The 72,089-nt window shown below is 48.7% G+C and overlaps 2 protein-coding genes across 2 annotated transcripts; both read left to right on the top strand.

Moving 5' to 3' along the window:
• Nucleotides 1-13,787: 13,787 nt before the first annotated feature.
• LOC128731938 (structural maintenance of chromosomes protein 5) lies at nucleotides 13,788-17,326 on the top strand. Its single transcript, XM_053825096.1, has 5 exons — nucleotides 13,788-13,840; nucleotides 13,915-14,056; nucleotides 14,134-14,690; nucleotides 14,757-16,731; nucleotides 16,816-17,326. The coding sequence occupies exons 1-5, from the start codon at nucleotides 13,788-13,790 to the stop codon at nucleotides 17,197-17,199; spliced, it is 3,111 nt and encodes a 1,036-aa protein (XP_053681071.1). The 3' UTR covers nucleotides 17,200-17,326.
• Nucleotides 17,327-20,242: 2,916 nt separating this feature from the next.
• On the top strand, nucleotides 20,243-50,262 carry LOC128720504 (protein cortex). Its single transcript, XM_053814178.1, has 6 exons — nucleotides 20,243-20,296; nucleotides 47,770-47,901; nucleotides 47,967-48,819; nucleotides 48,882-49,031; nucleotides 49,878-49,997; nucleotides 50,066-50,262. Exons 1-6 carry the CDS (start codon nucleotides 20,243-20,245, stop codon nucleotides 50,260-50,262), a joined length of 1,506 nt encoding a protein of 501 aa, XP_053670153.1.
• The last annotated feature ends 21,827 nt before the right edge of the window (nucleotides 50,263-72,089 follow it).

Genomic DNA, 72,089 nt, shown 5'->3' with positions numbered 1-72,089 from the left:
TCATCATCCAGTCCGGTTGGCCGACGGTCGGGAGACGCGCGTTCCGTGTGGTCGGGACCTGTTTACGGCGCGCAGGATACGGCACAAGGGTGCGCTTTTTTCCTCCTCCCGATGCCCGTTGTTTGTTTTCACCCACCCCACGGACCCCGAAGGCCACCGCTGATGGTACGCATACTACCGCGGGCACACGGACACCCGGCACACATACGCCGCGTGGCGCATGCATGGGCGGCCCTAAGGGCGAACGTTACACGCATACGAGCGCACCCCGGGCTGGGACGGAAACGATGATGCGTTCCGGAATCGAGCCTGGATCGGTCGGAACCGTACTCGTTTGGAAGGGCACAAAAAAATGCGGCCATGTGAAAGGACGAAAAGGGATGCTAGGACGCGTGAGACGGGCAAAACCAGCTCCACTGTTTGCGTTATCGTCGATCGTAAATATAGGAAAAATCGTCACGGGATGAAGCGATATTTGTCGTCGAAGGGCGTCGAGTGGAAAACCGGGTCGGGAAATGCACGGATTTGATGGTTGGCCAGCATCAAAAATGGACCCAGAATGCTGCGTCACGCATCGAATGATGCATGGCTGTCGTATGATGAACGATCACAGTCGAGGCCACAAATGTAACCGATTGCGTGATCGATAGATAAAAAGGGATAGCTTTACTCCAACCAGGCTGCAAGGAATTTGCTTAAAATTGAGGTTAGATTTGAAATTGTAACCTGTAAAAACCTGTGAGCTTCGAGGATGTACACAAGGAAATGTATGTAGAAAATAAATGAAAAACAAGTTTTGCAAAAGCAATTTTATTATAAGCTTTTTTTTTAGTTTATGCCCATGAATAGACTTTTGTGAATATCATTGTACGATATTCGTGAATTTCTTATCACCATGCAGCAACGAAGCTAAACACCTCTGTAAACGAAACGAATACTCCTTTATTCATATTCGCTGCTTCCCAGGATGCAGTTATTCAGCGGTTCGGACTACCAGAACGGATTCTGTCCATTCCGTTTTTTGATAGCTTTTTTATACACCCGGATCCCGCCAGGACCTTGTGTATCCACGCTTTCGAACCCCCTTCGGCCAATTCGATAGCGCCGTTGGGGTGAAGTGGCAAAAATATCATCGATACCGCTGTTGCCGAATATCCTGCTGACGAATTTTGCGCTTCCGAAAGTTGCATCCATCCGTGATTTTCCAAATTTCCGCGACTACATGGCGTGTTTTTCCATCACCGTGCTTTCTCTTTCTCCCACTCACTCTGTGGGCTTTCGATTTCACATTGGAACAGTATTTTCGTTCAATCAGTTTGGGGCGATTTTTGTTGATATCTCGCTACACGGGTATCGATGAAACGATGGTAGTTTTTATTTCATTTGGCATTGCTGGGTTCGATTTTTTCACTACCCACCTGGTAGGGATTCATTTATGGAACGGGGGATTGAAAATTTGAGAGCAAAAAAGAAACCCCCACCTGCACAGGTCTATTATGAGTGGCTTGATTGAGTTATATTAGTGCGCTATTTTTGTGCGATAAAACCTCCCAAATAATGCGTTACCGAACAGGCCCGGAAGCCATTTTGTCGCAATATGGAAAGCTACAGATTTCCCATACTAAAAAAGGCCCACTCGTAGTGGCCGAAGTGGTGCAGATTTTTCCTCTTCATTTCAAAATGGAACGCTTTCAACGGTGAACTTTCAGCCTCCTACTCGATATACGGCTTGGAGCGTGAAAAAGAAGCGCCTTTCGAAAGGACACTCCGTGACTGTGTGGTGCGAAAATAAGCTCGATGGCAATTTCCCATCTGCCTCGCCGTGCCGTTCTGTCCCGTTTTCTTAGAATGCTTAGAATGTTCTTGCCCACACAAAGAGACATCCAACCTAACCTAGATCGGTCCTGCCTTGCTGTTGTGTGCTGGGGCGGCCGATCGGATTCATCGTTTCCGGACAGTTCCGGTGTAACGTGTGCAAACCGGGTGTCCTGTCGCCGGGGATCGGGCCCCGGACTAGGCGGGAATTCGGGAAGGTAAGTAGAGATATATGTTAGAAAACAGCCCGGAGGCGGGTACTTTGTATTTTATGTTGCCTCTTCGCTCGGATATGTTGCGTCCTGGGTAATCGTTCCGAGGGACTGCTTCTTACACACGCATACAGCAGCAGCATTACGGATGGCAAATGTCCGCATATGTGCCCTCTCGCTTGGTGCTTTCTCTCGGCCTGTTCATGCTCCCGTTCGACTTTCGCATCCCTACCGTTTTCCTCGGTTCTCTATCGCGCTAGCTTTGCACACATTTACCCGCCCCTTGGTCTTCGAGGCCAGCCTCCCACAAACATAAAAGGAACCCGTTTTTGGTCCGCTTTCCAATTCACATCCTCCACGGTACGGCGCCTCGCTGTCCCTCCGATACTCGGTTTCATTCTCTTCTTTTTTTTCATCGGTATTTATTTATCAGATCCTTCGTTAGGATGAGGATCACGGGCAGATTCACTCTAGCCGGCAACGTCGTCCTCGCCGTTGTCGTCATTTGTGGACTCCATCTTTCGCAAAAGGACCCCCACACGCCGCCATTTCTTCGTTACGACTTTTATGCCGTGCAGCAGCATTGGCAGCATGTAGGGCACGTACTCGGCTCTTCAGTGCGAATGGTTTATTTTTCTTCTTTTTCTCCCGTTGCTGGGACTCCAGCCTCCCTCCGGGGAATGGGCCAGCCGGTGTTCGGTGTCCTTTGTTTCCGAATCGGTAACGCAACATGCATGCCCGGAACGGCCATGACACCTAGAGATATCGAATTTTGTCGTCAGCAGTTTCGTCCTTCGAGTCCTGAGACTGGGAAGGATGGGTGAATGGGAGGCTAACATACGCCTTCATGTCGTTTATGAGAGAACATTTTCATAAATAGACATCCGTTCCGGTGTTACTGTTACTATCGTATCGTAATTTCCGCAAAGGTTTGTGTACTCGATTATTCCTTTAAAAAAATTGTTCTGCCTTTCGAAAGTATTCTAATTATTTGTGTAAATAATTTTAACGAGAAAGATGAAAAAAGAACCATAAGAGCTTAAAGCGAGATTCTGCCAAAAAAGTGTTTAATAATTTCATCACCGAATGCAATTAATTGTCCTTTATTGGGACGTTCATTCCACTCCTTTCCATGCCAGGTCCTTACGCCATGGTCCATTTGTTCCATAAAAAATATATATATCCCTCCCGAGGGTGGACATCTTTCGAAAATACCGTTTTTTGTTGCAATGCATCCATTCCACAGACCGTTACTCCACCGAATAGGCAAAACTCATAAAACATGCTCTTCCGGGCAGCGCCAGGAACGTGGGCCGCGGAGGACTACAATTTTTTGCTCTTTTCTCTCCGGCATCCAGAGTAGGCGATTGCTACATTTGCCGCCATTAGGGGTGTGTTTGGGGATGTTACCTTTTTCCCTCTCGGCAGCTTCCAAGCCATCAGTTTGTTCGCAACAGGGGCGGTGAGATCGTAAATGCGAACGAATGGTATGACGGGTGGGCCATTTTTCCTGCCAGTTCCCAAACGCACCCACCCACACTCCATTTGGGCCTCCCCGAACACAATGCCAGCACGAAATGCGCAACGCGGCATTGTTCGTGATTTACGGGTTCTAATTTGCAGTCCTTCGCCCTTCACCAGACACCCTACCTGCAGTTCCACCCAATCGGTCCCGCGGGAGGTTCGATTCCGGACCATCGATTGTCGGAGCGTGGCGCCGGGAAAACACTGGCCGAAAATTCGGACCCATGGCTTGGCACGGTGCCGTTGTAAATGCGACGACGCCCGGGGGCCCTTTCGGGAGCCTCCCATTTGCTCCGTCGGTGGCATAAATCGGAATCGGAGTCGTACACATTTTAATGCCCCGCAATAACAATGATGACGTGCCGGGGTTCGGCCAATCATTCGAGCCCTTTACAAAGGTCCCGTAGGGCGGGGTGCGTTACAAGCCTAAAAACACCACTGGAAGCCAGCTAGCGAGGTAATCCGTTCGATGCGAGAACAATGCGGTCACCGGGTGAGAGATTTTGGGTTGATTATTGGCCCGGTGGTGGAGCAGCGAGCGCCGAGACGGATGCGTGCTCCACCAGTGAGCCCTTCGGATAATGGACCCGCACACATCATCATCATCATCATCGTCGTAGTAGTCGTCGTTGTCTAACATTTGGGGCGCTTGTTTTGCAGCTGGGGTAGAGAGCCAAAAATGTGCTGCGGAAAAAAAAGGAAATAAACCCGATGAGCAACCAGCTCCGATAGCATTACATCCAGCTGCAAACCAACGATTTATGCTGCCGCTGCTACCGCCAGGACCTCTTTTCCCAGTGCCATCCTGGAGAGCAGGATATTATGCTACATGACGGCCAAGTAGGGCAGAGAGAGAGAGAGAGAGAAAAGACTGAGGAACATCACAAACCATATGCGCATTGGGGAAGTGGAAACGGAGATGATGCGGAGGCACACATACGCTTCTGCAGCGGGCGACCACAAACACCGCGCAAAAGCACCACAAATCATGCGAGCTGATGGGGAGGTCCTCCCGCTTTCGGCGGAAATATTCGAATCGAAAATGCGCGCGCGAGCCTTCCCGCCCGAGGGTGTCCTTCCTTCTTTTATTTTTCATTTTGCGTGTTGTGCTTTTTTTCTCTCTCGCTTCACGAGATGGAAGGATTTTTCCGAACGCCGGCTGCGGGTATGGTTCGTAACGAGCGCGAGCTTCCTTTTATTTCGGCCATATTTTTCGCCGGATGTTCGCCGGGTGGATGTAAAAATGGACTGGCTAATCTTTAGGGCCCGATTTATCGGTAGGTTCGAGTCTACCGCGATCGTGGAGACGTCTGGGTCGAGCGGAGGAATCGTTATGTCGCCAGCACGCCTAACCAGCCAGCTAGCAAATGGCCGGTTGTTTCGGGGTTTGATGCTTTCTTAAAATCCTTCCTTTTACGAGCCAGATGCTATCGTTTTTTCTTGCCCGGCGTGCGTTTTTCTCTAGGACCATGTTGTAAAGGGATCGTAATTTTTGTGCACCATCACAAATGTCGTCAATTCAAGGTTTGCACGGTTTGCCTGGTTAATATTTTTAGATGTGCTTTGTTGTTGATTTGAACAACATTTTTACATACCTGCTTGGAGCAGATTGGTCGTTGTCATTGCGATCGTTACAACCGGTATTGTTTCTCATTAGTTTTAACTCACAGTTATATCTATATGGAGATCTCAATATTATCAGTGTTTTAAACATCTTTGTGTATGTCCTCTACTTGTTTTATTATGAACAGTTCGTCGCAAGCTGCAATGTTAGATCATTTGGAGAAGAGCTTTAATAGCAGTCATTGGCAAATTGATGTTCTATAAATACGCTTTAAAGTATTATACTCAGTATGCTTCTTTTGGAATAATTCCATAATATTTCGTAATACAAAAAAGGTTCTGTGATCATCGCTACATTATTAAATTCAATTAGCCGATCACATCCATTAGACGATTATATATCACGATGCTCGGCTTTGCTGCTGTAGCTTTGCAGGCTTGGCAAGCAGCATCAAATACATGATTTTAACTTGATTGAATACATCCTCCGACCGTCGCAGAAGAGTGCCTGAAACCCACCACACCGCCAAGGGCTTTATTTAGAAAAGCAAAAGAAAAAAAGCCATCGCTTCAGGACATCACCCGGGAACCGTGATCCGGCCATGGATGAGCTGCACTGTTTGTGCAGAAGCTCAAAAAGCAACGGGCGAAGAGCATCCTTACCACCCGAAATGTGCACGCCACCCCGATGCACTGATGCGGATTTGATTCAGTATTAATTCCGGCAAGCCCTCGAGTAGACCGGGCAAGGAAAATCCACCCAGCAAACAGAGTCCTAATCTCGCTCCGGGGCTGACAGTGGCGATGATTTGACCCCTTTTTCCCATTCCCATTCGGCTGGCGGGCCATTGCCAACGGGGCGGAGGGCACAAAAAGGGCCCAGCGGTGCAAATAAACCCTCGACGCAGCTGAAGGCAGCGCGAAAAACACACCCATATGGGCTAATAATGGTGAAGTGGTGTTCAAAGGATTAGTGCCACTTTGAGCGGCACCGACCACGGGCCCGGTTGTGTGCGCCTTAATCGGTGGCTATTAATTAGAATATGTTGCCCAACAACGTGCGTGAGGGCAATGTAGGAGAACGAAAAGGACTCAACTCAGTGCCGCTCAACCGCTCGACAAAGCGACGAGTGTCAACAAATGCCTTATCGAGCAGCAACGGTGCTTTCTTTCCTTTTCCCATTCAGATTTTGGTGTTTTGTTTTTTACTTTCCACACCATCTGTGATCTGTCCCCGAGCCCACCCTACGTTGGTGATTTTTTTTTTAAATTTCAAATCAACCCCCGACAGGAAGACGTAAATAAACACGCCCGTGACGAAGGGCGACCGGGAATCTCGGGGCTTCAAGGCACTGATGTGATCAATTCATGAAAAACAGATCGGATCCGTCGGCGCAAGGATTTGTGCCGGCCGGCACACGTCTGGGAGAGGGCTCGTGGGAGAGAGAAAAAAATGGAAACAAAAATCAAGCACCCGATTTCAATTTACATTTCAAATGTGAGTTTTCTTTTCCGACTGCAAAGGGGCCGAGCTCTCGAGGCTGCGTGTCCTAGTAGGCGTCCCGAAGTGGACGAATGGCGGTTGCCAAGGCCGGTTGCTATGGTTCGGATTTTTCTTCACTCACTCGTGGAGAAGAAAAAGAGCAGAGCGTGATATTTTCGTGGTGCCCGTGTGATTTATGATAATGATTACGCCCGGCGGAAATTGTGTTTTCGTTTCGTTCGGTTTTTTGTTGTTTTGCATTTTTAGATACAATATAAAAAAACATTGGAGCCTCCGACTGGTGCTCCCATATTAAAAAGTCATAAAGTCCCGGCCATCTCTGGGCCACGCGTGCATCTGTGGTGGGGATAAGTTTGTGGAAAGTTGGACTTTTCGGACCAGTCCGACCCAGTCCGCGTGTCCCGTTTCAGTGGCTGCGTTGGTGTGCGGTAATGTGATTTTAATGATGATTAAACACCATTAGAATGTCGTTCAAAGTTGCTCGTGCGGGTGGCACCGGTTCAGCTTTTCATCAACGACCTGGAGTCGCGGATTGTGCCGCCGGCGACGAACGGCCAAGCGAGGTCACAAGGACTCCATCCAGGATCACATCGCACGGCTCACTTGACTCCCGGCTAGCGCTAACTGACAAGGGAACATTCCATCAACAATTGTCACCGGCAAACCTGGTTCACGTGACGCGATCGGTTTGACAAACAAATGAACATGTCCCTCCGGGAACGGGCAGCACGGGTGGGCGCTTTCCAAGGATTCCGACGAACAAAGAGCGAGAGAAGGTGGGAAGCAAAAAAAAAACGCACCAGAAATCCCACTCGATCTGCCACTAAAAAGGGTCAGCCATGCGAGGTGGTATGTGACATCTGCAAACAGCATAAGCCGGGAGCCCGAAAGGATCGATTAGCGCTCCTCGGTCCTGCCGGCAGCTCGGCCATGGTTCCCCTGGAGCGACCGGGGGCTTGTGGACAGATTTTCAAACAAGTTGTCAAATTCACCCTTCAACCGCACTGGCGACGTGCTCGCCGTTTAATCCCGCATCAAAGGGCACACCGGGGCTCGGGCAACCTGTGCCGAATCCGTTTCCGGTGACCCTCTGTCCCGGAAGGGTCTGCGCTTGAGTGGTGTGCGATGTCGGGCGCGCGTCGTGCATCGCTGGCACTCCCACTCACACGCGACGAGTGAAATCGTATTGGGTTGGGGCATTTGGCAAATGGAAAATATGGAAATCTGGCGGGAAAATATGGAAATACACATCAGATAGCGATAAAAAGAACAAACAATGGTCTTTTTGAAAAGTTCTTATCTATTTTCTTGTTCAGTTCAATTTTTTCGTGTTTCACATTTTCCTTCTTGTATATAACACTAGTTTTACCGCATAAATACATAAATTACTTCATAATTCAACTGCCAATGTCTGTCGATAGGTGGATTAGTTGCCATGTACTTACCTCAACCACTCGACTCGATCAGCTCATCCCCTTTGCCATTCAGCATAACGAGAAAAGGGAAAAAAAGCCCTTCATACGCGCAACCGAACACGCAGCGGAAATTAATTGCATCCCAAATTGAGGGTGTAATAGCGTATTAAATAGTTTGGTTTTACAGTTTTAAATGTGTCACCCCTCGGTTAGAAAACTCGCTGAGCCCTCGGAGAGCGAATGCATGGAAAAAAAATCACATCACCCCACCACGAGCATCGGTACCGCTTTTCCAGCGCTTGTTAGGGGTGGTTTGCAGGAATTAGTTTGTTTCCCTGTGTTTGCTTTACCCTGCCGCTACTACCACCATCTCCGGCAAAACCCTGGGCGCCTCTGCAGGTTCGTTTCATGGTATGACGCATTTTCTAGTGCCATCTTCGCTCGTCCCTTCGTCGGTTTGGAAATAATAAACCACCTACGCGGGAGATCGGCTATGCGAGATACGGGAAAAGTAATTTTTCACTAATTTAAGATTCGAATTGAAATGGCAAAGCGAGAAAAAGCAGCGTCCAGCATTCGAACGCTCCCCACGATTCCATCCCGAGCCACGTTGGTGTGCTTCGTCCCTGTCCTTGCACAGGTTGAACAAAGATATCAAAGTCCTAATTTCAATTACAGGAATTGAGTTATAATAACAATAATGAGGCAATCGTTCTCATGAGCTAACAATTTATCTTTTTCGCTCTTTCGCTTCCCGAGGTTTGAGGGAGCGCCTTGGCGTCGACTGCGAAAACGCACAGGAAATTGTTGGCGCGATCATGGAATGACAGCGAAATAGTAGGTCCTCGGTCCGGTTGTTCTCAAATTAGATCACCAATGATCTTCTCTCACCATTAGGAAGCGCCCATCGGACCCGAGAGCTGCTGACTCGATGGTTCCCTAATGACATTGGTATTAAATCCAAATTATCACTAAGGAAAATAACGAATTCCCTCCGGTTTCGAACCGCGCGCTCTTGATGTCGTTTAACTTCTTCACTTTTCTTCTTCTTGCAGGTTTACATCCATTTGGCAAGGCTTTGTTTGTTCTTTTATCGCCCCTTCTTTGATGAGCTGCCAAGTCCCAGTCGCAAGAGCCGAATCTTTAATCGGGCTCCCCAGTACCATTGGTAAAGTAGCTGAAAGAAGCGTAACCTGTCACTGCATCCAAGGCAGACCAGACCTAAATCCCTCGAGTGATGGTGTCCTCGCCTCGAAAGCATCTTATCTTCAAAAATCGCATCTTATCCTGGAAAGGTGAGCTTCGTTCGAAAAACACACTTAATTATAGGATGCTATGATCGCCGGTTGCGCTAAGGACGACATAATTGAGACAAGTGGCTTAGGAGCAACGCCCGGAAATCGATCCGCGAAGATGCACGTGGAACCTCCGGGCCACAGCCGGAACGCCGAAACGAGCGGATTAATCGACGAGCGAAACCACCGGCGAAAGCGCGTTGCCGAGACTAATTGATATCTCTGGCCCAAGAGCGACTTCGAAGGGTATCGGATGAGGTTGGGTAATTTAATGCTACTTAAATCATCACAACAAAGTATCGGTTTTGTGTTCGTTTTGAGCCGTATACAGTCGTGTATAGATGATTAATTATGACGTACATCGTGGATTATAAGGTCAAAAGGCTATGCTGAGAATATGGCCGCCAAAGATTAGCAGAATTTTTCAGCGTTATTTACATGGAAACGTTTGCATAAAAGTCAAAAGTAATCCGAGAAGAATAACTTCAATTTCTCCAAGAGGTTTTTCAAATAATTTTGTTTATGAGCCATATTGATCCATAACTTGTTTGAACTTCGTCATAAAGGATAGTGACGTACTTTTAAAACCGGTAACACGAACTCTTCGAAACAACCAGAACCAAACAAAGAGTAATATAAACGCAATGTTGAAGAAACACTTGAGCTACCTAGACCCCATGCGGTTTCAGCCGGAAGGATTTTCGACCACTCTCAGCAGGGTATCTTCCCACTAGACCTGGCACACTTCCGGACTTGCGCCACCCACCCTGCAGCCCCTTGCCCCATCGGAAAACCAAACCACTGGCCTCAATTTAACCGACCCCCAAACGTCACCAATTAGCGCTTGTACGCGTTCACCGAGAAATAAAGTTATAAGCAGGCGTGAACGGAATACGACATTCGTCGCAGAACTCGCAGCGGGCCATCGCGTAGCTTCCTTCGTCCCGGAAGGCGTACGTGACCGTCCCACCAGGACGGTTTTCTTTTCACTGCGTCCCTGGAACCTAACCACTGCCATCAACCCGCCAACTGGCCACTTTTCCGGTTGCCCCGGGCGACGTCTCGCTTGCCCGACCCACACAGTTCCTCCCTGACGGTTCCCTTTGATTGACGACCCACGCAGATTCGGGCAGCTCGTCATCGAGTGTCATATTCGAGCTGACGTTCCGTAGTAGCCGGTTTGGGTTACGCAGATTTGATCTAAGAGGCCGGAAGCCGATAGCAAACAAAAAAAGTAATACAGAAAAAATGCAAAGCGTAGCCAACCATTATTTATTACGCACGTGATAGGTAGTGATTATCGATTGGCGTAAATGATAGAGACCGCAAATGGTTCTCTAAAACGAGTCAACCGCCTCCTTACGATGGGTAACGTAACGTGTGATTTGTGTAATGTGTGTTTATAGCATTTTTTTACACAATTCGGTGTAAGTTACAACGTGGGAGGTTTTCATTTTCTCACCCTCTCGTACGCTAGCTGCTGGCCGTGTGTAGCATCTACTTTCAGATATAAAAAACAAACCCTCTGATTTCTGCTGCAGCCTGGCTGGTGGAGGCGATTGCGTTTGTTTACTTCTGCAGCACCTAAGCAGACTGGCGTGGTTACAACATCAACGCGACACCTCTTCGCGTCCTTCGCGTCGTTTGAGCACGCGCATTATTACACACACGCAAATGAACGCAACACATGTCGCTTGCAAGAGGACTCGGGGTTTTTCTTACACTCGTACGCCCTTTTGGGGTTGCGTGTGTTTTTTCCACTCTGTAACCGCGTTCAGGCCCGGCGGCTAAATAAGCCCATGTGCGCGTAAGTTATTTTTTGGCCGAATCGAACGACAGTTACACCGAGAAGCATTTCGTTCCGGTTTTTTTTCGTTGCTGTGTGGAAAACTATTTTCCTTCTCGATTGCATGCGGTCACATTACAGCAGGATCGTGGTTGAGCACTAGGGGTTGCTCTTGGTATGCCTCGGGGGCACATGTAATAGAGACTCAATTATAAATGGTAATCTAGAGGTCCTTCGCCCGATCACGTGCTGGTTAAACACTCAAAATGTAAATCGTCCTGTTGTCGAATTGTTATAAATATATTGCTAGTTTAAGATCGACAATATATTATGTTCGAAGCTCCACAAACTGGTTCATTTCTAAAAAAAAGATACAAAAGGGCGATTTCACACCACAAAACTACTGCTAATCACGTTTAAAGCGCCATCTCATACGTGAGTGACGTCCCCGAGTTAAACGGTCACTTGAGAAGACTAGGTTCAACGAGGCAAGCAAAAATTATGATACTTACCACCCTGAACGCCCGCTTGTCACCCACCGATACCGGCATTATTAACAGTAATATATTCACCCGTATCGCATTGCCGCGAAACCGCAACCGCCGATTACAGCCAGTGCCGTCAAGGACCTCCCTTGAGAGATCGCTGGCGGTTTCAGCTTCGACGCTAAAATGCATACATAATCCTATCAGGCAGGGTCGCACGCCACCCGGTTATCTCTGGGCCGGCTTCGTGGCTTTGCAGGCTACATTTGCATGTGTCCTAGCGCGTCCCCAAGCCACCCAAGATGTAATGATATCGTAATCAAATTACGAGGATTATCATTAGCCTCGCTCGGTTGCATTATGCTTTCATGGCACCGTGGACGGTGGGCATGAAAGTGGGCTTATGAATGCAAATTATTGCCCGCGTGCAGCACACATACGCACGTAGGGAAAGGCTGCCGCAAGAACGCCGCTAAAGACGTCGGAAGTGTGTGTTCCCACGCAAAGCCGAGGATACGAGCATCATTAGCGCTAACTACCGGAGGATAACTAATTGGATCACCGGGGCTTCCAAAAACACTACATTTGGCCGTCTCCCAGGATCTCTACGGTTTTCGAAAATTATCTCGGCTCACTGCCGGCCAACAAGCAGACTCTGTGTGTGTTGGCGAAAGTGAACAAGCGTTCTATGGCACACAAAAAAGGTAGAAGACGTAAAGGCAGTAATAAGAGAAATTTCACGCTCCTTATGGTGGGGGATTGCTGCGCACTCTCGCGCCACTGATCCTGTGACGAGATGCTGGGTTCTCTAATCCTTCCCACAAATAAGCTTCGACAGCACGTTAAAGGTTGCCAATCCACCAGAGAACGCCGGCCAAGCCGGCTGGGTTAATCGTGACCCTTGAAGACGCCATGTTCTCGCCAGGCAGGTCGAAAGAAACGGAGGATAATCTAATTTCGATCGTATACAAACATATCCTTTCTTGTGCTCCGGTGGGTCTCTGTTTGGTTGCGACGCAGACTTGCCGGTCGACGCCAACCGATGCTACATAAGTCGAACCTAATCTAATAACATCTCTCACAACCGACTGTGGCGTCTATTCGCCCTTGGACGTACAACTGACTGCATAACGAAGGAGTATGGAGGGATTTTTATTCCCTTACTGCATGCATGTGAGCGGCGCTGGTGTATTGATTTTTGATCCTTGACGCTGCTTGATGGGATGAAGTCATGGGTTGGAGTAATGAGCACGAAGAAGGGACTGTAATAGTGTTTCGGCATGAAATGGGGATAAACAAAAGTACAGTAAAGTAAAATAAGGTGCCAGATTAATTGGTGTACTCAGTTAATTGAGGTATAGTGCTTAAAGTAGTACAAGATCACTAAAATATCGTTTACTGAATTGGTTTGCTTGATATGCATAATGTTGCTCTGAAATTTGACACTTCCAAGGTTCGATTCGAAATTTAACTATTCGACGAAACTACCTATTTATTCAAACATAGTATCATTGGAATATTGTATGATAAAGGGAAACATGTGCTTCAAACCATTGATGTATACTTATCATATCGCATCAATGATATAGTTTTAGATCATATCGCATCAATGATATAGTTTTAGATAATGAAAAGCCAAGAAAATAATCTTACAATATGTCTTACAATCGATATTACGCGACAGGATAATGCTTAAATTAATTGAAATCCTTTTTACCATGAATTCATAACATCATTTGTAAACATGATCCTGTGCAATACATGTGCTGTAGTGACCTCTTGCGGAATTTTAGTGAACTTATGTTGAAATTTTTCAAACGTGAGCAATAATATACAAATTTTTGTATTTTGTGGTTTGTATTTTTATTCCAATATTGATTGTTTCTTTTCTCACAAAACCCAAAACTTTTTCAGTTCTTTTTGTTTAATTAGGTAAAATCGAGTTTTAAATAGTGGCGTATTCTGTGATGTTAAATTTCAATATGGCGGAAAGGTAGCACATGGACCAACCCGTTTTGTAGCTGCTCTAATCGGATGACAGCTTCAGCATTTGAACATAACATCAAACGCGCGCAATATAATAAACATTCGCTTTTCGGCGTTATTTTTATGTTAATTATTTTAGTTAGGTTACTTAATATCTAACGTGTGTTTCTATCTGTGCTGTGGTATACAATTTCTTGGAAAGATGTCTCAAACGATAGTTGGAAAGATTGCATCTGTGTCGTTACAGAACTTTGTGTAAGCAAATCGCTATCCATTTGGTACGTTAGCCTATACTTGTTTTACATATTTCCGTTATTTGTTTATCTCAGGACGTACGATTCGGTTGTGCTCTATCCGGATGAATATCTCAACATAATACTCGGACCAAACGGGACCGGAAAATCAGCTATCGTTGCCGGTATCGTGCTCGGAATGGGAGGCACCTGCAAGCTTCTTTCCAGATGCGAAAATGTAAGCTGTCGATAATAGCATTTTCAACTGATAAATGAAAATATCCTCACTACGATTGTTCTTTTATAATCTTGAAGATCGATAGCTACATCAAGAACGGGAAGGACAGCGCCACTATTCGCATTTCGATCTACCATGATAACCAGCGAACCGTTCAATGGTTTACCCGAAAGTTCGACCATAACCGCACCAACACGTTCCAAATCGATAACGAGACGGTTTCGCAGCAAGCCTATTTGCAGCAGATCCGTACGTACAACATTCAGGTTGAAAATCTGTGCCAGTTCCTGCCGCAGGACCGCGTGCAAGACTTCACGAAGATGAACCCACGTGAGCTGCTGTTAAACACACAAGCGTCAGTTTGCACGGCAGAAGTGCAGAGGTGGTATGAGGAGCTGAAGGAACTGTACTCTTCCCAGCAGAAAAGCAAAACCCTGGTTCAAGAAAATGCAATCCGAATACTAGATCTAGAGGCGAGGTTGGCGAATCTAGGGCTGCAGCTGGAATCGATGCGCGTACGGAGGGAATTTGAGGTGAAAATGAGGGTGTGTCAGGCGCGTAAAGCATGGCTGGAATATGAGGAGTTGTTCGTGCAGTACACGGGCATAGTCAGTGATCATAAACTGGCCAAAAAGTGAGTCTTCTAAGGGGAGCACATGGGAAAAGGCACCTTATTTAAATGATTTTGTCCGTTCCTCAGGTCAGCGGTGGACAAAGAGCAACAGTACAATGAATGCAAGGACGAAATGTCAGCGATCTTAGCGAAAAAGAATGAACTGGAGCAGTCCAAAGCGAAACAGGTCGCGATAGCGCAGCGTAGCACAGACGAGATTAACGGGCTGGAGGAGAAAACCGAACGGCTGGAAGATTCAATCGTGAGACAGAAGCGCGAGTTGTTGGATGCATTATCAAAGGCAGAAGAAAGGCATATGGAGCTGGAAGAGGCTAAGGTCATGTTGGCTGCGTTCGTACAAGACTGCGCAGATGCGGCCACGTTGCTTGGTTCCGAGGATCAGGTTAAGCGGCAAATCGCCAGCACCGATATGGCTGAATCGAAAATTCGCGCTGAAAACGACTTACTAATGGGCCGGCGGCAAGAGTTGAACCAGAAGATCGACACCGATCTGAAGCCGGAAATGATGAGCATCCAGCGAAGCATCGAAACAATCGAGAACGTAGCGAACAACCGGTTGAAGATATTGCAGACAAGGTTCGAGGGCACGTACAGAGCGGTGATGTGGCTGCGTGAGAATCAACATCTGTTCCAAGGCAAAATCTACGAACCGATGATCTTAGAGCTGAATGTGCCTGTGTTGGAAAACGTTCCATATCTGGAAAACACGATCGGTGTGCGAGATTTGATTGCGTTCACGTGCGAGCATACGGAGGACATGAATCTGTTTCTGCGCAAAATTCGCGAAGAGATGCGCATCGAGGGAGTGAATGCGATCCAAAGCGATCCGGCGGACCAGTTGCACTACCAACCGCGATATCCGATCGCCGTTCTGCAGAGGTTCGGCTTCCACAAATACCTGATCGAAATGGTAGAGGGACCATTCCCAGTGCTAAACGGGTTGTGCAAGCTGTACGGGCTTCACAACATCCCCGTCGGTAAACCGGAGTCAGCGAAGTACGTCACTTCGCTGCCAGACGAGATCGGTGTGTTCTTCACGCCCACCAACCGCTTCCAGGTATCGAAATCCCGCTACACCGGAGAAAAATCTACTCGGAGTGATGCGCTACGTACAATGAATCTGTTGAATCGCTCCACCGATCATGCTCTGCTGGCTGAGAAGCGACAGCAGCACCAGCGGCTGGTGCGCGAGTGTGACAAAATCCGCAACCAACGCGGCCAGATCGAGAACCACATCAAGGATCTGCAGGATCGGTGTGCCAAGGTGCGGGAAGAGAAACGAGACCTGCAGGAGCAGCTGTCGAAGTATCAGCAGACGAAGATGAAAGTCCAGCGGCAGCAGCAGAAGTGCACTGAGCTGACGCAGCGGCTCATCAACGTGGACGAAGAACGGATCAAGTTTGAGGAGTCTTGCCAAGCCATCATCAAGCAGATTCTGGACGGGCAGCGGCGAAAGGTCGAGGCGCTGGAGCAGTACGCAGCAGCCAGCCGAGAGCACGATCTGGTCGAGCAGAGGTTGCGCATCTTCGAGGAGCAAAATAACGAACGGGAGGCTAACTTCCGCTCCATCGAGGACGCTCACCTGTCGGCTAAGCGGACGTTCGCTAACGTGGAAAAGAAGCTGGCAGACGTGAAGGAAAAAACGAACAAGAAAAATGGCGAGGCTCGCTCGCTCACGCGGAACAAAACGCCTGACAAGCCAGACTTTCCATACCGCGAGCAGTTTGCTACGTTACCGGACACGATTGAGCAGGTGGAGTCGCATCTAGAGGACTTGCGCGTTCGATTCGAATGTTTGCCCGAGGAGAACGAGTCAGCATACGAGGAACATGCTCAAAAACAACGCCAGCTGGAGAAATTACGCTCGGGTAGCGCCAGCGGTGAGCAGAGCGTAGCCTCGCTCGAAAGTCGCATGGTCGAGCTGCACGGACGATGGTTTCCGGAAATGCAGCGCGTCGTGCAGAAGATAAATGGCAAGTTTTCGCACTTCATGAGCTCGATGGGTTTCGCCGGGGAGGTGGAGCTGATATGGCAGGACGAGGTAAAATAGGACATACGACGAGTGTTTCGGTTTCGGGCGTTTATTAAAGCATCCTTTCGTTTTCCACATCTCTTTCCTTCGCAGCGTAATTACGATCAGTACGGCATTCGGATATTCGTGAAGTACCGGAACGAGGAGAAGCTGAGCGCTCTCGATCGCAAACTCCAGTCGGGTGGTGAACGAGCGGTCGCGATCGCCATCTATACACTCTCGCTGCAGCACATGACTCAGGTGCCGTTCCGATGCGTGGACGAAATCAACCAGGGTATGGACCCTACCAACGAACGCAAGGTGTTCAACATGCTCGTGGACGAGACGTGCCGCGAGGGCCAATCGCAATACTTTTTCGTTACACCGAAGCTGCTACCGCGGCTCAAGTACAACGATAAGATGAACGTTATCGTGGTTCACAACGGGAAGTTTATCGAGAATCCGGACGTCTTTATACCACCCAACCAGCGGGGATGAGTGTAAAAGGACAAAGCACTGCTGGAGCTGGCACAAGTAGAACGTGTATCACATTACAATGTTTTAGATGTTCGATTGGGTTTTAGCTACCTTGACATATCGTGTAAAAAATCTATTTTAAGTTATAAGTAGCACAGTACTCATTTATTACGTTGATCGAGTAACGTGTAAAGCTTTCTTGCAATAAATGGACTAATTGGTTATGCCTAAGATGTTATGAACGTTTATATGAGTTAAAGCTATATCCTGAAGCATATCCCTGGGAATGACTGGAGGGTGTATTTAAGCTGCTGTTTCTGTAACGGTTTCGTGATGTACAAAACGCCATTGAGCTAAGTGCGGCATCATTTAGTCTTGCACCAGGTGTCAAGTGATATTGCTACTGAGAGGGAGGAGATAACAGGACAGAAGCGATAATCAAACGTTTTATTGGAATTCCCTGTTTGAGGTCCGGGCTTCCGGATGTCGCGAGCCACGCAGGAGCATTAGGTTCCCATGGTTATGGCTTTCCATCCACGCCTGCTGCCAATCGAGCCACTTTCGTCGATAGCTCGCCGTGCCGGAACTTCACTTTCTCAGCCGATCGCATGTGCGTCCGTATCTCGCCGGGCTGGGTAGTCGCTGTCGATCGCCACACTATCAGTGCGTGTAGGAATTTGTCGTCCATCAGTGGATAGCGTGGAGCGGGACTCGCCGGAACCGGCCAGTGGTTTCGCGCAAGCAGGTTTTCCCCATTTGCGTACGAGGTGCGCACCGCCTTACGCAAGCGGTCAGTACCCGCATCGGACGAAGATGTACCACTAAAAGATCCGCCGTCATCGATTCGCGTTTATGTGCAGCGGAAAGTGTCCGGTTTGCCTGGCGATGGAAACTATTTATGTCACACGCGGACAGAAGCTGGCACGATTTATAACAACACGACACGAAAAGTCAATTAAAACCCGAACGGGTGTCGAAATGCGTGACGGTCAGAGAGTGTGGGGAATCGATAAGAGATCCTGCCTCGATGTCGATGTCACCGATAGCGGGTAGTCTGCGATCGATCTGCCAAACGATAATGATGACCCACGCGTGGCCAACGAGCCCCTCCGGAGACGTGTCGCGGAAGGGACACACTTCCTTACGGGAGCCATAAAATTAATCTTATTAGAGCACCGCCGTCCATGCGCCAATTACGGCCACGTCCCGGCCATCGCTGGCGGATTGATTTAATTGCCAAATGATGATGCGCCCCGTGGCACCGTGGACGCATCCTGGAAGTCCGGGCGCGACTAGGCGGCGGGTAATTGCGTTCGCGGGGCCAGCAACGTCGCAGGTCCTAATTATCGTGCTCGTGGACAAATTACTCGTCAACGCTACCATTATCAAACTGCGCGGCTCCGCCAGCACTTAGCGCTGGTATAATGATGATCGTGGAATAGTTATATTACCGCTCGCGCCAGGGCTTCCGGCGGCCCAGTCCGTTAAATGTGGGCCAGAAACGGGCCAGAGAAAATTCGCCCCCCGGCGGTCGATCGATCGGCCCGCTGGGATCAATCACATTCACGATCGCGCCAGGGGCTTGACCGGTGGTTTGATTATGCGCTGAGCTATGCTGACGACTGCGACGATGAAGACTACATGGAAGAAGGACCAGCAACATGGGCTAATAGCAGACGCCCGAATCGTCACTTAACCGCAATTAACCGAGAGGCCAGCTGGCTTCCGGTGTTGCGCCCGTCACATCATGTCGTCCAGCGTTGATCGAGATGGTGGCGTCGTGTGCTGAAATGAAATCGATACGTTTTAGCTATCACACTCGTTGAGATCTAGCACGGGTGCGGGTCTTCTAAAACTCACGTCTTATCCGCAGCAGTGTTCTCTCCATCCTCTACAGAACCCGTCGTAACTGGTCCCAAAGAACGATCGCAATCTATATGCTAATGCAAGCAGGTTGGGACGATTCAACACGATCTTCTCCTACCGATCGACCTGCTTACGCACTTGATCGATGCACACCTCGATCGTTCGATCAGATAGCCCTCGGAGAAACCGCGCTATTGGGTGTCAATAAAATTATTAAACTTTTAATTGATTCTATGCTCCCCTTTCGGCAGAACCGCAACTCGCCTCTCCTCTCGAACACAGGTGAAGATAAACGCAAATGACTTCATTTATTACGCCGATAATTATACGCTTCATCATTTCGGATTCTCCAGGAGGGTCGACGGTTGCTCGCAGGGGTCCACTGAATGGGCTCTTAAGGGGTGGTCCCGTTTTCCTGGCAACCAGCAGTCCGGCCGGTCGGACCGATGCGATTGAAAATAATTATTCACAAATTATCCTCACCGGCAGCCCGCGGTATGTTCGGGTGCATCGGTTGAGTCCGCCAAATGACCACCACCAATCACTGTCAACGCGACAGTATCCAGGACAGTCTCCACGGAGCAGGCCCTAAAAGGGTCCACCATTTCATACGACGGCTCGGAACTTCCTCTAATGGTGTCGCGCCTGGATGCCGGGTTCGGGACGTTTATCAAGATCCTGCCCGAGACGGGAATGAGATGTGGATTACACGTTAATATCGTTTATTATGACTTGCGAGCGGGCAGTCGTGCTGGGTGTGTTACAAATTAAACGGCATGAGAGTCATTTGTACGGTGGCTTCGATTACCTGCTAACTGGTCATCATGGCAAGGTTCGCGTGGTAAGCTAAATCGGGGCATGATATGTGAGATTTTAAGCCGAGATTAAGCTCGAATGCTGACTCGTCGATGGCACGCACCATGTCCGTTCATCGTCGCTGTAAATAGACCTTATAAATGTGCGATCGTAAGCCGAACAGATCATGGCCACTTTTCCACACGCTATTGTAAACGCAAGATCGCGTCGATCGCACTCTATTAGTCCACTATTCGATGTACTAATCCTCTTCGGTTGTCACTTAGTGGTCTCACTAACACACACAGGTTCTCAGGATAGGCAGTTTACTGACCCATCTAGTCCTGTTCGCCTGTGTCCAGTGTGTGTTTCGTCCGGTGTGCTAACTGCAGCTTGGGAAAGGATGGCATTTTCGGTGAAAAAGCGCACCAACAGCCGGCTGAACGAGATCGAAAAGGTTGGTGAGCTGTGACGTGCAACGGTTTGGGATTTCCAAGGGCATTACGAGTGGGCGGGCACCGCGACCACCCCGCGGAACGCTAATGTCTCTCGAAAATCCCAACGCAGTGCAGACAGGCGTGCAGCATCCTTTACGCAGCGTCTGATGTGTGGCGCATTCGTGTGTGAGTGTGTGTGGATCGCGGTTGATGATCGAATTTCCAAACAAGTTGGGACTTAGTAGGCCAGTAGCTTCTATCGAACGCGCGCAAATCTTCTGGTCCACGAAATCCCAGTTCGATTGAAAATTGCGGCTCAGTTGCGCAAGTCCTTTCAAGGGGGAAAAACAGTCGAGCACGGACGAAAGGGTGCGCTAAGGTGCCGTTGGGCACGGTCGCTTGCCGTCTTGGGATGGGCGTGTATCTGCGGACAGACCCGGACAGATCGTGAGGTCGATGGGCGCTGTTTGCGCCCTAAAGTCCGCAGGGCATCCACTGGTATCGGTCATCGGTGTTCGCCCTGTCTGCCGTATACTTACCTGCGTTCATGGTGGCGTCCACCACCTATTGGAAGGTCCAATCAACCTGCTCGTTTACCGCACAGCCGACCGGTGGTTGGGCTTGCGATCGGATCGACAAATTGGCCACGTTTAGCGTTTCGCGATCCTGAGGCTGGTCCGTTTTGTCCGGAGCCCGTGTGCATGGGCTGTATGGCCAATTACTCAACTACCCTTCGGAGGCTGCCAGGCGGGAAGATTCCGACAAAACGGCGCGATCAATCGCGCGCATACGGCCCCGTGACCACCGAATCATCGCCGGAGGGCACGCGATAAATAATGGAAAATCATTCGCGGGAAATCTTTGTATCATTTTCCGCCCGGTTCGGGTGCATTCCACCGAAAAGCGTAGATTCGTGCCGTACCGAGGTTGCGGTTGAGGAGTCCGAGTGGTAATGGAGCTGGAAGAGAAGGCAGAGAAAAAAAAACCCGCGGGAACGTTAAGAAACAGCGGACAATGATTGCAATAAATCTGGACAAAATTTATGCCCCCTTACCCGGCAGCCAACAACATCGGTACTTACGAACGCGGAATAACGCGGCTATTGGCAAACAATCACTCGATCCTGTGCGGCCTCTTATGCTGTGTTATTGGCTCCCTTCTGCCCTGGGGCGATCCCGACCGGTGTAGTTCTCCGGAGCCACCTTAAAACCCGCTCGGTAACATATGACGCTCCCGGTTCCCGATAAATCATTTGCTCGGACAAGCCCGTCGACATCCGACACCGGGTGACCTCCTTTTTTTTGGAGAGTCCTAACACTCCCAATCCATAGCTGACCGGAGGGAAGTCACAAATTACGTTAATCAGAAATCAATCCACCCTCCGGCCGGGTGCCATGTTAATGTTAATTACGTACAAATTTGAGCACGTCTCGTGTCGTTTATCGTGCGAGCTTTACGGGAGCCTTTCTACCTTCCTGAGCGAGCCCAACGGGTGAAGAATGAACTTGTATCACTTTTTCACCGGTCACGAACGCCTCAAGAGATGCTTGTTTGTTTGTTTTCTCGCGGACTGTCAACGGCAAGGCGTCCTTTGGGGCGACATTTTCCGCATGTGAGCGCGTGATCGGTGGTGTGGCTTTGGGCGAGATTTATCCTACCAGACTGCAAAAGGCCACGGTGTCAATGGGCGTCCGGAAAGGTGTAGCTTCACGTTCTCGTTTTTACGGCCTTGTGAGATGTCTGCGCTTTAAGCTACTGTCGTGTTTTCCAACGTGCATGATTCCGGAGGGCCAGTAAAAGGACGCACCCCTAGGTAGGGAGTAGGAAAATTAAATCATCAGCAAATGAAGCCCGTATCATTCGCGAATCAATTCAATTCGTTCCGCTCCATTAGCGGCCACATTCCCGGGAGGCTCATTTGAAGTGCCGCGTTTGATCATGCGCACGTCGTGATCGTTTCTTCGCCTGACCACGCTTCAGTCCTGCCGACTTGCTTTCAATCCATTCTGCCGGCAGTGATACATATAATTTAAATAGCCTGATTGTGGCCACCCCCGACGGGAGGCCCAGTTTCACGGATCATAAACATGGATGTCACGAGGACGGGAATCGAGCCCGGGTGCGGTCAGCAACAAAGAAGACACATTCCTTCCGGGAATGGGATTAGGACGGACCGTTCCGGGACTCTGGGCCGCGTTGCCTGCTTTCCACAGACTTGATGTCGTCCGTGACGTTGGAGTACGACCTGATAACGGCGCCGACGGCCTATAAAACATCGCATCAAGCCAGAAGAAGCCCGGGTTGGAATCGAGAGGAATAAATTGTTGCTCGCGAAGAAGATTACACATTCCTGAGACTCCGGAATCGTCGGCCCTGAACGATCATCGTCCATCCACCTACGTACGGATTTGCGCACGAGATTTCTTCGTTCCGGCGGTCGCATTTGCTGCGATTCGCGGTCATAAATTATGTAATTTTTACTACACGGATTGTCCGAGACGCGCGAGTTAGCGATCCGCGAGCCCGGTGGTTCGGACTACGCAAATGAATTGAAGGGGTTTTGGCCATCGCGCCAATGAAAAAGCATAATCGGGACGATGCTCCCTCTCGCTGTTGGCCGGGTGTTGCCGGAGTTGGGAAAAGGAGTAAAAAATCTTCGAATGATCCGCGGCGGCACATGCTTATTTGCGGCACAGCGTAATGAACGGGTGTGTCTTTGGGTTCATTATTACCGGGCGGGCAAAACGATCTTTTACCGCAGGAACATTGTTGTAAAATGATACGGAAACACGCTCGACACAGTCCAGCTGCTGCAGGATAATGTTGGGGTGATCGTGGTCTCATAGATGCAATCAGCAGTTGAATTGATTTGCTCGCAGGAGGAGGTACCTCAAATTATGAGCGTTGATGATGTAGACTTGCCGGTAATGAGCGATAAAAAATTCAGCAGATTTTCGGAAGTCTTTACTCACCAATAACCTTTTAATGGATCGTCATAGATTAAGAATAATTTGCAGATTATCATAATGAATGCAAAGCTTTTCTTCTATCTCTTCTGAAATGTCGATCAAGTTGGCTTCAGCTTTCACAGAAAAAAATCAAAGCAAACCGTTAGAAATGCGTCTCCATAATCCCAGAAGATCTCTGATATAAGCAAGCTGTTATGCGATGCATTTCAAAGCTAACCAGAGACCTATAACTACATTACTGGTCCATATTGTTAACGATCTATAAAGCGCTCCAACTGCTAGCTGGATTCTTTACCTTCAAATAGCGATCAGCTCACTGTTCTCGTCTCGCAGCTGCTAACAAGGAACCTATGCTTTGCAGAACTTTAACCCCACTTGTATCCATGGAGCAACTTTAGATGGCTGCTCTGGCCGGTATCTGTGCGCACTGACGATGATTAGCCGACATTGTATGCTGGCCGTCGCCACCTCGACCATAAATAATCCATTTGGGAAGGCACGCGGGGTGCTTAAAACTATGAGTGTCGTTACACACGGTTAACGGCTCGCGTCTTGCACGCCGGCCTCACGCCTTCACGCAACGGAACGTGCGCAAATTTATTACTCCCTTCAACCATTTACAGAGCAGCATGTTCGCGCGCCCAATGTCGCCCGCGCCTGGTTCAGAGCTTGTTCCTGTCGTCACCCCGAGTGGATGCGCTTTCAGCACCCTTTGCAGGGTCTTCATGAACGGGGGCGAACGACAGACCTGTACGCGGACATCCTTCGTGGTCGCCTAATTATATATACGTGTAATGAGTCGGGCAAAACACATCGTGCGGGGTAGCATTCAAATTGGATCGATCGGCACCTCCGATCGATCTTCGGTGAGTCGGTACCAGCCTTATGGCCGGAAGATGGGGACTTTTCATGGTGGATTTTCCCGCGCGTCGTGGTTTTCACACGCGCCCATACACGGTGCGGATTCGAGCGTTCGCTTTGGTTGCAAATTATTTATGACGTGCTTCGGCTGGCTTTCGACGGTTTGCGCCCAAAGGGGCTGGTCCTGCGTCGCACGTTCAGTCACGTTTTGCTTGTGCCCTTTTTTTCGCGAGCTCTCCTACAGACCCACCAGCCCTTACGCGCGAGTGTACGCACTAAATAAATTGTGTGTTCGCTAATAAGTGCAAGATTTTGCTTTTTAGTACGACGGCCATTAATTTCACACCTCTTCTCGCGCGTCCGTCCGGCTGAGGGCCGCCTCGGGAGCGGGTTCTGCTGAGGGTCTTGGGCGGCCTCTTGTGGGCGTCAGGACTCGCGAGTCCACGTTCGCGCGATGCAACCGTCCGGCGCACCGGCGTGTATCATTAGGAAATGACATTTCAATAGGTGATTATTATCGCGCGTTGCCGTGGTTGTCGCGCGTTTTTTCCCTCTCTCTCTCTCTATCTCTTTTCTATGGCAACCGGCATGCCCAAGGTCCGAGTAGTTTTTCCTCCAGGTACCCGGTCACATTCAGGCTTGCTGGAGGCTGGTCGAGGGTGCTCCAGTTGCCTACGCGATCGGTGTTATTGAACTCGTCGGCTGGCTAATCCCCTGCAGGTTCCGATGGCCATGGTGGGCTGTTCGCCGGAAGGGGGATAATATTACAATGTAATCAATAAATTCTGCCCCACGGTACTGGGAATTTATGGCGATCCGCTTGGGGCCCATAAATTGCAGATTATTCACGTGGCCCGGTCCGGACACGGTTGCGGTCAGGCAATTTGGTCCGGTCAGGTACTGGCCGCTGTGTCCCAGTAGTGGCTACCGAAGTTTATCAGTAAGTGACACCGGCTGGCTGATTGCAACGAGATCATTTCTAATTGTAGCTGGCACGCGAATTGGAGCGCTTGGAATGCGCACGGGAAATAATTCAATTTTCCACCCCAGTAAGCGGGTCAATGGCACCGATGCCGATTAGATATCGTCCGGGTCCATCTTGGGAGCCTTTTACGCCAAATGGAGGTAATTTAATGCGCCCCCTCCGTGAATTGTGGCCTCCTTCCCGTGTGGCGAGTCCGGAAACCCGTTGGGTTGGGTGGGTTTCGCGTATATCGCGGGCCGTTGCGTGTGCGCCTTGCGCGTCAGGGTGGCGATGCGTAGGCGTCCAAACGCGATGTCGGAGTGGGTCCTTTCCCGCAGTCGGTGGCCACCGGTGCCGACATCGCATGTCGTTGCACCGTTGCACTTTGGCCGGGACGGTCGAGTAGGGATAGGGCGCGCGGATATCGCACGGCATCGCGACCGCAGGCGGAGGCCACCGGGATCGTGGATGTGGTCTAGACGCAGGCATACCGATCGGGGTCTAGACTCGCGGCTCCTTGAACCAGTTCCATCGGCAGGAGTTGGCGTGGGGAGCAGAGAAATTTAAATACAATATCAAGATTGCACCGACGAACAACCGGCGTCTTCCCACACTCCTGGGCCACCGAAAGTGTGGCAGGATGAATGAAAAAAACCTCCCCCGGGATTGGGTACCAATTAAAATTCTTTCGCCCGACGATGCCATTGCACGCCGATAGGCAGTGGCACACGCATCGTTCGATTCGTGTTTGTTTTTTCGGACGACATATTGCAAGCAGTGGGTTCGATTCAGGTTCAGGTTTGGGCTTTTATGCGCAATGCCGCGGAAAAACCCACGTATGGCATGCATCGAAGTAGCGGAATGTAACGCCACAGAAGTATTTAGAATCCTCAAGCATCAAGTTTAACGGCAAAGCTCGCAGCAAGGCGCCAAGATCACGCAACTGAGATATCCCAGAATAGGTAAATTGGCCGCGGATGGATCTGAGTGTCGTACTTATTTTATTGCAAAATGCTGCCGGTTTAGTACATAAGAATTTTTTCCATATATTGGTTAGTTTCACGTACTGGTTTAAGACTTGCTTGATCGCTTTTACGAGCTATTTGAGACACGATTTCAAAGCTCATCTGTAGAAGAAACATTAATTTAAAATACCATATGATTGGATAGCTTGCTAGATCCATTTATGTATGTCACTAGCTACAGCAACGGATCATTAATGTTCGCACATCGACACCTTTTCAGATGATATGATCAGTAAGAGAAGATGCTCATTTGTGTGGTTTATGGGGGTTGTGTCGTACGCGAGTATCACTCAACAGGATCACGCATCCTGAGTGAAGATGTCCTCATTTCCTTCTCGTTTCGCTTTGACGTTTTGACTCACGCAACTCGTAAGACGTTGGTGCATAAACTATGCTAATCCATCACTTGGCTCTCTGGTCGGTTCCCATGAGACCAGCGCAACAGGGCGACACAAACAGCTCATTCAATTCTGAAACCGGCACGTCGCGACCAGTGATAGACACTATCACTCAAACCCATCACAGGCGGCTGCCCGTCACGTGAGCTACGGACGCGCGCTCAATATTTATGAAGCCTTCAAGCCGGGAATGGAGCCCATTTTTGACGCGTCTGGACTGGTGTGCGGTTATGAAATCATGAAAATCATCACTGTCGGTGTGTGTACTCGCGGGAGAGGCTGGGAAATCGGAAAAGCGAACTTGACAGCCATCGCAATCGACACCTCCACCAGGTGTCAGAAGCGTCGGAAAAATCTTCGTCTTCTCCTCTAATTAATGCTCACCCACCAAAGAGCCAGTAGTGGGATCGTAAAAGACCATTAATCACCACAATGTATGAAATATCACACCGTGCCATTATATTTCCGTCGCCCCTTTTTGGGGCGTCTCGATCGGGAGAACGGGTGCCCTTAAATGGTCAGTCGCGCACCCTTGGGAGGGACGATCGCACATAAATCATAAACCATCAAACCACGATAAAAGTCTCATCCTCTCGCCACCTTTGGAGACCGCTACGATGCGGTCATGCACATAAATTGAAGCCGATCACAGTAACCGATCAACGCAGGCGGCTCGACGCCGTCGAACGGCGCATAATGATGTGTGCTTTCGATCGTTCTTTTATTCCACTCTGCTGCTATTTCCTGTTCGCTCGCCGTCAGTTCTTCTTGCGATTGGGAAGGAGACTTCCGATGATGGGATGAATTCAATTTAAACCCAACACTCGATCGACCGTTGCATAAATGCATCTTGAATGATCATCTCAGGTGATGATACTGACTAAAGCTATATTTTTTCCTATATATTTTCCTTTGGCTTCCAGCGATGTTTTCCACGATCACGTGATCGTTCGCAATATTAACGCGAGCCACTGTTCGTTCTAGTTTTGGACTGAGAAGCGAAAATGGGAGTAAAAACCACCAAGATCCTCGTTGCGGTTGCGTGATTATGATTATTTTTCCCAGGGCCCGAGTGAAATCATCCGCGACAGTTCATGCGCGATCATAAATGGTGCGAACGGCATATCCGGCTCGGTGTGGGTAAACGCATGGTAATGGGATAGGGCTGGCATCCGTACCATATAAAAACACCACCACAGTGATCGATTGGAATGGGAGGATCCGGCATTCCTCGTTAGCGGACGGGGCGGCCCATGGTCGATCCCTTTGGGAAGCATTTGATGATAACAACGGTGCGACAGAACATAAAAAACCGCCAACATGAATAAGGAAACACGCACCGACGATGTGACCGAGCGTGAGATACTCCCGCAGATCGGCTACAAGTTAACCGCGTTCCGAAGTAATGGTCGCACCAAACCATCAAAGACGGTTCGCCTTGGGCCTTTTTTTGTCCTGTCCGACATTTGATGTCACTAGTCCAGCGTCCCCTAGATAGAGAGCAAACAAAAAATACACACCGGAGGCAGTGTCTGCGGTTTCAATAAGGCTCTAATGATCGCGTCCCGATTTATCATGCAAAATGGTCGCGCTGGAAAAGCGGGAAAGCCACGCTGACATGCGCGCGCCCCATTGTGTCGCTCGGAGCGCTGCGTGACGCGTCATACTTTCGCCCGTAGTGCCTTCTGGCGTGCCAAGAACGTCAGTTTTATTGACAACCCTGTGCGGCACGTCAGCCCTTTGGTTGCGTCCACCGTGCGTGGGTCAGTGTCTGGTCAGCAACGGGCGGCAGGATAATGGATGGTTTACAAGCTGCACAGGCCAAGCTGCCAAGCTGCCTCAACATTGCGACCAGTACCGGACTGGGGGCGTCCGTTTTTTTGCCACCAGCGGCTATTCTGGCCCAAACGGTGCGGTTTGAATCACTTTTAATGAACTCTATTATTCTTCCCCGCACAATAATGGTCACACGCGGTGAAATATCCCATTTAAACCGTACGCTGTCGCGACCGGCGGCTTATCCGCACGTTTTATGACTTGTTTATGATATTAAGACGTTTCAATAGCGCACTCACCGGGCGCTACGCTCTGCTCGTCCACGCGCGGTCGCGACACCGGAATGCGATCGTTTTACCTCGGAGTGTCCGCGGGAGATCCTCGTTCCACCGCCCCATTATGTCTCATTGTCCGCCTGCGCACGGGACACTGCGGGATCGCGCGCGATCGTTCGCGATCGCAGCTCACCCGGGGGTTTGATATGATGGGGCTCAGGACTCCGGACCCGGGGGCCGTTTGCACACGCCGCGTGAAGACGATAATGACATTTCGCGACGTCGACACCACACCGTGGGCTCATGGTTTGCAAAAATGTATTCACCACTGCGCCGGCTCGCGCTAGCCTGAGCTGGAGTCTGCCAGCTGGAACGGGAAAATAATAATCAATAAATTACGGAACATTTCAATTTATTGGAATATACGATCAAATTAATATGACATCTGGTTCTGTTGGCGGGCCGCAATCGGGCAGGCTTCGGCCCACATCCCGGAGCGTTCGCGTAGGCGTTTCGGGATACATTTGGGGCGATCTCTGTGGCGCCCGGTTGCGGGACGTGTAAAACAATAGACCATCAATTACGATCGACGGGCGGCGATTTCCACGCTTTGCAAAGGTGTCGGAAGCGTACGTATGTGTGTGTGTGCTGAATGGCACGGGCCTGAAAAGTCAGGCGCACCAAACCGAGACCCCACGGAAAATGGAGTCCAAACCCCGGAGGGCTCATATTGCGGGTGAATGTGCGTCTGTCTGGCAGTGGGGGGCGAAAAATCTCACCCCATACGTCTTCAGCGGGCGGCGCCGAACGTCGTGGGGATGATTATCCGCGCACGCTGTTGGCGAATCGAGTGAGCGTGTGTTTAGCGTACGTATGATGCGTGCGGGCTAATTTTTAGCGGCACTCGACCTGCACGAAGCCTCACCGGGCGATATAAATCGTGGACCGGTAAAGTGAGAAAATGTGTTTAGCGATCGCTCGCCTCAAATGAGATGGGCGGCGGGAGTCGTGCTGCATCGAAGGGTTGTTAGACTGGGGAGGGCTCTTTTGATGACATGGGTTCGGGAAATGGAATGCATTTACGTGGAAGAAACCGCTTGTGAGATCACACACGATCGTTTCTCAGCGCGTTCCGGATGCGTGTGCAACCATTGAAGGTGCTTCAGAGTGCTAAAGTTCCTTAAAAGGTTATTCGAAAAGGTCGAACAGAGCGGTTGGGCTTAAGATGCTCAAAAGTATTATCAAATCATTGATTTTGAGGTGCATTTCATGAATCTCAATGACTTTAGAGTTTAGTGAGCGCTTTTGAAATATCTGATCGAAAAGATGCTTACAATTTTTTGGGTAAATTTTTATAAAAATGATCACGTTTTGTCTTACTGTTGCGTTGCAAATCGAGAGACTAGCAACTACTCCCTATTCACGAGCATTCCATTACTTCACTAACATTCCATTACTCTTTATTCGAAGCGTCTGAGCTTTAGCTTAGGAAGAGAAAAAACCCTCCCTTAATTGGGGCTCAAATTGCTGTCGTCCAGTGGGATGCCAGACGTCCTTCGGGAAACCCTTATCACCGCACCTTATCGTGCCACTTCCAGCCTCAAGGACTTGCACCTTACCCGCCAGCAACCAAGCGGGTAAGCGTGAAAACCGCAACCCACCACACCGGGTCGTGTCCGAGCCATTAATTATGAGGCTCCCGACCGTTCTGGGTCGCTCGGAAATATGCGCAGGTCGAGCGCGCGGCGCATATCACGCAGATGGTGCCGAGAAATGCGCCATTCCTGGGAGAAGCCCTCCATTTCACCGACTCAGGAAGGGGAGCGCAAATAGGAAAAAAGAAGGACACGACACGTTGACGTGCAACACCGGAATTCGGTTTCTGTGCGAAAGCCCATCACGAAGCTCTCGCTCACTCGTGGCCCTAGGTTTGCGAGACCTCCGTAACCAGCTCAAAGCCATAGGAAATTTGCAACGGTTCGCAGTTGACCCGCCCCAGAGATGACGGGCTCAGCTTGGGAGGGCTCAAACCCCAACCATCCGTGATAATTTCCTCGCACTCAACCCTCTCGAGCGGTTGGGGTGAGGAAATTTATGGCCGAATTGAAAAATCAATTTTAAATTTACTACCGTTTTGTTGGGGCTTTGGCTGCCAGCATTGGCCACGAGGGAGTAGGACATTTTTCATTTGTCGTGTTCCGAGCCGCGGTGCAGCAGAAATAGGTTTGCGTTAAATTTTCGCGTAATGTGCGCGCACGTTTTCACGCGCTCGATCGTTGCGCACGGATGCGCGTCGGCTCGGGCGGTGGCTTTTGAATGCGTCGATAAATTATGGCTTTGCAGTACCGGAGCAGTGTCATTGAAGTCGACCCGTGTTGCCTGCAGTTGGAAAAGGCACACCAGGTGATAGGAACGGAGCAGAAATTATTCGAAAATAATATCAGAGCTCCTGGTGCTTCTGTGGATGCACATCCAGAGGATGCTGATTTAATGCGCAGCAATCGTACAAACATAATTAAATTCGCCACCGAAACGAGTATTTCCGAGCGTTGAACGAATAAAAGGAATCGACGCAGGAAAAAGCCTGTGACAGTGGTGGATAAAAAAAGCATCCTACCGTACGGTACGTTCGTTAGGAAATCTTCCAACCAAACGATCGCACGAAACGTGATCCTCGTATGGGCGATTGAGATTTTTTTACACGTCACGGACGGGTTGTTAGTACATGCTCTAATACGGTGCCCGGGGCGGCCGCGTGGACCGAAATCAAAGGGGCTTGCTGCGCCAAGGCGTGCCATTACAAGCATCCCCAGCGTCCGCGTCGCGTATCGTGGTGGTGGAATCACAAAAATTAAAATATTTACATGGCCAACTCGAATCGCGGAGCGGCCCGACGCGCGTAACCGACTCGACGGTTCGATTCGCCTGTTTTTTTCCCGCTCACCACCATGATGGTGGTGGAGAAATTCTTGACCCCGTTGGCATTACCCCAGTGCGGTGTGGCGGCGTACTTTTCCGATCGAGCGAAGGGGTGGAAAGAAGAAGAAAAAATCGATCACGGTGGGCAACGCGCGCCCGGATAGCTCGAAGCAGACGAAAAGGGCACACGCTCGGCTTCACGAGCAAGCGGTCCTTCGATATACCAATATACATACATCGATACATCGATCGAAAGCACTAAATCTTGCTTTCGGATTGTGCTGCCGCGTGTGGAGCCTGCGCTGGGGTCTTTTTTTTTTTTCGTTCGTCCCTTCAATGCATCTCCCTTTCCCGGTAGGATGAATGATCGGGCGGGCTTCGTGTTCACGCTACAAGCGGCACGTCGTCGTCGTCGGTGTGCCGCCGCTCTTTTCGGCACATACGTCTTCCCACACACACACACACACACACACACACACACACACACACACACACCCTATGATGGATGCTGGCGAAATTAGAACCCCGGTCCACACCGACCCGACCGCAGATGCAACGCGATGTGCAATGGGGGTGTTCATTCCGTGCGCATGTAGCACAAATTAATTAAACTGATTTATGGCTGCACCGTGCCGCGGTAGACTGGCGGGAAGGGCGATCGTGTTAACAAAGCCGTCGGGGCCGTCCTGCCGTCGGCTACCGTATGGCGACTGAGGACGCGATCGCGACTTTACCGTTACGTGTGCGAAGGAACGCTCCAGAGGGCGTTTGTGTCGTGTCGTGGCGTCGCGGAATTTGGCCACGGAAATGAATCATGCGCTCGGGAGGATGGCCGACAGCGTGCCAAGCGAGAAGTGTCCCTTTAGTGTCGCCAAGGTGACGGATATGGCCTGGAGATCAGCCAGAATGGAAGTTGAACGTTCAAAGCATGCTGCGTGAAAATGAGAGCTTTTTTGAAATGAAAAATGAAAACTTAAACTTCTCAAAGACAATGTTTACTATATCAAGTGCTATCAAGTCTCAGTTTGAGGAAAAGCACAACTCTAATATGGATTCCAAAAAAGGCCAAGGTACATGCGAAGGGATCGTTAAACGATGGGGAAATAAAAAGAAGCCCTTTTCTGCCGTGTAGGCCGCTCAATGGCAGAAATGATCTTGTTGCACTTTTACACCAATACTACTGAAGCTAGCGATCGTTCCAAAGAAGCCTGCAGCTGGGCATTAATGAGGACCCGTTGTTTAATCGAACGATCCATCAGCATCCTCTCTACGCGTGCCAGCGTCTTTTCCCTCCACCCGGTCGCCCTCTCGATCCTCACGGAGGCGTTACATGACTCCCCGACCGTGCCTAATGGGGGATGGCCCCCGAGACCGATTCGTAAGTATCGATATTATTACCCTTTTATTGGGTTCATTAGCATAATCTCATTGCGATTCTGATATAGTTTACATGTACCGACGCCTGCGCACGCTTCCGAGGTCTTGGGGATGCGTTCGATCTCTCCTTCTCTCTCTTTCATTTTCGCTCACCCCCAACGAGGCCACGAGTCCTCGACGACAAGGTCCGGGTTAGGTCCCTTGGGGGCAATTTCCCTCGGATGGTGCACGATCACCTGGCGATCAGTTGGCGGGCCGTTTCTTTTGGGAGCTTTTTAGCCATTTCTGAGCATTTCTACCCCAGTACGATCGGAATTTATCAGCCACCGAGCCCATCGCAGAGCGTCAAGTGGACGACGTGCGTCGTTGTTGCCCTTCTCGCGACGGAGAGTAAATTTCATTCCGGGATAAAGTCCCGCTCGATGCCTTAAAGGCACATACCTTAACCTCGACCGGTTTGCGTCCTCACGTGAACGATGAAATTTTCGCTCCCTGGGGCCTCTAGTGGGTTGAGGAAAAATCGTCCAGCGGCCTGCGCCGTTGTACCCCCAAATGAACAATTTCAATCATGTTGGTTTGCACGCTCGCTCCACACTTGGGCTGGAGCTGGACCGATAAAACAAATCACACCTATGGCAAGCGATTGGCACTAATTGTGCCGTCATCGTCATCGTGAACTTAATGGCTAGCAGGTTCCTATTGGGATGGCTTAGGCAACGATCGAGCCATTTGATCCACGCCGTGAACGTGAGATGACCTGCATTTTCTAGTACCCTCACAATGATAGTGATTAAAATGGTGCTCTGGAGATGCGTTTGGGTTTTACGAAATTTTTAACTTTTCGCGTCTCTGGATGAAAACGGAGCCAGGCAGGTTTCGTTCAACGTACCCATAACAAGCCGCTAACAAATGTTAAATTATAGCTCTTGCTGGGTGATTTTAGATGGAACTTTTCATATTTTGAGCAGATTTTCAAACGATGGTGCAACATTTTGCAACTTCTGCTGATGAGTACCCAATGCAGAATATCATTTGAGTCTAATCACTGTCGTTAGCGTTGCATGCTTCTCCAAAGGATTCAAACAGCTGCTTAAGCAGAGTTGAGGCTCGCCTCTGATTCATAATGGAAAATAATTATCTGCTGAGTCTGTGTTTTGTTTCCTGATGCTCTCTGATTATCTGATTATGATGCAACTTCATCATGACTCAAGCAACAAGTCCATGTTGATAGCGGTGGTTAGAAAGTCGTGATAATTCTTGGGGTCATCGGTATTCAATGCTCTCTCGATGAAGCTCACTCACGAACTTTAATTTCCCCCTGAAGTAGAGGTCTGATTGATGACTGCTTTAGTTAGTCTGAAAGAGTTGTTACGAGGCTATTGCGCGAAGGAAATAAGAAAACCCGTGGTGTTGATACACGAGCACAAGCGATGAAACGCCAAGACGCCGATCCAAATGACTCAGAAGCGAATCATTATGCGCTAATCGGACACGCACAATTTCAACGTTCACCCTCGAGCGGGAAAGAACGAGCAATCATGATTTATTGTTTGTTACCTCGAGTCATCGGAGTCACGCTGTTGCTTGAATGCAGCCGCCGTTGCTCCGTTCGAATCCAGGATTTATCTCCGATCAATCGAGCAAGGTTTCGAGCCTGCCAGAGCATGAACGGGAAGGCCCAACCGAGGTGACTTCCAGTACAACCAGCTGGGGGGCGTCCGACGATTTAAGATGACTTGCAAATTGCGATGATCGCTGTAATTAAAGCAGAAGTGTGCCTGGACTATTAATCAATTGCTGCTTCACGTCGATCGGCACACGATACAGCCCCAAGGGGTTGGTTGAGTCTCGAGTCTTTGCGATCTGCTCCAATCTCCTCCCGGATCACGACGACGACGACGTTCCGGTTGCGCATGTCACGCGCTGCGGTCGCTACTTTGTACCACAAGGAGGTCTAGGGCACATGCGTAATGGAATTATAATTCATCATTACACACCGAACGTGAAGGGATTCTGGGAAACCGTGCGCTACCCTCGAGGCTGATCGAGGACGCGATCCCGGCATGGTGTCTCCGAGGGCATTTAGGAATTAATTCCAATGGGGAGAAAAGTGTTGCCATGTCTCGGGCATCGTCTCCATGGGGAGCAGGCTTCTGATTCTGGTGCGATTAATCTTGCAGATCAGGCAGAGGCAGATGAGCCGTTTGTGCAGTCGCAGAAGACCTCACGCAAAGTTGCCATGGTTGCTTGTCTAATTATTATCTCCCAGCTGGCTCCCGGCCTTATTATCATTCCGACGCAGCTCACGACAGCAAGCAGGTTCCTGTCGTGTTCAGCGACGGAGATGGGGACCTTCCAAGCGAATGAGAAGCCTGGCAAGATAGCTACCGAATGGTCATAACGTGCTCCTTCCCGTGGATGAAGGTGCGACCCATGCAAAGTGCTTACAAATTGAGTGGCAAACTTGTGACTGTTACAGCGGAGACTGTGAGCAGAGGCGCCCAAGACGATCAACATTAGCGACGCGCCATCCGCCATGCCTTATCTAGATCGAGGCAGCTCGGTTCCGAGCGATCCAGGGCTCATCAGATGGGGAATCTCCGATGTTCAGGAACATTGTGACGAAGAACAAAGCACCCTTCGGCTATGGAAGAACGGCTATGAGATAAGCATCTGCTGATGGGCAATTAGATAGCTTTGTAATGGGTGTAAAGAAACGGCTTACACGGATCGTTGCATACATTAGCAGGAAGCGAAGTTGATGCTAAAGAACAAATATTGGCTCCGTTTGGGACGAGTTTTGGGTGTCCAAAAGCGACAGAAGGTGTTTAGCAACTGGTTTTGTAGTTCATTTTCTTCAACACTATTTGATTCAACAGGGCACGATATTTATTCTCCACGGACTCGTTACACCACGAGGACAGCTGTGCAAACACGCGTGAACCCGCGGTTAATGGCACCTGTTTCGATCCGGCTCGCGTCGTGGAATCGGACATCGAATGGTCCCGAATCGACTCGAGAGAGACCAGACCATTACCAACATATCGCCGTCATGAATCATAGAAATCCACCTCGACAACTGGCGGTCCGGGCAGTGGATTCCCGCACAGTAAGGTGCAAATGGGCATGGGTTTGTGTGGGCCGAAACATATCATCAAGATAGCGCGTGAACAGCCGCTGGCCTCTGGTCGTGGGATTACAAAACACAAACATTCCTGCGGTATTTGCACTGGTCACTGGTCAGATTTATGCACCATGTGCGCGGGAATCGCACGAAAATCGTCGACTTCCTTACATGCCCCGTTTGCTGGTGTACTTTCTGCGAAGGAATGCCTTTGCCCTTTTGCGCTCGAAGGAGTCCCTTTACGCTTTGTTCTGACCCAGTGGACGGGATTTGCATACGAGAAAGTTTGATGCCCCTGTAATGGCACAGTTTAAGTGGCTTTTAGAGTGAAATTAAGCCACTCTAGGGATATTTCTACGTTCCAATAGCTAGAGAAGGGGTTTAACCAAGGCAACCATCGCTTTATGAATGAACTTTAGGTTTACATTCGCGAGTAACCTACTTTCAAGCGAACCATTAGCGGACTGATATCAGCGCCGATGGAGGACGGCACGTCAAAGCAGAGATAATTGTGCAATTATGGGCAATTTTCGCAAGGGAAACGTTTCAATTAATGTCCCCCATCGATATCGAATAGGCCAGGTACAGCCAGATGCAGATTTGCGAGGACGACCGCGTCGTGTGCGTCTAAGTCCCGGACACCGACGATGATAAGCTAATTTTTATTATTAGAAGCAATTACAGTTTTTCCAATTGCAAATGGTCGTCTAGCTAGGACCTGGAGTCACCGAATGAAGGAGGTTTTCCGCATTAACCGCTGAGCAGGGTTGAGCAAAAGTCGCCCGAATTGCCTAACCACCCTACCAGGCGATTTGTTTGGACTGATGCCAGCAGTTCAATCAATCGCGCCTCCCATTTCGAGTCGTTTGAAGCTCTCGGTAGCAGTTTAGAGGCTCAAAAGGACCCAATCGTGAGCTCGACTGCTCAGCTGCATTCGTTCGGTGGCAGCAACCATAAATTCCACCAGAAGCACCGCCGGGCACTCGCGGGCGCAGAGTTTATGCATCCGAGTGACATAATAATTAGCCATGTGGAGACCAACGGCGACATTCGGAAGGCGATTGCGCACGACGCAGATATCACGGAATGGGGCCGTTAATTATTGTAATTTCACTTTATATTCTGCACAATTTCCGCGGGTCAATTATCGCGCGGTTTACGATGCGCGTTGCGAAATAATTTGTCGTTGTTGAGGTGGTTTCAGGAGGCCTTCGGTGTAACTCAGAAGCCTGACTTTGGTGGACTATTTTAGGTTAAATCTGGACCATCCAGAGTCCTCAAGAAAACGACGACACGAGGCATAAAGAGACATCGCGTGTCCCACCGGTAGCGAATTTCATTTCAATAATGGACTGTTGTTTTATGAAACATCGCGTTGCGGAATCAAACTGAACCGATGCGATCGCAGAGTCTCGCCAGAGTCTCGTTGGGGGGTCGTTCCTACCGGTCAGAGCTACTGGAAGACGTCCCATGGTTTGGCGTGGAATTCACTCCACATTTCATTTGTGCCGTTTTACAACATTTGTATTTAAATTAGCTTGCGGCTGTTACGATCCCGCGGAGGCGATCGAAATATATATAAAATGAAGAATAAACGGCACATCCGTATCACGCCGCGAGTCCAGCTACGTTGCTGGATCCTGCTGGGCTCGTGGGCTGCTCGGTATTCGGTCGATCGTGCTTCCCGGTGTTCCAGGTGGGCAGAGAGGTTTTGCAAAAATATCTCCATCATGATCGGCCAGCAGAGCCATTCCACATGGGGCTCTTTTGGGCCCGTTTTCTACAACTCCTTTGCTCGCTAATGAAGCTACCGTAGGGGTTAGCTGATAAGGCAACTGCTGGCGATCGAGGAATAGCTTATTGTGTGGCAACTTAATGTGCCTCTCGCATTGCCCGTTTAGGTGTGGGTAAGTTATCCGCTCGTTGTAATTTATCCCATTACCATTCGTCGCTGGGTACTAAATGCATGCTCTATCTGTGTTTGGCCACCAAAGGGCAGACTGAAAGCCTGCAAAGGCTCATTGCGAAAGGTTTTATCAAATGAAATATAATTATTACAGCCAATCGATCGAACAGCTTGGCTTGCAATTCGAAAACTATATATTTTACGCCTCTTTCCCTAGGGGCAATTATGCTCTATCTCAGCAGTTCGTTATTCCGTGTTTGCTCACAACTAAAGCGAGTAGTTTTTGAGGATCAAAAGCGCACTCATCGCAGCAGACCGACTCATATCAGCTTGTTTATAGTCTCTCGGTCAATGTTAGTTCATCCAGCTGCTTGATTCGGAATGCTCTGCAGCTCACAAGAAAGTGTGAAGAGTCAGCAGGAGTTAGAAAGGTGTTCCATTGCTATTCGAGGATTGAGAAAACATTTTTTTTCTCCACGCCAAGTCCAAGAGATAGACCTAGCATGAGCGAAGTCGAGCTCCCGACGAATGGTCCGAGAGCTAGAGGAGTTGTGGTTGATGATAAGATTGCCAGGCCCCGAGGCTATTTCGGATGAGTTTCTCGTGCTTTTCTGCTGCAGGTTTGCTTCAAACATCGAGCTGTTGAGGTGCCATTTCCTCCTCGGATGGAAACAACGAAAGAATGCAAGCTCAGTCACCTCGTTTCAGGTTGATATGAGCTGAGAAAACTGAATTGAAAATCAACCTCGAAATGACAACATATATTTTATTAATTAGCTATCTCAGTCAAATAACAGATGAGAAAGCGATAGACAGCTGAATGTTGAAACAGCGGTTTTGAAATGGAAGTTATTATATGAAACACAAATCTCATTAGCTTTCTCTACTAACTCCTCCATACGATCGGCGGAGCTCAGCTAACGGGTGTTTAATTGCAACAAGTAATTAAACCATGCATTGGAATATTAAACAAAGCAGTTGCAATAAAGAAACTGCGGGCATAATTGCGAGCAAGCAGCGATTAAAGCGCCATCCTCGTGTCCTGCTCTGGATCTGGTAGGATCGTGCGGAGAAGAACACGATCGGAGAACAATGTTTAACGTATGATAATTTGATCAGAGGCTTGCCGTGATCGTTTAGCGGCGACATTTATAACATCTCTCTTTTTTACGAGCACCACAAATAACACGGAATCAATTACAAGAAAATGATTTCTTATCACATAAATTACTATCGGAAGCCGGCAAGCGAAACGGGAAGATCCTAGAACGAGGAACATTTCTGAGACGGTGTCCTTTAAACGAAAGCCGACCAACGGTAAACACTAAAATTGCAGAAACACATCCTCTCGATGTCAACGAGCGAATTTATGCTCGAGAAATTAAATATTGGTTATTAATTATTGTACAAGTGTGGAAGTTGCTCTTTCACCTGTTCTTCTAGTGCTAGAAACGGCGCAGGAGGCGTTTGAAAATATAAATCAGCCGCCGAGACACGCGTCGAATGAATATGCATTAGCATATGCCTTTTTGGAATGTTTTATGCGGTTCTTCGCATGTTCGATCGAGTGCAGAAACACCGTTTAGAGGAGGCTTGTTACGACGCACGCAAAAAGGATAAACAACACGCAACCGCCGATAACGCCGTTTGCCGGACAGGATATCCTTGCCGATTGTGAGTCCCGCATGCCTTGAACGGTTCACGGAGGTCTTTTTTGCATACCTGCTCGGTCTGATTTATCTGCAGACGAACGCGTTCCGATGCCATCAGCAGAGTCAAGTGGAACGGAAAACCCGTTCAACCCCCGAACAACGCTCGATTTCGTCCAGTTCGGCAGGAAAGACAAATCAGCTGTTGTCAGGCGGGAAGAGCTGTGGGAAACCTGTCTTCGACGGCACCGCCTGTGAGCGAACAGAGTGTTGACCCAATCGTTGTAGTTTCGTAGTCTTTGTTGGCTGCGTAATAGCCGCATATTCGTTTTTTGATCGTTTTGTAAATACGATGAATTAATTTTGATACTGTCTGATCGATTGATCGATCACATCAATCGGTTGGAAAGTGGTTTAGAGCGCAAATTGATGAGCCAGTCTCGAATGCAAGGTATACAGTGAGGCGAAACCTGTCTTCTGGGCAAATTCCAGATCATGAGAAGTTTAAAATGAGCCTCCGATAGTACTGTTGTCATGATGAAGACCACACGCACTGTGATAATGAAACAACCAAACTCGGCCACCAGATGGCAGTGCGAGAATGCATCCCTATTTGGTGGCATCGTTGAGCGATAATTAAAACATGATTCCACGCGTGCGAATGATCGCTGTCGATCGCGGGCGCCTTTTAAGGAATGCTCAATCCAACAAGGAGCTCTACCTGGCTCAACCAACACCCCTAGTGGCACGTGGCGGTAGTGGGCTCGTGCTAGAAAATTCTCAATTAAATCGATTCGCCTCGAATTCCAACCTCTCTGGTACCTGTTGCTCGTGCCATGCTGGTAATCTCACTCGAATCTCCAGCTCCACATAAGGAATGGCATTTAATTAACATAGTTCGTCTTCCTTTCCTCGCTCGGGTTGGAAAGATCGCTCGAACTGTAACGTATACTCCTGGGGACGGCGTTTCGATCGAATTTCATACTCGCGCACGCTCCTGATCAGAGGCGATCGCGTCTTCAAACGCCAATCCGAGGTACTGCGATTTCAATTAAATTTTAATGGTGCATCGGTAAGATTGTTGTGTGCGATTCCAATTCCAAAGGGCTTCGTTCCTTCTTGCTCAAATACTTTGCCAAGCATTTCATCCACACACACAGCCCGGTGGTGAATTATTTAAGCGACCTCCCTCTTTTTCCACGCCAGTGTAACAGCTAGCGTACTTCTTTGCGCGGTGAACCGTGCAGTTACGCTATTTGGCGTATGTGGAAGGGATGAGTGATCGCGACTACTGCTTCTCTGGGAGCTACGCTAAGGGCACCTGCGCGCTTTGGACTCATTGGGGAATGGGTCGCTGGTGAAGCACATGTATGGTGAATTTACTCCCCTCTTTTGCACGATTTTGTTTGTGCGTCTTAGACGGATGTCTTGAGACGCAAGTGACCCGAAGCTCGTCAAGGGAGGTGCTTAAAAGGCGTGGTTTATGGGCGATTTACTTTTCGAGATACTGAATCGACCGATCAAACAGACAAAATCTATACCACAGCCTATTAAGTTATTATTTTCTTCGTTTCGCCATATAAAGAACGACTTAAAAATCTTGTTGGGATAGCTCTACACCAACGTTTAAGTGTAAAGTTTATCATGGAGTGCAGTAGGAGCTCAACTCGTTTGAAGATCAAACAGCTAATATACTCACGCTGGATCGATACTAAACTGCACAGCTTTCCAAATCAGCTGAATAATGCCTGAAACAAGGATGTCGTGTAGAGCTGAGCAAAGGACCGCAAGGCGCCGAGCCCTGCGATGTGTAAGGAAGTTTCCTGCGGTTTTCATTCCATCTAACGATTTGGGTTTGACCACATGGGGGGTATTTCCGAACTCTTGAGCGCTTGTAAAATATTGCCATGTCATAGGAATTGATAGAAACGTTGTATCGTCAGAACATGATTGACCTTTATCGGAAACACGTGATCATATTGACTCGGGGATGTTCGAGAGAGCTGACCTTGAATTGTTGATGTGAAATGGCTGGTATGTAGCTCGAATCAGCGTTCAAGATTGGGGATAAGATTATGGCGTGATTTGTCGGATATTCTGCGGTCAATACCGGTCACGTCCGAAAGCCGTCCGATTTTGCAACAAAACAACAATCGATTTGCTGACATCTGTCTGGCGAAAATTGCGTTCGAAAACAATCAAGTAAACAGGGAACGTAAGCGAGTCAATCAGGCGGGCAGTCTCGAATTTCAGGAGCTACTAATAAAAACAAATTACCCCTCGGTTTGGTGATTTTTCACGAGTAACGACACAGCGCGAGCCAGTGTTGGCCCGCCGCTTGGTAGCCTTTTGATGTTTATCGCTTGATTGATGAGCGTCACTTTGGAGCCCCGAGCACGGGCAATCGAACCCATAAAAGCACAGCTCATAGCCTGGAGCCCCCTGGAGAAGTTTGATTGATGAGCTTCATCGGGGCGGAATGCTTGAAAACTGATCGCCGAATGAAATTCAATCAAAAACCCTCGACCTGGCGTTTCATGGTAGGGGTTTCCCACACCCAGCGTTTGTGTTTTTGGGCAGCAGCTAGTTATCAATGATTCTGGGTCGACGGATCCCACAAACCTCGGTCCGGACCATTGACTGAACCCCCGAAGGTGTTCATAAAAATCGCGCAGTTGCGTTTGATTGATTGAGCAGGCGACTCTGTCCGATTCGATCGCGAAGCGACGGGAAAGGGCAAAAAAGCTGTCCGCTAGCAATGAAATTATACACCGCCCTTATCACCGCACGATCGGCTACTGGAATGGGGAGTGCAGAAACTGCATCCGGTTGGCTTTCGTCGTTCATTATCGTGCCCATAAAAGCGCCGGGGTGCGGCCCTCAAAAGGAAACAGCTTAATGCGGGGCCAGCCTCGCTGATGATCGATTTTCGGGATCAATTTGAATAGAATTGATTTTTGGGCTCGTAGTAGCGTGGTGTTTGCATGAGGTGTTGGTTCGATTCAAGCCCCACTCTGCAATGATCGCTGATTACGAAAAGCATGTCAGTGGCGAAAATGATAATAATTAAACGGAATGCACCGAGTGCCGATTTCGATTTTACGAGACCAAAGGAAGTCCTTTCTCTCGGTGGAGTGATTTAGCGATCGTGCCCTGGGGGGAGTTGGCAAATTTATTGACCAATCCCCATCACTCGCGGGTAAAGGCGTCGTATGTTTTGCAAAACGAAAAGCTCTTCTAGAAAAGCTGTTTGACCAGATGGAACAGCTCAGTAAAGATGATCTTCAAATGGGCTTTAATAACAAAAATCATCAGGCAACGTCTTGGTAATCACGTGACGATGCAGAAGATATAAAGCACCATTCTTTTCCTGTACACATACCTTCTCATCTTTACTTGTTAATAACGTTGCAATCAAATACCCCTTTTCCAGTACTACGGTTCGAATTAAAATCATAGCCCACTCGTCATAAGCATCCGTTCGATGCGAGGCACGTCGTCTTCTCACGACTGCAGACGGGTCGCCCTGCCGACTGGGAATGTTTTAATGAAGGGAAAAATGAGGAGCAAAAATCCACACAGACAGCCTGAGAAATTACACCCAGTCACCGAGTGCAGTGCCACGATTGTGCACTGGGTAATAACTTAATTACAGGTGAATGAATTCGTACCATTTAATATGATAGCCAGCAGAGTGAAAAAAGAGAAACACTTGATCCCGTCTCTGCCTCGATGTCCGGTGTCGATGCGTTCCGTCAAGTCTTCTCATATCTGCGAGGCTTTTTGGCAGACCGAGCGTCGGATAAAACCGGGATCTTGTGCCGTAATTGGTGTCGGAAATGAAGCGCCCTCACGGGCACGGGACGTAATCGATCCTCATACATTTATGCGAGCGAGCATCGCACGAGATGAGGATCGTTCACAATAAATGGTTGGCTGTTTGCGGTAAATCATGCATTTATCGAAAACATTAACGCCTTCGACGTGCCCTGATCACCTTCGAGTCGTCTATATTGCACTAATTGATGCAGTCGGTGTTGGTGAAGAAGACCCCACCCGGTTAAATGCTCCGTGTCTGCGTCTAAATCAACAATGATCCTTTAGAGAGCATTCCGGAGCTCGCGATCTATATGTGTTGCTGTTTTTCTCTTTACCGGCCTGATACAGCATTCCCGAGTCGGAATGGAACGAGTTTTCGCATTTCGATCGCTCGCGGAGATGATGGATCCCGCTTGAGCTTCCCGGAGCGCATGACTTTAATTAAAGGTTGTGAAGTTATGCTCGGGCCGAATAATTAGTCGCTTTTAACTAGATACGTTCTTCGGTTCCATCGAGCAACGAGGTTCGATTTCGAATTGCCGCCGTGACGAGCAGTGTGGAAACTATCCGCAACGATCGCCTCTGAAACCCTTGCTCACGGGGTGAGAGCAGAGCAGTTTTCCATCACCGTCTCCATCAGGGAAGTGGATGCTTTTTTATCAGCTCACGTTTATCATTCGAAAGTTATCGTCCCGGGGCTGTGGCGGACTCAGCAGCTCGGCATGCCGGTTCGTTGCTCGATAGAGGGATGGCCCAGGTGCGCTCGGGGTTATTATCGGGGGTTGTTATTAAAATTCAATTTAAAAGCAGTTCCGCAAGGCACTTTAGTGATGGCATTTGCCGTCCGGAGGTCGCTCAAAGTCGACCGATGGCCAGCGATATGGGCGTCACATTCCATTGCCACGGGGTCTCGATGTGTTTAGCATTGGCAAAAATGTTAACCAATGCCGTGAGCAGTAACGAGCGGATATTTATTCTAGCACCGGGAATGTGTGTCAAACCAGGAACAACCGTCTCGAGGGTTGCTTACGCATGGGTGAATACGAGTAAAAATGTAAGGAGAAGAGAGCAAAGAAACGTCAGGAACGAATGCGAAATTTTTGCACAGAAGCATCCAATTTCACGACTGAGCAGAGCAACGCCTCTTTCGATATCTCGTTCAACGTGATCCTCTCTGCTTTGTGTGATTGAAACGAGTTTGGGTGATTTGAGCTTTTCCTAGCATAGGTTTTTCGTGGCTAATCTCGTTTTTGACGGATCTCGCCCCCGGGAAGAGAATCTATCATCTCGTTTGGGGTGCCATGTTTGAATAGACCGTTCATCATACGGTCGCCGGGAGTGGAAGTGAACGGCGATGAGGAATTCAGTAGATTGATGGACCCTGTCCATCGAAGTTAATATTCGTTTCACTTTTGTGTGTCTTTGACCCTTCGTCTTCGCTGGCCTCCCGAGAAACGACACGGTAGAAACGGTGGCTGTTGTTTCATTTTCATCTCTCTTTCACTTGATGTGTTCGTGTACTGCTCTAAAGCGTGTGAGCCCTATGGGCTGTCTGCTTTATAATACGACTTCTGGACAAGCGGAACTGACACGGCGTCAATTTCAGCCACTCGAAAAGAAGATCAAAAGCGTTTTTGGGAATTTGCGAGATAGGAATTTTAATTCACTTTTTGATAGGGACCACGATGGAGTTTTTAGTTTTCAAACAAAAAAGGATTTAAATAAATTAACTTACCCAGAGTACATTAAAGTTGTAGGAAGTTTTTTTTCAAAATGATAACGACGAAGCTTAAAGAAGTCCTTCAAGCCGGATACCAGAGCAACAGAAAATCCATTTTGTTTGTTGATTTCAAAATACACTTGATTGCAAAGTTTACATGTAAACCATTTTAGATTTTTCAGATATTACTTTATGTTAACTCGCATTAAAATCACTTTTCTAATACTTTCTTTTATATGTTCACAGAGCGCTTTTCCATATACAACATAGCACTAGCGTATCGTATAACTTATTAAATATTGCAGCATTAGATTGGATTGATTTTCCGTTCATTTTTTCTGCTCCACTTCAATGAACACGGATAGGATTTCCGCTTAGTTTTCCTACCGTTCAACAAGTGGTTACGTCTGCAAGATTTATCGTAGGTTGTTTCCTGCCAACGCCTTGCCCGCATCTTTCCCGCTCCCGAGCGTTGACGACTTCCTTCCGTTTGAAACTATTTTTCACAACGCTCACACCACTTGATAGCTTAATCGTAACCGCTACGATCAAACCTCGATCGCGTCCGATCAACCCGCCGCTAATGCGGGAAAGTTTTCCTTGGAAAGGTGCGTCCGATCCGGCCCATCAAGTCACTGTCGACCGCTTTCTTCAAACACTGCACATCCACTAAACACCACCAACGACACTCAGATGCACCGTGTGCTCTCGTTTCCTTTTTTTCGTTAAAACTTCGTCGTTTCAGTGCTGCAGATCAGAAAAAATCCAGTGACCAGCAGCCTCCGAGCGCCAGACCGCGCCCGAGCTCGCGATGCGACAAACTGCAGCATTCACTTCCACTTGCACGAATGGTTCAATTGTTCACTTGCAGTTTAAACTAGGTCCTCCCAGTGCGGCCGACCAGCGCTCGTTCGGCTGATCTCGTTTGTCTAGCTTAGGCTGGAAGAAAAGGAAAACCAGCACCAGCATGCCCGGGCTCGTTTATCTCTTCACTGCTCTAGTTCTCTCGTCGTTCGGCTCGAAGGCTGGCCGGGCTAGCAACCAGCCTCCCTGCCATGCCCTGGGCGGGCTTTTCTCGCTCTCCAGCTCTCGATCCGTTCCACCGAAGAGGTTTCCTTCGGTCCCCACCCGGGACAGGTCGCGGTGATCGGCTAGAGCACCTATTAACTGCTGGTAGGAGATTAAACACTTAAATAAAACACTCGCGCCTGGTCTGCAACCCCTTCCGAGGGGTGTTTGGAGCCCTCGGACGCGAGCCCCATTTGCTTCGTGCTCTCGTGCGCGGCGCCATTAGACCAAATCATAGGCAAACCGCGTGTAAGCTCTCTCGGATGCTGCTCGTGCAGAAAACCTCCCCAACCATAGCGAGCATTCGCACGTGTCGACTGCGAGGGACCGTTAGGCTCCCTGGCTCGACTTCGTGCGTGCTGCTCGAACGGCAGCGTCAATGAACCGAACGTCGAACGACCTCCAGCATCAGTACCAGAGCCGCAACCCCGTCAGCTGACTTCTGAGGGACGTGATCTTGCGCTTCAGGCGCGGTCAGTGAAGGCACGCTTTGCGCGTGTGCGCTCGCGACACGATCCAAGCCCGGTTTGGTGCACGCGCCGCGCTGAGCTTGGTTTACTCAGGGTGCGGTGATTCTCTGCACAGATTCTGCTGCGACTCCTCGCAGGGGAAATACGATGGCATGATGGCACGAGAGCGAAAGAGAATGTCGATCTGGGGTGCACCAGCTTAACGTGGTCGGTTAGGATCGACGTCGAAGCAGTGGTGGGGTTCGTCGCTTGTGCATGAAACGAAAGACTTCAATCGTTAAAATGAGTCGTGGGGACAACGACGTTGACGCTAAATTGCTTTTTTCTACCAATTATGCAACCTTTCAGTTTTTTTTCAGAGATTTATGTACTTTATTGAAGGAAATGGATGGAAAATTAATTTGAAACAATTCGTAAACACTCTTTTATTTGCAATTATTAGGGATATTAATTTCCCATATTATTCCCTAGTGGTGATACGGCCATCGGATGTTCCGCATATCTGCACATTTGGCAAGGACTACTCTCGCTTGGCTGCATTCGCATTTCGCAACCTGTTAATCGAGAACCTGTGTTCGGTTATCAATTTCCCCGGCTGTTCCGGAACGTCCATAAATTACCTTAAAGCACGACAAAACATTAGCCGTGGCACGCGCTCGCCGTAGTCCCTTCAAAGAGAACGCCGATGGGCATAAGGAGGGAGAATACGCTACACTTGTGTCCCCTGTTGGAAGCATAATTTATGAGACCATGCTCGTGGTTTGGACACGAAGGCATCGGCCCCAATTCCATCACGCATATCCAGCTTGGGTCAGTGAGGACTTAGAGTGCACCCCTGCGGGAAGGATGAAAAACTCTGCCCTGTCTGCTCTGTTTGAACATGACACGCGGTGAGGGATTGCACTTTGCAATTACTGGGGAACGTACGATATGGCAAAATCGCTGTTGGGGAGGCAAATGCACTAAATTAATCAAGGAGTACATTAAAAGTATTTGAACATGGGTTATAACTCAAAGTGTGTGTCTTGATCAAATGGAGCCTGTAACGCTTTCGTTGGTGCTTTGGATTAGATTACTTTATACCTCGTTGTGCCTTCACTGATCAACTATATTCGTTCAATTAGGAAAAGTTAAACCTCATTTTTCTGACGTGAATTATTTTCTTCTGCATAGATCCAAAAGCCAGTTAGATTTTTGCCAAACACGTACGGAGATCGTTTCATCCCGCGCCGATACGCATTTTCTCGATCGAGCCGTTTCAAAGCAGAGAAAAAAAACGACCGTGGAATCGATCCTATTACATCGGTATGTCACAGCAATAAAAGTATCCCGCTTAACAAATTAGTAAAAGTGTCCCCGATTTGCTTCAGAAGGAGCTGCCTGGCTACTGGCGTTCGCATCACTACGAAAACGTGATGCAGGACCTCTTCGAACTGGCTCCATCACGCGACAAGATACTGACGTTCCGGGAAAGCACCAATCAGCAGGTCTGCAACAGCCTGTCCATCCGACGTAGTCTCGAGTGGGATGCCCGGCCGACCTTCCCGAACCATCAGAAGCTGGATTGGAGCTGCCGGCCACGCACGAAGCCCGTCGGGTTCATCGAGGCCATGCACGATCTGCCCAACCTCAAGAAGTATCATCACAAGATTATCGACTGGTCAGCCGGCGGCCAAATCGCTGCTATCTTCAGCAAGAGGCTGGTGATCTGGACGCCCACCACGGAAGTGACGGTTGGGATGCGGGCTCAGTACACGACGTCGATTGCGTTTGATCCATCCGGTGAACAGTTGGCGTTGGCGATCTACATGCTAAACCGGCCCTGGCTGAACATCCTGAAAGTCGGCGCAAGCTCCTCTGGCCGCGTGGGCTCACTCAAGATGCTCGAGCCAGTGGAATATTCTATAAGCTGCCTTGCCTGGGACGGAAGCGGTCAGTTTGTGGTATGTGGCTTCGACAACGGTCAGATCTCAATCGTGCGCGTGCAACCTACCTGTAACCGGAACCAGAGTGATCGAGAACACAAGTACAACAACCATGTGTCTTCGATCTTCGCGATCAAATTCTCCTGCGGGAACAAGTATATGGCCAGCTCTGACGAGATGGGTAACCTGTTCATCTGGCAGTGGATGGGAGGTAAGCTCGTGCCGATCACACACTGGACGAGCTCGATGTGCGCCTTCTTCGACTGGCATCCGTGGCGCGAGGACGAGATCGTTATCGGTGAGTCATCGCCCGTCGTTCATCGCGGTCCGTGGACTAAACATCCTGTTTAATTTTATTAGCCGAGAGCGAACCGATCATGATCGCGCTGTTCCACGTTCCGAGCCGCCAAGTGGTGTCGTACTATCGACGGCAGGACCGCGATTGTATCGTGACGACGCTGGCGTTCAATAAGATTTCCGGCGAGCTGGTGGTGTGCTATTCGTACTCGGGTAGGTAGTAATTAAACGCCATTACGCGATTAATCGTCGGACATCGGCGTATGTGGGGCGGTTGAGTTGTAGATTTCGCTCCTGGGAGTTGCTGATTGGGCGCTCCAGAGTGGGATGGGCCACGATGAGGTGTTGGCGACGACGATGCGGTTCCGTTTGCAGAATGTTTGATTTATTATCGCCGGTGTATGTGGCGCTTTGAGCTCTGGGCTGAAACAGAGAAAGCTGAGCATGTCCTAACGAAGAAGAAGATCATCTTTATGGAGTGATTTTTTAAAATTAGATCAACCTAAGCGAGTGCTATTACTCCATGTTGCAAACCTCTTCTAGTTTAGAACTAAATCGAACGATCATCGTGAGCTTCCAATTCGATCCGATACAACTCGCTTCCTTTCACCTGGTGGGGTCCATATTTCACTTGGCTTCCAGCGAGAACATGTTTTCACCTACTCTGAACCAACTGCGAGTAGCTTTTCGAGAAAATCTCATTCCGCAATGCAATGTAATGAAACTAATAATCATGATCAAGTGCGCTACAAAGCTACAAGCCTTGGTGGTCCGCTCATAATTATTGATATTGACTATGGAACCTCAACAGCTTTCCCATAAAGCCGCCCGAGGCCGTTACGACTAGTAGCGATACACGCTCGGTTGGTCTTCGAGGGGTACGGTACTTCGATCAATGGATGCAATTTCCTTCCAGCGAGCATAGCTTTTAATGATACAAATTTAATAAAACAGCAAATGGCGGAGCAAAGGGCACTGACGGACTGAAATCTGGGTGATGGAATCGAGCTTCCCTGTTTGCTTTCTCTCTTTCTCTCTTCTACGTTTTCTACTTACTAGATCTCGAGAAGCCGCCCGAAATACTGGTACTAGCTTCGATGGATCGCGTGGTCGATGTGATGCGCAACCACGACGACGTCATCATCCACCTCCTGTGGAGCCCGAACGGAAGGCAGTTGGGTAAGTTCTGACCCAGGTACCTCAGGAGAGCCAGAAGCATTGGTGTTTTTCGGATTTCTTTGTTCCAGCTAGTGTAGGATGCGACGAATCACTCACGATCTGGAACTTCTTCGGAGTATCGCCAGGCATTGATGCCAAGAAGAAGAAGAAGCTACAACACGAACCTCCGGCTAGTACCAGCTCAACGCGGATCGATTGCAGTCGTCCCGTAGAAGCCACTTATCTTGACCTGACCTCGAACTTTCTTTTCAAAGGGATGCGCTGAGTTCCTGAGTGCTCGATGTGATGTGCTCTTCGAAATGCACTGGGGTAATTAAATTAGAGCAAGAGGAACATGACGGAGAATCAAAAATTTGTAATTGTTTCGGCTGTGCCTTGGAGCTGTTAAGACTGACTCGTTAAATGTTTCATGTAATGCGTACTTGTGTTGATAATATGTTAGAAATGTCATAAACTAGTTTCTAAATTGTTTATGTATCTTAATTGCGTAGAAGAATAATATCTAAAAATTTTACCCTGAGCAAACATTGTTTGGTAACAGCATTCAGCAAAACATGTAGCTACAGTAGATAATTGAGAATAAATTTTGCTTGAGGCTAATACCTATTTATCTCATAACTTAGAACCGTTGTTCGCTTTATTACATGTATTTTAATGACATTCTTTAGGAAGGGTCGTGCTGAATAAACATTGTAAGCAAGCGTACGATATTCATTACCGGTGACCTTTAGTGTAGGAAAAATAATATTTTGCTTGCTTCAACATGTAGCTCATGGTACCAGCTCGTACCCTTACAACGCCAGTAGTAGCGAGGGTGCAGCATGTTAAATCCGTGTATTTTGTTCACCTGACAACGAATGCCAACGGATCTGCCACCGGACCAAACGGGGGCTGCCGTACAACCGGTAATCAATTAGTAAAACTTCTACTAAGCCTGTCAACTTTAATCCAAACTCCAACTCATATTGCGGTGGCGCGAGACCGTGACCGAGACGATATACCAGTGTCCAAGGCAGGGCTTATTTTGTACCAAATCCAGCACTAGTGGAACGAATGCGATTAGGCGAAGTGAAAGCTTGGTGCAAACTGCACGCGGCGTGACGAGTGTTGCACCAGGGAGCATAGTTTGATATCCGTGATGGTGATGGGATGGGCAGGTCCTCGTTCCTGAGGGCCGGGTGCACGGCGTTGTCTCATTATCGTTGGACAGCGTGGAATAGTAGCACGATCGCAACGATCAGCCCTTTTGTCGTGTAACGTTGCCGTGTGCGCGGATGCGTGAGCAAATTTTGAACGTTATTTCAGAGGATACAATTGTCGGGATAATTTTAATAAACCAGTCAACACCAAATGGACTATTACGAGTTGTTTAGAGGGTAATTATGGTGGTTTAATTACCATCATTGCTCTCTCCATGCTGACCCCATCCGCTGGTATCGACGTGATGCACTGGAATGCATGCTAACGGTCTTCGTCGTGCTCAATCCGTGCGTGCTGTGATACCATAAAGACGCTCCAGATAGTCCCGATACTCCCGAGCACCACCGGTAATGATCTCGATCTCGGCTGCTCTTCGTCACGGTACTATTTATTAGTTGCTGAAATGCAATCCATCGATCGCTCGAAACAGGTTTCGGATGGCGATGTACCACGGCAGTTGCTCTATTCAATCGCATCCCCAAGGAGAAGCGTCGCTCGAGGCTTCCCTGTAGCTCCCGGGCTAGAGATGGATCTCGGAGCCTACCGATCGCCACCGTCAGGCTTTATCTTCGTTCTCCGATCTCGATACTGAGCGATACGGATACGGGGCCCATTTTGGTTGCGTTCGATTCTGTAATTGCCTCGCCGTGTGCCGAATGGCAGAAGCATGCCTGCAGAGGCCTATCGTAACAGTGGCGAGTTCTTTCTCGTGACTGAAATTTCATCTTGATTGATTTAGATTGAGCCATCACGAGTTGATGAAAGTGAGGCAGTAAATCTTGACAATTCTCTCCTTGCAACCGGACTGCTGGGTTGAAAGACGACGATGAGTCCGCTGGATAGGCATTGGGCGGTGTCATGCCGATGCAGTGTACCAATTAATTCGGATGTGCCTTTATAGTTCGCAATCAAGCTCGGCATTGTTTTTGAAAATGCACTGTAAGGTTGTTATAAAACTATCTGTGTTATAACAATAAATATAAAAATATATGTTATAAAAAAACAAACAGAAAAGTAGTTCAATGAAGCTTGTTTAGTTTTTGTTGATGAAAGATGTAACAAAATGCTATAAAACCATGCTAGTTAGGCTGTTTCAAGGGAATTACTAATAAGTAAGTAGTCAGTTATTTTGAGTTGGTGATCTACGTTAAACCGTTCTTCGTTAATCCGTTGAACTAAAGCCTTCATGAATTCGGTTGGTGCGATTTATCCATGATCCGTTTGATTGGATTGGATTATCTCCACGAGAAACTCAGTTGACCTTTAAACATAACCCTGTTGGAGTATTTTTGCAAAGCAATTCAATTATCGACAAGTGCGGGACACTTGCTTTTACGATATTGCCGCTAATCTAGTCTGTAAAATGAGAAAAATGGCAGATATGTATCTCGATCGATTCAATTTTCTCTATCAATAATGAAACGTAAAAGTACTTCAACCACCGAAGAATGGTGAATAATTCCAGCCATTCATCATGCCCCTAAAACAGTCCACCTTTCACCGGTAATGAAACGACGCCCATCCTATTCAATCCCTCTCGTGGTGGACCCGGTTGCTACACCAAATTGAAATCAGATCTGCCTGCGATCGTGTGTGGGAAGATCGGCATCCGAACGGGATTCGCGCACTTGACGGGATCACGATGTAGTTTTCAAATTATCAACACCTTTCCCGGACCTGGACGCGATCGTGACTAGACTTCCTGAGCCCGTACAGTGTGCGAGCGTGATAGAAACATTGCGGCCACGCCAGTGCACCTCTATGCATATCGAAGGTGTTCCGTAAATATTGTGTTAACACCGGTAGCATTAGAAGCGCCAGATCGAGCCCGCTGAAAGCAAACCGTCAGCAAATGACTGGGCAGAATGACTGCACCGGTAGGAGCGAAAGCCCGATTAAGACGGTGCAAAAAAGATCCTGCACTCTTCGGACCAAGCTCGGACCCACGATGAATTGACAGGAAGCGAAGAGGCTGTCAGCTTGGAAATTGAATTGAAATCATTTACCCAAGGATACTGCTGGCCTGTACTTAGGCGCTTTCGATGAATGGCGTACGGTGGAAGCTCATCATGCATGGAGCGGAAAGTCAGTGGCACGATCCGCCTTCATCACTTCTTAACAGTCGTCACCGGGCCCTTCAGGGACTGCATATGGACGTGAGCTTCTCTTTTCTCTCATCAGCAGCTCAAAACGATCGATCGACTGATCGATGCGATTGATTGATGGAAGCCGTTTGAGGACTCGATTGCGGTTCATTATGGTTTATTGGCATGTTTCGGTACGCGCTGGGGCCCTTCTTTGGAGTGGCGTAATTAATTTAGCGCAAATCACTTGTCATGTCATGGGGACGATGCTCTGCCACATCATCACGACCGATCGAGGGGATTGCTGTATGGTTGTGGGTTTTCGAGTTTTCCTTCCTCAAGCACACGCTCCGGAAACAGGTCGGGGAAGTGGCTAATGACCTGCAATGCAGGTTATAATTTGTTACCATGTAAAGATTATCATCCGACGGTACAATTATGCAGTGCAGTAGCGTTTGTGGCCGCTTAGTGCTTAATAGCCAATCAGTAACTGCTCATAAATGGTAGCTAGCCTTGGTTTGACGAATGGGAACGATTTGATACTCCGATGTGCGGTTACGAGAAGATCTGCGATGAATATCAGATTTGTTTTTTCAACAACGCTATTTTCTTTTACATGTGCACCTTTACCTGCCTCTTTTGGTGGAACTTTTTTGCTTCAAGACCATTGCGTGTCCTTACACCGCACAAGACTATATATCTAACGCAGCTCGCATGCACACGACTGAGCCAAAGCTTCAACGGCACGATACGTCTCGAGGAAACAAAAACGAACTACATGAAAACGCGATGAAAAAAGGCACAACGCCTATCGATTAATCCCTTCAGCATAGCGACACATCCGACGATATAAATCTTTCGCCTTTCAACAGTTGGATTCCGTTGTCGTCAGCGGCATGCTCCAGACATTCCAACCTTGCATGGATCATGCCGTGCGGCACGTATTCGTGTGTGAGTGTGTTTGGGATTTTGATGCGAATGTCCTGCATGGCATGGAATAAAAACGCCATCGACTCGGCTGGAGTCGGCAAACGTATGAACGAGACAATTAAGACATCAAACACAAGAACTAGTAGAGGCAATGAATGGGGCAGCGCCCAGACCAACCAAGCAAGCTAGTTATATGGGCAATGGCATATGGCATGCTGGTCTAAATGAGATCGCATGGGTATATTTTGGAATGTGATAGGAATAGATCCCTCGGCACAGATAGTGCCCCCCGTGGGACGCCGATACAAGTCTCGCACGCACGAAATAGAAGCCAATCTCTCGATCGAAGATTGTACCTTCGGAGATGCCGACGGATTAAAATTAATCGATCGCTCGAGGGAGGTGTGCGAAGCCATAGTTCAATCGTTTGTGGTTCACACGAGAAAATAAAATATCCTGAGTTGACTTTTGTTGCAAAATTAAATAAATTCCTCTTTGTAGGATCATTCGCAAATCATTTACGTTAGAAAACTTGCATCGCTTGGTGTTGCTTGGTGCATTCGTTTCGAATTAAAACATGACACTCAAGCACGCTGCTCGTACGCTGATTGTATGCAGCAGGTTGCGAAGGAAAATACCGAATTCGAGGCGGAAAAGCACAGCAGTAAATGTTGCAACACTTAAACAACGGCGTCCGTCCCTTGTTGGACGCCGTGGGCGTGAATGGCGAGCGTGAATTTGTATCCGCATCAAAATACTGCAACATTGTAGAGCCAGCGTTCCGGTTGCAATCGGTGCCGCACCCGCGGTCACATTCCCAAACGCGTTCGCGCGCGCATACATGCTTTATTTTTCGTTCCCGCATCATGCGAAAGATTATCGGGCTGTCATATCGTGGTCATAAGTAGCGCGATAATTGCGGAGTTGCGGTTATGAAAATAAACCTCAGATGCCCGGTGGTGGGTTGTCACAAAAGCACCGATCCTCGTTCAACGAGCTGTGGTTAGAAGCCGTCCCTGCGGCGACCAGCGAAATGATGCTATGCCAGGCGAGTTCCTGCAAGGCTGCCTAAGCATATTTGCCTAAGCAGCACGTCGCACTCCATGCATCGTTTTGATGGCGATTTCTGGCTAAATAAATTACGGGTTCTCCTTCTAGTGGGACGCACTCGACGCGTCCTGTCACCTTTTCATACCCTCGTGATGCAATCGGTTAATCTAAGTAGATGGGGGGGAGATTTATTACGACATCCCAGTCAGCGTAAAAAGCTATGAACGAGAAAGCTATGGAAAAATGTATTACTTAGTACTCGCAACCACGCACTAATGACCGTCATGATCGGAACTCGATGGAATGATGCAAAAATTCAATTACATCAATTCAATGATGGTTGATCCGATGGTCGTTCGAATGTCGAGCTGGATCTTAAAGATATGATGATGAACTGTATTGGTGCTTTGTCAACGTCGACTCCCAACAACACTGTTACGCACGTTGCTTTCGATTTTTGTCCCAGCCGTTGGAGCTTGATGTCTCATTTCACGATCGCTTGGCACCATCCTCATCTTCCTACGTACTCTGTCGCTCCTAATGGAGCTGTGGCACGTGTCTCTTCTCCTTTGGACCGATCCACGGTCCCGCAGACGTACTGCTTGGCAAATATTTTATCAGCAGAACGATTTTTATTGCCTGATCTGCGGCTTTTTGTCCGTCCGGTCGACTCGCTAGGTCCCGGGTAGATTTTCGTCTTTTCCCGACTGGCCATAAATCTTCCGGGCCTGCGCGCACCGACCACCACCACACGAAGCGATAGGATCGACATGAGGGAATTTCCATCCCAACCTGTGCGTCTGAGTTTGAGGTCCCTGGAAATGAGCTGTGGTGTGCATTCGCAAAGCCGTATAAGAGCTGAACTAGGGTGGAGTGAACTATTCGGCTGGTGGGGTCGAGAGGTATTACAAAAGTAGTAGAAATGGACCATAAATAACACTTAACTTTAATACGGTGCAACCGATCGGTGCGGCGGGACATAAATCATGCATTATATTAATGTGCATTTTCTTTTTCACTTAATTGTGGATATTATCAGAGTATTACTCGCCCGTCGTAGACTCAAGGAACCTGCTCGATGAAGACCTAGACCCCGGCAGTGGTTCCTTTGAAGTCGGGTGAGTCCTCCTCAGGATCGAGTTAGTCGGTAGATCCACCATAATCACGTATCTGCGATTCGGAGGACATATTATTATGGATGCGGTGTGTCGTTGCGGATTGTGACTTGCGACGGCATCCAGGACGATGCAGGTTGGTGCATAGGCGACATAACGGGCTTCCTGGCCGGTTCGTGATGAACGGGAGGCTTTAGAGGGCGCCACGAGATCATGCAATAATTATCACTTCCACCTAGACTGATCGCGAGCGGAGCGGTGGAACAGAGGAATGTTTAGGCAATGTGTCATTAACTAATTAACACGTTATTACCTAATACGGACGGTAATCAGCGGGTATGATTCCCACGGCGAACCTGATCGCTTTCTCACTCTCAGAAGGGTCCGTCGGAATTCGTGATGGAATGTTCCTCGTCTTGTACCGAGGAAAAGAAATCCGGATAATGTCGCAAACTATGCTGCAGCACCCTTCCGATGCAATTAATGAAACCCTTACATTGTTACATTGCGTTAATGCGATCGTGCGTTGTCTGCAAATGTTACTTCTATCCATCCCGCTTGGTTTCGAAACAGGTGAACCGGTGTTAATATGCCTAATCCAACCAAACTGGCTATGAAATATGGCGTATCGTGAGAAAACCACAACCTCCAACTGAACAACATTGTACGATCGGTAACATTTGCTTTGACACCCCCACTCCGGCGTACGGCTGGATTTAATTCATCAATAACTGCCAGAAGCGATTCAGGACCCGACCCCGATGCCTGTCGCACCACATTTAAGTCCTCGACGACGATGGCGACGTGCAAGCGCTTTGGGGGAAAAAAAGCTTTAATCGAAACGCATGTCTAGTGCTCAAAAGCGTCACCGTTTAATTAAAACTTGTTCAATACACTGTTGCACCCGGCGGCCGTGTACGGCTTGATTGCGTTAATCGTCGCGTTCGGTCGAAAACTTCCGACCCGGAGGTCGTTTTGCACGCCATCGGAAGTCTCGACGGTTCATCGTCGGCGGCTTTCATCCCGCAAACCTGCCGCGGGTGATGCCGGTGGCCGAAGTTGATTTTCTCCTCATCCACAGCGAACTCTGCGGGTCGGTATGAACTGATCGGGAAATCACGCGCCCGAGAAGGGCTCAAAAGCAAAGAGGATCATGTTTTCGGTCTTGCTAAATCGAATCCAATACTGAAGTACATGCTGCAGCAAGGGTGCTTATCTTGCGACCGGCGCGCTTCTTGGCCACTGCATCGAATAATCAGTGCTGTTGATTAATAATGACAATTAAACACTATCCCTTTGGCTGTCTTTCGGCTGCCCCGGCATAGGATCGACTCGATCGGGTTTGCTCTTTAACCATTGTACCCCGCGGGAGTGGTGGGTTGGCGTAGCAAAAATGACTTAAACGTTTTTATGCTGTCCCTCCGGTTTGCCATTTTTCACAAGCACCCAGGTAGGGTTGCGCGCCTGTTCCGAAACGCGCCCCCGAGGCTATCTGAGGCGCAGTTTCCAATTGCCCCGCGCCAAAGTTGATCGAAAAAGGGCCGCTGCGGTAGCTGTCGTTGCAATTAGTAAGGATTAAAACCCGGCAGGAACTAGAAGGGACGTGGGTACGTTTTGAGAGAGCGAAAAAAAAGCAATCTGTACCTAACAATAAAGCGAACCCTTGCAATGCCACGAAAGCAATGGCACAATCGCGCGGGAAGCCGCCGGCTGATCGGAGATAGGTCTGAAGGGAGCGCACTCAACACTCGAGCCCTTGCGCCGAGGATGCTCGGAGGCACTCGATCGAGCATCGATTTTATCGGTGCCGGGAGGCTTGTCTCGAGCGTACCTGACCGCGCGCGTGTTTATGATCGAGCTCAGGTACAAGGGATCATCGGTGGGGATGTTTGTTGGCCAAATCGGATCCAATCTGCTCGGGAATGGGCTGTGCATTTAGTTAGCTTGAGATCTTTTCGACGTACTGAAATGAAAATCAATATGCCCTGAGCGGGCATCTACAACAATGAAAATAAACGCTAATTGAAGTCGCGTTTAATTTGTCCAACATGCAATTAATGCTGCACGTGTGACAAGTGTCGATGACTCTGTCACGATGCAAAGTCTTAGGGATCAAGAGAAAAAGGCTGGGAAAACAGTTAATAGATAATTTAACAGAAATCAACCTATTTGAAACTATCATCAACAGGGTGTCCTCAACAATAGCGTGTTGAGTTGTGCACTGCTCCTTGGTTAGAGGAATTAATTAAACAATTATGAAACACTTGCTTCTCGCAAAATCATCCCCACGCGCACGGCATCGTCAATCAGCAGATTGGAAGCGTCGACAGAAGTGATTCCATTTAAACCGGGTTTCGTTTATTTAGCGAAATAAATCCCACAGATGGCGCGATCGCACTCGATCGCCAGTGGCCGGGAAAACAGGATCACGGTCGCGTATGATCGTCTCGACCACAAACAGAGCTCATTATACCGTTCTGCCCTCGGGTCAACCAGCGCAAAGTGTTTCATGGGCGCCGCATGATACCGCGATTCAATCAATCTCCAGGCGATGAGGCCACCGCAGCTGCTTGCCTGCCTGATCGGTCGGTTTGCATTCCGTTTTCACAGCCCCGAAAACCACTCCATAAAGCGTACCCGCCATTAACAAGCCCTTCGGGAAGCCCGTTAACTGCCACGCGGATCCCGCTTGCGTGCGAAGTACAATTATTATTTTCCCATTTTCAACAGCCCCGATAGCGCCATCTCGCGATGCTTGTGATCGGGAAAAATGTGCTGCCGCCTCGAGGGGCCATCGCACATTTGAGCTCCGGTTTTGAGGGGTCTGGAAAGCCGTCTTCCGGCTCGAACATTGGGCGTACCGGAGTGGCTCATCCCTCGAGGGCGCATGGTTGGCGTGAGCGTGTAAACGCTCGTGCACGATTCGAGTATAGATCGCTAATCAAGTGCGAAATGGACTGACGGCTTGACAAATTACAATCAACCGCTAAGAGGGACACCCGCCTTTGATTGCGTTTTACTGAGCTGTAATCGTTTTTTTATCATTGCAAACCAAGCCCCGGTGGCAAAGGATGGCAAAAAGAAAAGCACGCCATTAATATACCATTGGGAGCAGCAATTATTATTTGACTCTACGCCAAGGATAAATCGTAATGCAATCGAGCCCAGATTTGGTCGCTGCATTTCCCCCGAGCATGATATTTAGTTATTAATGCTGCTTAATGTCGGGGCAAAATGATACATATTTCATGAATGAACTCCTTAATGCGTAGATATACGGTGGGTACTTTCTACATCTTTGTTGCGGCAACAAATCTCCCAACAAGCGTCTCTCGATTTTGAAGTACATTGTGACGGGTTATTACTCAACCACTTGACCGTGGCCATGTTTGTCTAATGGCTTCCGCGATTTGAAATCTATCGGCAGCTTCGACTGCCAGCGTAAATGCAAACACGGATAGTTATGAATGGACCGATCTTTCTCCACCGAATGGCGTGACACGGCTCATTTTGATGCGGTGCAGTCGTCTCAGCTACTACACGCTCGTATAAATCGCTTCCTCTGCAGCTGCTAACGGCGGACAAGTTTTATAGACCTCCAAACAGCTGTTTTATCGAGCTATCAATAATATTTCTCCTTCCGCCTCTAAAACAGGCCGGTCCGTTGGCTAACCCGTTCGGGCACGGCTCCAACATAGATCGAGCCGAGGAGTGAGAACTTAATCCAACTCCAGCACCACGACGCCGATACAATGTTGCACTGTTTGGATGACTGCACCATTCCGCGCACGTGGTACCGCACCAAGACCGCCTTCAAATTGACTATTTATTGCCTTTTTATCTCGTTGATCCACGAGCCGAGCCTCGCGCCGAGCCGACGGTTCCGTGGGCAGCCATCTTAATCTCGTCTGCAAGGATATGCCAGCCAGACGGACGAACCGCTAGCTCGCCTTCCGTTACGTTTAATGGTGCATCAACGCATTGACACGGGCAAAATATGAGCCGCTTCCATTGCTTTACGACCGTTTTTTTACGGTGCGCTAAGGTGCGAAATGGCACACTGAACGGGCGAACGGCGCGTCACCGCCCGTAAAACTACCACTCTATAAATTTCCATCTCATTTAGCTGCGCGCGACGACGGCGGGCTTATACGTGTCGTAAAGGATGAAATTGGAAACACATTTACGGCTTTCGCGCGCTTAACCTCTGCTCTGTGATGGCGAAGACGCCGTGACAGTGAAGTGGCTACTAAATCACGCGTGGTTTCATTTTCGCCCCTTGCAATCCGCGCAGAACCCTCGGGAGAAAAGCGGGGACGAAAATCTAAGCGAGAAAAAACCCAATCATGCGCTCCCGATTTGTTGATAGATGACGAACAACACTCCACCGCTAGCGAGAACAATTACACTATCATAAATATTCATTGCTGTCGTTTAATTGAATTCGGGACATAAAAATCGCTTTGCATAATTTATTGCACGCTCGCCTGGTTTTTTATGCTGCCTCCAGCGCGGATGCTGCGGCACGCTAGGGTTCGCTGCTGAACTCGAGCGTGTTGGGCACACTGCGCGAAAGGAGGTTTTGTCTTTCGCTCTCCTGCCGCTGGCTAGCTGGGGTGACTTTTTTGCCGCCATATTCCTCGAACCCGTGCCCTTTTGCTCTCTTCGACAGGTATCCAGGACAGACGCTTAAGGTGCTTCTGGCACGGCAGAGCCCGCCTGGATTCAAACGGTGCGGTACCAAAGTGAGCGAATCGAGCTTTCGAGCTTTCAAGCAGCCTCACCCGGGCGTGTCGCCGTTCGGTTTTGCGATCGTGGCGATCAGCTCGGGTAGCCGAGAGAAACAAAGCGCTAAATTATGCTGCTCGTAATTTATAATTTTTTCATCTCGTCCCACCATTCTGGGATTAATGTCAAACGGCTCATAATTTGGTGTTTGAAAACCGATTCGTTTGCCATTATGGGTGCATTTGCTTACATGCGCGAGGCATGTTCCTACGAGCGCTCAGTATTTATCAAAACTGCATTAAAAGCAACCGCGGATCGTAAAAGTTTGGTGCAGTTTGAGCCCTACCCTGCATCAAAACGTGCTGATGTTGGTGTGCAGCATACAATGGATCACCGAGTGCATGTTGCTCGAAAGCGTGCCCAGTACCTTCTCAACGTGATGTTCGGGCTGGTTCAACCACGCCGGTTGTTGTCATTACAAGTCCCCAGGCGCACGTGCGCGTCCTTTGGTCTCAGGAACAGCCGACCGAACGACTACCTAGGGGAGGATCACCCGGGGTGACGATCGCGTGCGCAGAGGTCAGCAACATCGTGTCATCGTGCCGATAGACTACCGGGAAAGCGTGCTCGAAATCTGAAACTGAACGGTAGCGATCGCTGCGCCTCCCGAGTGAGATGCCAGTTTGTACGAATGCATTTAAAGAGCGATGCAAGTATGGGCTGCTGTTGAATTTGTGAAAAGAGTCTAAACTAGCGAGCCACTGGCCGGTGAAAAAGAGCGACATTTTTCGCAGGACACAACCCCAAAGACGATGGTATCTTGTCAACCGATTACCAAATAACTCTATCGCCGAATCACGTCACGAGCGACACACTTAATTGCATTCGGTTTGCATCTCGATTGTTGAGCGGTGGCAGTCCAAAAAGATCAACTGGCTTTGTTTCAATTCCTCTGTTAGAACCAGAAATACCCGTTGCTCTTATCTCAGCTCCAAAATCAGCCAACCGAACGGCAAGTAGTCGTCGTGGATTGCGAATGCAACACCTGGCTCCGAGAAGGTTTGTGAGAAAAGCGGGTCAACGTTTCGATATAGTTCGGTGCATTCCACCAAGCTTCCAACTCCCACCAAGCTCAAGTAACTCGCTTGCGCCGCACGCTAACGATAGTTATGATTTATAAATGCGAATAAATTAAAGATCGCCTGCAGGATGGCAGATAAATTTTCCGCCCAGTGGCTCCCGCCATCGAGGGAACGATCATGGTTAGTGACACGATTTTGGCGACTTCCTCGCGATCACCAAATCCCGGTAAAGTTCAGCGCTCGCTTGAGGCCAACAAAGCGCGCTGTGGCCGATCAATCTTTTGCGGTATTCTTTACTCTAGAACCGAGAGCCTATCAAAGCACGCCATAGAACCGGGTTGCCTGGAAGCCGAAGGGTGTCAAGAAGCCCTTTACTACTTCGCGATCGTGCCGTACGGGTCTGACGCCGATGATGGAGCCCACAAAATCAATGCATATCTAATTATTCACGCGTTCGCACTCTGGAAAAGCGCTCTTGTGCCCAAAGACAAAAGCTTGAGCGACCCAACTGCTAACGAAGGAGCTACTGAACGGAACGCTATGCTCGTCATTCGCGGGCTTAATTTAAACCGATCATGATTTAGATGCTCCGGTTCGTGTCGGTTAGGCTGCTGGTTGCGCCATCGGTTGAGACTGGCTTCAGCATGAACCACGGTGCCGGTTTGTGGTTGTGTTTCGTTTGTTCGTGGCACGGTTGTGCCCTGGAATCGGGACAAAGTTTCAATTAATTTAATTCCGAGCTGCACAAATCATGTAATGCAATGCTATCGCTTGCTGAAAATCATCGGAAAATTGAATTATGTAGCTCGCGGAGCGTGTTCCTCTGTGCGCGGTTCGTGCCTTTGAGGTCTTGGAAAGGCTTTGCTTCGTGCTGCGGTGCCACCAAATCCCGCAAACGCTCGATCCTCGCAGCCGGGAGCCTGAAACAAAACGGTTCAACCGACACTTTACACGGCTCATTCGGTGTTTTCGGTCGAACATATATTTTCGTACTTCTGCGGGGAAAATATTGTGACAGCGTGCCGTACTTATGGAATGTTTATTTTATCCACTTCCTCGGGAAGTAATTCATCCGCCATGCACGCGATCCGCAACACTTAACGCGCCTCTTCAGCTCGAGCGGGTGCGAGATAATCTTCACGTGACATGAAAAAGCTTAATTAAAACTAAGCGTCCACCCGTGTCACTCGCGCCCTTCGGGCTGGAATTTTTGCAATTTGTCCGTTGTTGCTGGCGTTCCTGGGTCCTTCCCTGCCGAGCCACCGCAACGACTGTCACTCACGGAATGCGCGGGAAGAATCTTTGTTTCACTCTGCAACCGGAGCCGGCGCAGGAGTCGCGCCAAACTAGATCCGCGTGCGTTTGCAAATATTTATGGATGCTGTCCACGCACTTGATCTAAGTGAGTCTCGGCTGCAGCTCAGCCGACGGCGTGGTGGTTTTCATTTTTGTCCATCCCTTTCTTAAGTGCATTTTCTTTCCGCTTCGTGTTGCTTTCATTCTCTTCGAGATCACGCGGTGTCTCACCAGGCGCGATGGTCGGTTTATGGTTACTTCGTACCATCTCCAGCTGTTTTTGCGAGCCTGCCGAGGCTACGAAGAGTGCACAACAGGACAAGGGATACCATCGATGGGACAGTTGCGAAATGACACCCCATGGCAGAGATCACATGTTTTGCGGTTAATTCTGGCTCGAGCGGCGATCGAGGTAGATCGGATTACAGACGGTGTTGGGCCACGTTTGCTCATCATCGTCACCCGATCGTGGGTTGGTGGCGCGATATGCCCACCTGCTGGCACGGCTTGCTGGCAGCTTGTGCCGCCTGGCATGCTTGGTATCCGTTTATCCCAGACGCGGGTGGAACCGGGTTCCGGAACCGGTTCATCGTGAGTCACTCGCCGACACCGCGAGTGACAACGGCGTGAATAAGTCGATCCCAACAGGTGAAAGCTAATGAATTATTTTTGGAAGCGCGAAGTACTCAGAAAAACAAATTGTAATTTAACACTGACCCGCTCCAGGTCGAGATGGGACTTCCCGGGTGGCAGTGGCAGCGGTGAATAATTGCTCTTTATCTCTCCGACCATACTGCGAAGATGACGATATGCCTGCCGCGAGCCCTTTTTTGCATATTATCTCGTGGCGCGCGAGGAAAAGGCTTCGCAGCGATAGGGTGTAATAATCTCGCCTGCGCTTCGGAGCAGAAATCGAGCCGCGAATGAACCTCCGTGCGAGGTTTATCTGTAGCACGGTGTGAAGTGCCCTAGGGGCGACTCTGGAACCTTTTTTATCGCACGCTTATCGGATGATAAATTTACAAACAGGACGCGGCTACTGTCCGGCTCGCCAGGCTTCAATTGCTGGTGGTTGACCTTTCGATGGTGTAGATAGCTTAGCGATAGCGGTTGACTTTGAGAAGTTGAAATAATTAAGCCTCTGCCGGTGTACTCCGGTGTAATGCGTTGTTTAAGCAATTATTTTCCTTCGATTAATAAATGTGTCTTCGAGGGCGAAAATCGCGGCTGGAAACAAGATAATGGTGATCCCGAAGAGAACAGAACCAAACCAACGAGTGTTTCCTTCGCATCTCCAAACACGGAGCGCTACGAAACGAATGGGATGCTTAAGGGTGGAACAAGCAAAACTAGGAGCGAAAGCACGCGAAATCGATAGCCCTGTGGAGGTGAAACAATGGTGGAACGGTTGACTCTAATGGCCCATCGAAAAGGCAATGCAAATCGTTTAAATAAATGCTTCACCCGTAGAATGCGGCGAAGATAACCTAATGAATTATTTTTGGTTCACCCGCACCAGGAGCATGGGACCCGACTGGATCGATAGAAATCGCTCACGATCGCCTTCCGCTCCGACCTGGGTGTATTTTTCAAATTTGCATATCATAATTTTATGGTCAGCCCTAGCCGCAAGGAAGTGCACTCGAGAGCCGGCTCCTCATGCCCACAAGCCACATCTCGTGGTGGAATCTCACCGCTTTGCGCACGAAACCGGAGCATTTTTAAATATGCATCTGAATGCTTGATTAAGGGTGGGTTGGCTGGCTTGCGCCACCCGGTGGTCTCGAAGTGGCGTTTAGAGGCAGGTCTGGTAGCCAGTAGTCGGCCCCGTGTCGTTACTTGCTCGGACAATTCGCTGATAACCCCTGTATGGAAGGCAGCTCATTGGCCCTGCATTTGTGCCAGGTTCCTTGAGACCACGCGAGGATGCAGTTTTGTCGCGTGTGTGGTATGGTCCGGGTCCGGCAAATCGAACTGCACAATCGCAATCGATTACTCGAAGTAAAATTGTGACTAAAAGCGCAGCATGAATAATTTGAATATTTATAATATGCACACTCGCTCTCCCGATATGGCCCTGCCGTCAAATCTGATGCTGAGTTCTTTTCCACACAGACCTCCCCAGCGGCTGGTGGGCCGATGACTAATGAGGGTTGACAAATTTCACGATTTTCCCTCCCTGCGAGTGGTTTCGCTGTTCGAAGGACCCAAAACGGCTCCAGTTGGTGATGGATTGTTGAAACAATCGGGGCGTTATTTATGTTACCGGCGTGATCGCTGGCGGCCGATCGCTTACATGTCATGATATTTATTGGCCGGAATGTGTTTGATCTCGCGGGGACAGCGAAACAATAAATAACATCAGCACGATCCGATCGTGCGCGATCAGAACTGTGACAGAACGAACAATGCTTCCGAACGACTCGATTTGCTCTATGCGCCCGTTGATCGAGCATGATTTAACATAACTGATAGGCCTACGGGAGTCCTGCAATCGATCGAAAATTTGTCAACAATCCATCCTTTACCAAATCGATTCACTGCTTCATAAGCTCGATCGAAAACGGAAAGAAATATTCTCCCGAAAGACGCATGATCAGACTGGAACGAATCACAAGCAATGAGATCCGCATGTTGCCATATGCAAATGCAGCCGGAATGTCTACATGAAGCATACGACCTAACAGCTCACGGAATGCAGATTCACATCCGGTGGAATTGGAAGATACGATGCTGCTATCACCATATGCAAATTGCAGCCTTATCCATGTATCCGTATGCCGTGTGCAAAACGAGTTGTTTGAAGCCAATCTAATGGATGTAACTGTCCCAATAAATCAAAACCGTAACGTACCGCGTTGTACGAAAAAGGCAATGATACGAATCCATTACATCCGTCGTCCACGACCGATGCAGGACTAGCCCTGGCCGGACCAACAAGTCTACTGCGATCATTCGATTGATGCCGACGGACCAGTGGCCAATTTGCGAACCGAAGGATTATATTATGGGATCTCCTTGAGGCCAACTCATGACTCTATTCAATTGCGATCTCCGGGGTTGAGATCCGGCGATGGAATTCATCTCGCATGACGAACGCCCTCAGGGGTCTGGCGATACTCCGGGCTTCCAGGTGGTGTGGACAGAACGAATAAATAAATCAATAAGCTAATAAATCTATTGCTACTCCCTCGATCCAGCTCAGCTCAGTTCGATTTAGATTCCGCGGGGATGCAAATGGAAACAGTTTCATCGACAGTTGTCGATCGTGGATTGAACTGTTTGAATAGACGAACCCTCGTGAGCCTTATCTGGAGTCAAACCTTCAGACAGAGGGCCCAGAGAGTAATATATCACATCCTCGCCAAGTATTCAATAATTGATCGTTTAATTATTCGCCAGCGGGTTTGCATCGATATCTCGCATGCAAAGCTTGTTATCATACCTCGACTGCATTCAACAGCAGGATATGATTGAGATCGTTCAGTAATGGTGATTATTGCTCGCGATCAGCTGGTGCTGTGTTGAGAAATGCTGAATTCAATTGGACCATTCCTCAAAATGAGAGTTTCGTGCTAACCTCATATTAATTTCTCATTACTTCCTATCGCCGGCAGTTAGCAGGCGTGAAACAAACACCGCTTGGCTTTGCCTTTTCCCAGCAGATTTGTTATCCATCGGATAAGCTTCATGAGGAAGGGATCTGGAATATAGCTACCATTATTTTGGAGGTAGTACTAAACCTCCGTTTCCGAGTCACTCTCCGATAATGCAATTAATCGCAACGAGTGTTTTGAGTCAGAAAATGGCCACGATATCAAAGTTCACGATGCCAGCCTCGGTAACCATAAATTACAATCCACTCACGAATTAATCACCCTCCCTATAAATCTATCGCTCACAGCATGGCTCGGTCAACAGAGCGATTGCGTTTTTTTGCTAGCGCTGCGATTATGGTCCGAGGAAATGTCGCTGCATTTAGTCATCCAGGTGAGTACATTTCAACGCCCTCGGGTCGTTGCAGACCCTAGCGAACCCCCGCACGTGAGCTCCATGGGATTTGTTGCGTCCATGGGACGGACGATGTTTGCGTCGCGTTTGGCTTGAGGCGTTTGTGAGGAGAGGTTGAAAAATTCAATAAATCACACGTTGCCTCCGTCTGCAATGCGCCATGATCGTTGCAGTGTTCGGACGCGTTCACGCGCACTAATTGATTACTTATTTAATTATTATTTATGTTGGTCGGCTTCCTTACACGCGACCTCTCGGCACGTTGATGCCGCTATAGTTTCTTTCAGAGCTGCAGTACGATCAACGGAATGCAGCTTCCTGTTAGCTGAAGGAAACATTGACCTTTGTTTTCATGGGTAAATAATTATTAGATTTGATTGCCATTTTGGCACGAATCGTTCTGAGGGAATCGTGCATTGGCAGTCTACAGTAATTATTTAGTGAAAAAGAGACTCAACAAGAAGTCCATCTTTTATATACGGTACAAAACCAGCAGCTCACGAGTCGCTTGGTGGAATGCTGCAACATATTCGGCGCGAAAGCCAAAACCAGTGAACCAAGCCTTGACCGACTCGATCGTTAGTCCACTGAGCACCATGCAAGGGAAAACGAATCTCTGCTGAACCCTCCTGTAAAGGCTTTTTAAAAGGCCACATTAAGTCGATCCCAACCGCGAGCTCGAGATTAACGCTGCACCCAACGATAACAGATGGCAGATAGTGTCGGCGGCACTGTAAAACAGTGACAATCACACTTGTCACCTGGCGGCTCGCTGTACAGGAGTTAGTGAAGGACACCACAGCAGACACCAGGCTGCTCCTGGATAATCCCGGCGCCTCCGATTTCCGGTCTGGATGCGAATGAGCGATCCTATAAGGGATTATCTTAACGCCATCGATTATTCATTAGACGCCACATGACGGCTATCTAGAGGGTATTAACGTGTGGATCAAAGCAACACTCTTCGATTGTAATTTGACAGCATCGACATGTGGTCGGGGCTAATGCGTCACCATCCCACGAGGGCTTGCATTCCATTGACCATATGACGGATGCATTGAGACGCTTCTTGACCCAAGAAGGTTCATGAGCCATGCCAGACAGCCATTTAGCAATACCTTTTCAAAACGTGGCCCTGCTCTCCAGCGACATTATTGCATAACTGACGATCAATCGCATAAATCGTCGCTTGATGACTCGCGCCACTCACCAGACAAAAGCCCACGCGTCCTCCTGGACATACATATAGATTGGAAATTATGAAAATCAACATCGCTGTAGACGGAGAGACGCGTAGTCTTACCTTGGCGTCACTGTGGCCCCGATGGCGCCTGGATCGCATCGGAATAATCGTATTTCTGTCATCGTAGCTCCAGCTGTAGCTTTCGGACCAACGCGTAGAAACGTGAGCTTCTGAAACAAGGCATGCTTCAGCGCGATAACGGACGTATCGCCAGGCTCACCAACGCCTCCGTTGTTAAAATGACTCCCAAGGGCTGGCTGGTCGAGTGCGCCATCCAGAATGGAAATGCGAAGCCTGATCGCGAGAGCCACGTGGTCAGACGCGTGGGCTCTTTGCGCGTTCTGGCCTCACGTCGCCAATAATCGGCAAAGACGGACGGATTTATCGTCTGTTGTCATTTGGAGATTGAGGAACGGTGACTTGGGGAACGCTGGTCCACTAAATACATGCTTGACACACTTTTCAGAAGGATTTAGAATACTCAATGTTTTAGAACTCTAAAATCAGCATGTTCTAAAACAAAGGTGAGTTATAACTATTACTTATACATTGTTTCAATTTGGACACAATAAAACCTTTCGTTTAAATGGCATAGTTTTTAACGAGACCCAACCTTCTTCGAACAAGCAGAAGCCTTGTTGACGCACAAAGAACATCTCCTATTGAATGCTGGTTGAAACTGTGGGCATTCCTTTTACAAATGGCTACACGCGATGCTCGCCCGCCTATCGGACTGAAAATGCAGCGTAATTTAGCAGCCAATCGCTGTGAATGCATCTCGATGCCGCTCTATTGTAGCCGGGAATGCAGATCTATTGCCTGATACTGGCAAATCGTGCCCGGTGTATTGCAAACGAAACGGGATCGGACAACGTTGCTCCTCCGGGCGAGGCGAACATTTGCCACACCGAATTTGGGAGTGTTCTTCAGATGGCCGGTGGAAAAACATCCCAATCGGTAGCCTGTGTCCAATAAGGCAAGCTGTTCGACCCGCTCGGTTGGAAGATACCGACGGCATTCTCATTATCTCGCTAATGGGCACGACTCGGGGATCGACGGGGTAAGGTCAATTCGATCAACCTGATGCTGTTGCCGTACGGAGTTTGGTATTTCGATTGGCAATAACGTGCCGGCCAAAACCTCGCCCCACTTGAGGTGGAGTCACCAACTATCGCCCTTGCTGGGCCCTTCTAACGGTGGCCAGGGTCCGAGGGCGAAGAGCTCAGGTCGAAATTGATTCCAGCAGGGTGTTCCTCGCCTTTGGAGTGTTTATGGGAAGTATTATTCCTGTGGAACATTTTGAGGATCTCGTTTATCAAGGTTTATGAAATTTCATTTTATTTATTTTTGAAACAAATCTTACTTCAGGAAAATCGTTAGAAAAACTTGTAAGTAATGAATACAGTCCTAGTTATTGCTGAAATATGTTCACAAAAGTAATTTGGAATTTGTTTCTCACATTCGGGATTCATCCATCGTACATGAACTACTATTCGAAGGAATATCGACCAATAAGCATGCCCTGTACACAGGGAAAACGTGGCTTCTGATGCGTTTTGTCTTACCATTTCAAGAGACCCTTGAGTCAGCGAAATAGACAAAAGCATAGGGAGCATCTTGAGAGCTGAAAAAACGAAATGCTTTTATTTGAAAATACTCATTGCTTTCTTAGAGGCATTCAAATTGAATTCGTTGCAATTATTCCATAGTAATCTTTCTTTATGTTGTAGCTAAACCTCTCCCAACGATACTTCTGCTGACTCATGGTTCAGATTGCTAGGGCTGTACAATCAATTAAAACATTGTACGATCCTCATGTTCCGCAACATAGCGGGTGTTCAGAGAGCAGATCGATTTTAAATTAAGACGAGGGCGTTGGGCGTTCGTGTGCCCTTTTTTTCCTTCTGCGCTGCGTCACAACAGAGATAAATCGAATTTATGCAAGGGATTTGTTCGACTGCCCTCGAGCGAAATGGTAGAGTGAGCGGAATGCGCAACAAATTTACGAGCCTTACGAACCATTTAGTCTCAGTGGGAGATTGAGCGCAAATCGTGCTGGAATGCTCTTCACATCAATTTCAAAACTTATGATGGTTGTGAACAAATGTAACAAATTGAACGATCTTGTAAACCATGGCATTCCAGAGCGACTGTGTATTGTTGCGAAATAATATATATCCTATGAGTATAACAAAATTTTAGCAGAATTTTTGCTTTCATTTGAGCGAATATATACACATTAGGTAGTAGGGAAGTATAAAGCATCGGTATGATAATAACATAGAATGTTTATCACAAAATCGTACGCTTACATCAAAACATATTCATTTTTATGGATCCAATAGATCCATCAAAATAAAAATCTCTCTCTGAAGCTTCCGATCGACAGTGCATGACGGATCGTTTAACGTTCGCACACTTTCCATAACGCGTCGGAAAATCCGCAAGGGAAATGCATTTACTTTTATCCCTTCAAGTCACGCCGCTCTCAACCGGGAACAACCAGGAAGCAACTCGAAACGACGATCAATCGCTCTAACCCTTATTCTCTTTAACCTCTATCTTTCGTACAAAATGCACTTCTCCTCGTGCGATCGGCAGCAGGCGAAAAATGAAAAACGACCTACGATGCCGTTCCATCAAGCCGCGAAAGGTACGACCCATGCGCGAAAATATGAACCATATTGGTGTTGATCGCCTCTCGGGCATCACTCGTACCCGCGTGCGCGGATCGGTGATCTAAGTGGCGATTAGGTTGATCGGTTGCATCGATATCACGAGCTCCACCGTCGCCTGGAGGTCAGCTTCAGCCTCTGGACTCCTCGAGGTGCTGGTGGTTCCAGTTGTCCATCATCGACCGTCGCCATCGTGTGGTAATGCATCTTCTTGAACAGGCTTATGCAATTAGTGGTGAACCGTTGTTCGCTTTTAGACGATACAAGCTGCACGGATCATGTCCAGCACGCGCCCTATTTGTGTGCTGAAATGACGCGATCGGTATACGGCAAACGAAGCATCCATTTCCATTCCATTGCTGAGCGATAAGATGCGTTCCAATGCTCTGTAGTGTAAGCTGAAATGCCTGCAACGTTTTCGCAGATTGGTTCGATTTGTTCTCAAGGGTTTCTCGGAGAAGGCTCTCAAAAGTTATATTGCTCATTTGCAGAAGAAATAGACGTACTAGCGGATTTTTTTTCTTATGCAATATCTCATGTAGCATAATGCAGCCAACAAACAAGCAGGAATTTACATCCAGCCAAATATCATGTCGTTGCGATGACATGAACTCAACACCTCCAATGTGCTGGCGCCTCCGGGTACACGCTGAATAATTGAAGCAAGGGCTTCAGCTC

This window comes from Anopheles nili, chromosome 2, assembly GCF_943737925.1.
Source record: "Anopheles nili chromosome 2, idAnoNiliSN_F5_01, whole genome shotgun sequence".
NCBI classification, from domain to species: Eukaryota; Metazoa; Arthropoda; class Insecta; order Diptera; family Culicidae; genus Anopheles; species Anopheles nili.
The sequence above is the reverse complement of the archived record's forward strand: the minus strand, read 5'-3'. Positions and strand labels throughout refer to the sequence as shown.

Excerpts from the sequence above, each read along its gene's own strand:
- LOC128731938 (XM_053825096.1), top strand. The coding sequence starts at position 13,788 with ATGTCTCAAACGATAGTTGGAAAGATTGCATCTGTGTCGTTACAGAAC. Across the intron at positions 13,841-13,914 it reads GTGTCGTTACAGAACTTTGT|GACGTACGATTCGGTTGTGC; the intron begins GTAAGCAAATCG and ends TGTTTATCTCAG. Across the intron at positions 16,732-16,815 it reads AGCTGATATGGCAGGACGAG|CGTAATTACGATCAGTACGG; the intron begins GTAAAATAGGAC and ends TTTCCTTCGCAG.
- LOC128720504 (XM_053814178.1), top strand. The coding sequence starts at position 20,243 with ATGGCATTTTCGGTGAAAAAGCGCACCAACAGCCGGCTGAACGAGATC. Across the intron at positions 20,297-47,769 it reads GGCTGAACGAGATCGAAAAG|ATCCAAAAGCCAGTTAGATT; the intron begins GTTGGTGAGCTG and ends TCTTCTGCATAG. Across the intron at positions 48,820-48,881 it reads CGAGGACGAGATCGTTATCG|CCGAGAGCGAACCGATCATG; the intron begins GTGAGTCATCGC and ends TAATTTTATTAG.